Below are 72,089 nucleotides of genomic sequence, written 5' to 3' on the forward strand. Positions count from 1 at the left end.
AGAGTCTATGGCACAGACTAACATCTGCTGCAAATTCTGTTCTGTCTGTAGAACACTAGAAAGGCAATTTTCATATAAATGTAAATGACACTCATTTTAATCTCATTTTTCATAGAACTAGATGTACAATGGCTGTAGAAGCAAATGGGCTTTCTGCTTTGTTTTGTGTTTTTTGGTCTTTTTTCAGTGTCGGAGGAAAGAAACAAATATGCATTTGTAGGACATTGGCTGAAAATACCCAATTTTTCATCTGTCAAGTGTTATTTACCAGGATTCTGTATTTGTATTAATAAAATTATACTGTCAATGTGTACAAGTTATTATGGTAGAGTGGGCATAATTTTATTGGTCAGATAAGAGGAACTGAGTGCACAGAAATCACAGGGCCTCATTGCAGAACTCAATATGGGCCCAACTGGGAACTCTTTAAACTTGTATGCAATTAGGTTGAACTAGTAACCTCTGGAGTGACTGACGCTTGTAGTCCTCTCTCCGGTCACGTATTGGACCTTGCTAATCACAATAGCTCAAGGGCTGATAGGTGGTGCGATCGGGAAGTGGGGGGGGGGGGGGGGCTCTAAGAGTGGTGTACCATGATGTTGTCTCTCTGAACTGGATAAAGAGGTGAATGCTCTGAAACGCATTGTTGCTTGAGACCAATAAACCACATTCTTACCAAGTTTGTTGACTGAAGCTGTGAGCGCCATATATTGATTCCTGTGTCCTCCGGTAAGCTCTGTGGGCCTGACCAGGCTTTGAATGGGCTGAGCCCCCTTACCACCCAGGCCCTGTTGCAGCTGCGTGGCCGCCATCATGGTAGCCACCCCACTGCTGATGGAGCATGAGTTGACAGACCCACTGCAATAGGCCTAGGTGGAAGTCCACTTCAGTTGTAGTATATGGCTATGGGGCCCTTGTTCAACTTTTCCTCAGTGCCTGAAATTCTCCTTTGCTATCCAGTCTAGGTCAGTAGCTGATGTTCCACACAAGGGGCAGATTTATTAAAGGGTGTAAAATATACACTAGTGTAACCTGCTGATCACAGGTAACAAATCACAGCTCAGCTTCCAGCTCTGCTAAAATGATAGAGGAGCTGTGATTGGTTGCTGCGGGCAGTTTACACCAGTCTATTTTTTACACTCTTTGATAAATCTGGGCTCAATTTTTTTTTACCAAGAGCTCCTGGTGCCCCAATCAGTTCTGAACCAACTTTTACACACAACTTTGAGGATGGTACTAAACTCCTTTCCTTTACAGTAAACTAAACTTTCTCTTCCTCTCAGTAGAGAGGCCAGACCAGGGCAAGATCCTCTCCCTCTTTGTGTGTATCTGTTATCCCTTTGTGATCTCAGCCAGACACGTAAAGAAGATACCAAACCAGAGACTCTGCAGGCCTCCCCATGTGAGAGCACAACTCGTGTTGGTGTATAGAGATTAGCGGGCAAGCTTGGTCGATGTGCGATCGTGTACCTTGTGCTACTTGAGTTACAAAAAGCTTGTTGAAAATACAGTATGCTCAACAGCCTCTCAACAAGCTTTAATGCTGTGGAAATTCATAATGTATTTCCACAGCTTAAACCCATGGAGAAGGGGAAAAGGGTTGAAATTATACTTTCACACTCCGGTGCCCCACCTCTGCCACTGATTGGCAGAGGCTCCACCAGTATAATTTTTACCCCCAACAGAGCACAATCCCTTTAGGTCAGGGACAGGGAACCTTCTGCCCTCCAGCTGTTGCAAAACTGGAATTCCCATCATGCCTGGACAGCCGAAGCTTTGGCTTTCCTGGCATGATGGGAATTCTAGTTTTGCAACAGCTGGAGGGCCGAACGTTCCTCATCCCTGCTTTAGGTTAACCAGGTACCCTCTGCTCTGCCGAGCAGCTGACACCTGGTTAAATACTCAAGTCTCTCATTGTTTTCAATGGAATTCTTTACTTGATTCGAGCACTCAGGCATTAAAAAAATACTTGACCTGAGTAATGAGCACTCAAGTATTTAAGTGCTCTATTAACTCCAGTTTTGTATTCTTTACTGGGCTAGGTAACTTTGGTTGCAACACATGCTGCAGAGCCAAAGATCGTGTTGTCAAGCTGTCTGCATTACAGTTAATGAAGCTAAATGTGGTTGTGTTGCTCCTTTCCAACAACTTGCACATTGACTTTCATTACATGTGATGCAGGCAACTCTAAAATCTTTGGCTGTGCGACCTGTCTACAGACCAAAGTCTTACGCAGCTGCAACATTTCTACATGAACACAAGTCCAAGCTAAGTTTCTTTCTTTGGCCCATGCAGAAACATTATTTTACGTCTTTGAGGACGACAGTGTAGATATAGAAGGAGAAGGCAGAGGTAACCACCATCGCTTGTTTCTGCTGTAAAACATTTTATTTAATTGATGGTCAATGTCACTGAGGCATGGCTTTACGACAATTGAGCCCCTGTCCCAGTCTATGCTGTAATTGATGCCAAACTACCAATTACCCCCACCCTGTAACATTACAGTTGTGGGCCGCCCAGTGGCACAGAAGGGGGGTGAAAGAATCACTTCTAGCTCAGTCCATCCTTATTAACTGACACAAGATGAACTACTGGGAGTGGGGTAGGGTTGAGCTAGAGTTATAGTATGTGCAGGAGAGACTGTGCTGGGTGAATACAGGTTGAACATGTCTGCCTCCTCCAGAGGGTCCACACTCTGCTTGAAAGGTAAATGAGGGCTTCAATCATATCTTTGACTACCACTCTGGGTAGCTGTCCCTACTGTAACTCATCACTAGTAGCAGTAGCAGCAATACACTACTTAGATCAGGTCTGCTTATATGATGTTATGCCTTCCTTTCTGTAATCCCCTCTCCCTCCTCCCTTTAGCATGCCATTATCTGCAGCAATTCATTGCTTAGACCAGATCTGCTTATATGCTCAGCTTACATAGCACCCTGCAAGCCCAGTACATCTGGCCACTTTATAGTAAAATTGCTCAGTATTAGTAAGTGTACTCACTGTATATACTGACAGCAGCTCCCTGTGTACCTCATAGAGCTAAAATTATACTCCCTTGCTCCAGGCTGGGCTGCCCTGCTCTGTGGCGTTTCTTTCCATGAGATGGTTGACATGAAGGAGCATGTGACCATGGAGTAACCCGCTGGGGAATAGATGTTAGCGGTACCCGGGCTGCCACTGTTAGATGTTAGGGTCACGGTATAGGCACGAGGGTGCAGGGCAAAACCACGGGAACTTGAGCAGGCGGGACCCCAGGACAATTCTTTGTTGCCCTTAGTCAAGACACCAATAACTAGACCAATGCCAGGGTTCAGAAACAATGGTGGTTGTGCGTTTATTAACACGGTGGTTATCAATGGCAACAGTCTCTCTGGATGCAACCAGGAAAAGACAAACTTGGGTACAACTGAGCAGATGGGTGATGCTGCAATAGGCCGTAGTGTGATAACGTTACTTTGAGTGAGAGGAATCTTAACAGAGAATGAGGGTAGTAGTTCCCTGAAAATGATGCTGGGTGGAATGGGACTTAATAGAATACTTGCTGTTGATGATGAGAAGGAGAACGGCTTGAGAACGGCACCCAGATCTTGAGTATAATGGAGAATCTTGAAGATGAGACTGGTCAGGACTGGACTGGAATCTGTCTCCGGAGTAGTTGAGAGGATCACACTAAGTTGCGGCCTCCTCCCTCTTAAAGGTAGAGGGGGGAACAACACGACCTTCTCCCTTGAGGGTAGAGAGAAGACCACTGAGGTGAAAGGGAAGTGACTAACTGACCCCAGCCAAAAGCTCGACGGCTATTGGGGTTACTATGGCAGCCGGGGAAGTCACGTGACACTAGGCCGGTTGCATCATCACACCATAAGGTCACATACAAATGAATATACATAGGAAAATATGAGAAATACCAGACTTGAACACCAGGGGGCAATATAACACAACCCTTCGCAGTGGCCATTAACCCTTTCCAGTACAAGAACAAATGGAATACAGATATACATATATATATATGGAGAAGGACCTTCTGTACTGGGACACTGCAACCATGCCCCGCCCCCCAGTGTCCACCACTGAGCCTGTATATGCCTATGGTGGACACTGGGGGCGGGGCAGGGTCACATGCTCCTCTAGGTATGGACAGAAACAAAACAGAGCAGTGGGGAGTGGGATTGTAGCTCTATGAGGTACCTAGGGAGCTGCTGTCAGTATATACAGTAAGTACACTTACTAATACTGTACACTGAACTATTTTACTACAAAGTGGCCAACCCCTTTAAGGGTATGTTCATATCTCGTTTTTAGCCGCACTTCGGGCTACACGGCAGAAATCAGTGAAAAAAGGATGCTGCCATGCAGGCCGACGTGCGGCCGATGGCCACATTGACTTTAAAGAGCAGGACGGAGTCATTATTTGACTGTGTTCTGCTCATTTGCGGGACGCACAGCTTTTGTGCAGGACTCAAAAGCGCAGTCGACTACGCTTTTGAGTCCTGCACAAAAGCCGTGTACGTCCCGCAAATGAGCAGAACACAGTCACATAATGACTCCGTCCTGCTCATTAAAGTCAATGTGGCCGTCATGTGGTTGTGTACGTTAAAGAGACGGATGCATTTTGGTCCATTTTTTTTTATTATGAAAGGCAGTGGAAAAATGGGTTAAAAACAGATGCATACAAATGCATCCGTCTTTTCATCCATTTTTTCATCTTATGTGTTTTTTTTTTTTTTTTTTAAATGGATGGAAAAAAAAAAGTGTGAACCCAGCCTAAGGGTTAGTTTAAAAAAAAGACCATGAACGTACAATGACACCTTAAGGCCAAGTTCACACATTATTTTAGCTCAGTATTTTGCGACCAAAACCAGAAGTGGATTGCAAACACAGAGAGGCTCTGTTCACACACTGTTGAAATTGAGTGAATGGCTGCCACTTAATGGCAAATAACAGCTGTTATTTCAAACAACGGCCATTGTTTTAAAATAACGGCAATTCATTTCCATTAAATGGTGTCCATCCACTCAAATTCAACAGTGTGTGAACAGAGCCTTTCTGTGTTTGCAATCCACTCCTGGTTTTGGTTGCAAAATACTGGCCAAAATACGGTATATTAAGGTATATTTGATAGTCTGGTCGATTCGTTACAGAAATTCCTCTTACTGAAAATCAGTTTATTTTTTGTCTGACCATGTGCGGATTTTCTTCAATCTTCATTAAAACGAATGTAGAATTTCCAAAAATATTGGCAAAAAAACTGTCACGTTATGTCAGATTAGCATAACTCATCAGTTTGGGTGGATCACATCTGTGTACGGCTCCGTTCACACCAGCAATATAGTTTCCATTTATCAGGGAAGCCCCACTGCTTTGTCAGCTCAATGGAAACCTGCTCGTACGGATATGCTGCACCATGTGTGTAAAATCTGACATTTTCTGTAGAAACACCTTTTTTACATGAGTGCGATCTACATCTCCAGTTAGGTGGAATCTAATAGGACAAATTTATGCCATCTCTATTTTTATCACAGTCCCAAGGGACTAGAGAGGACTAGAAACACGTACACCCTGAAGCGGGAACTGTTGGGTGCTCCGCGCTGTCCTATGCTCGTGATAATGAATAGCTGAAAGAATTTACACATCATCAGGATTTGTGGATAAAATTCCCTGAAGAACCATCTGAAATTGCCTCCTTGAAAACAGTAGTTTTTTTGTTCTTTTGTTAAGGTTTAATTTAGTTATTTTTTTCTTCTATTTTCTTCTAATCAACTACATATCAAGGTAACAATTTATCTCCTGATTTATCACTTTTAATGCTTGTACCTGACTCCTTATGCCATGTGTTATTTGTACTTGTTTAGGTTACTATTCTTTAAATCAATAAAAAGATTGAAACGTTAAATTAAAATAAAATTGTATTTTTATTATTTACACATTGCAGACGTAGAGGTGCCCCCCCCCCATTATCCCTCCATTACCTTTGTTATTCCAGGCCCATACAATCGGGGCTCAATGAAACTATCATTTCCACACATTATCAGGGCAATCACACAGACTAAAGGCTCTATCACACAAAGCATTCGGCCGATACAAACTGTTACGGCCGATAATGGCTTTGTGTAATAAAAGACAACGATCAGCCGACATGCATGTTGGTTGATCGTTGTCTTTTAACATTCTAAAACGGTAACGATCAGCTTGTTAAAGATCTGTGGCCGTCACCCCGTGTAACAGCAGCGGCGGGAGCAGACCGCTGCTGTCTCCTATGGGCTGCCTGGACGATCTGACAATCTCAGCCCCCCCGCACACTGTTGGCGTGTGTAATAGCGCCGTCAGCAGGCGGGGGAATGAGGAGCAAGCGAGCACTCACCTGACAGTTCGGTGCTGACTTGCTCTCTACATCACCCCATGTAATAGGGGCTTAACACAGTAGCCAGATTTTTTTGCACAATATATCACATGGGGTACAAACAAGATCTACGCAATCAATGTTAGCAAGATTAGACAGATAGCGCCAAAACTAACATAGACCATGCGCCACTATAGCAAATACAGTACCACTGAATGGAAGACCTCCTTACAAGAAGACAGCAATAGTAAATTTGGACCAGTGTATATACTTAGTGACAGAGTGTCACCAAACTATGTTCTTGTAAAAAGCTGGTAATATCTTTTCTTCACTCCCTTTGTATTTTGGTTATTGATAAAAATAAACTATTAAAGGTATATTCCACTCAAACATAACTTTTTATATGTTGCTGCCCATGGTGAGACTGACAATTCCTTCCATGCGTGTTATTATCTAATCGGTCTCCTTCCCCTAGTTCTCAGCTGCTGCTTTCTGCTGAAGACACAAAAATCTGTGTGTGATCTTCTCTCTCTGTCTCCACCACCCTCCCTTCTGAGACGGCTGATGTAAACAAGTCCCTGGCAGGCTTTATCTGCAACATTGTAGCTTCTTTGTAATGCTGGGAGAGTTATTCTGAGGTCAAGTTACTAATGAACTGTGATTCACCCAGTCAAGGCGCTGTCAAGGCACTCCTTTTTTTAGCATTTGTTCTTTTTTTTTTTAACAGTTTGAAATTTGTTTGTTTTTGAATTGTGTTTATGTTGTTCGCCTATTTATAGACTATTTACTACACATTGTATACACGCCAATTACTACTTTGCTGTCTGCTTTGATCTGGTCTATTATTGGTATGTTCCACTTTACACCTAATACCCGTGTCATATCCAAGGTGGTGCCCGCCATATATATATATCCTTTGACCTAATAATCCAAACGTGGCGTCTGCAATCCTGAAACATTCCATTCCAAGGTTATTATCTAAATGTAATTTCCCAGCTGGTGGTACAAATGCTGCCAATGGAAATGATTTGCCTTCAGCGGCGGTGATAACATTTACTATAATAACAATTACTGCAAGTGACAAAAGTAACTGCATTGGAATCGGATTTAAAGGAGAGAATCTCTAGAAATGGCAGATGGTCAGTTTAAATTAGGAAAAATGGCTTGTTCTTATGAGGAGGACTTTCCTAGTTTTTTTTTTTTTGTTTTGTTTTTAAACCAAGAGTAAGAATCATCACACTTTGCCTGGCGTTTGCTCTCGCTTAAGTGCTGCACTTATAACTTTATTCAAATGGACTTAAATTTAATGTGATTTTGTATCTTTCTTTCCTGCTCTATTACTGTATGATGACAGCATCGCTTCCCCTCTGGCAATGAACATTTCACTTGTTTTATGCTTTTGTGTGTGTTGCATAACTCATATTTTTTGTGATTGACGAGACATTTATTGACTACTGTGTTAATCCAGAGATTTATTCTAAGTGCTATATTTGGATTTAGAAATATATATTTTTCCCTTGGAATGGGGCAGTTTTCTTCTGACGATGAGGCCTGTTTTCAACTGTCTAATAAATGAACATATATTGGTAAAAAATAAGGTTACTGTACTACTGTCAGGAATGTGCAGTAGCCTGGAGTGAACTGGGCCTGGTGTTTGTTTTTGTGTGCCACACCCGATTGCTTCTCAGCTTCCAGCAATGCAGGAGTTAAGCTGAAAAGCTGCTGAACTTGATAATACACCTATGTTGTCTGTGTGATTGACGGGTTCCTCTGCCTGTCTGCAACCTGGAAGATCAGAGCGCTGGTCCAATGGGGATCCAGACTGGGCTCTTGGTCAGCATAAAACAAAGCTGAGGCAGAGTTTCAGCGCTGGCTATTAGATTAACACCCTGTTTGCAGCTCCCCCTTGTCTATTCCTGCGCTCCCCATCCTAACTCCCTTTGCTTGCTCGTCTGTGTTACCTGACCACTGGCTTTGACTTTTGACTATCCAACTGCTACTTGTTTTGTACTGCGCTGCCTGTTTGGTTTTGACCCTGCCTGCTTTACTATTCTATATTGTGTTTGTCCGTCTGTCTTGTTCTGTGTTGCACGCACCTATTCCTCGGGCCGAGCAGGGCCCGATCAACGATGTATACGAGCGCCGATCTGCTAGACTGGCGATCGTTTACTGGGCCTATTGTACGCCCGATGATCTTTAAGCGAGAGGCTGCAGGGACATCAATACCGATGTCCTTGCAGCCCTTGTTTCATACATTACCTGTCCGGGCTGCAGGTCTTCTCCTTCTTCCTCCTGGTCCTGCGCCGCAGCAGCTTCGGAGCGGGGCTGTTTACACTGACCGCTCAGCTAATCACTGGCCGCGGTGGTTCCGGACAGTGATTGGCTAAACGGTCTGTCAGTTCAGACAGCCCCACTTCGAAGCTGCTGCGTGCGGGACCTCGGGGGAAGGAGAAGACCTTCAGCCCAGACAGGTAATGTATGGGTCTGCTGAAATCGTCGGTCGCCGCCGTGCACAGTTATTCTACTGTAGCGATGCGCTGGTGGCGAAAGATGATTTTAGGTCTGAACCTAAATGAACGATCAGCCGATGACACGATCATCGGCTGATCGTTCTCTCTATTCCACGGAGTGATATTCGGCCAATTATCGCTCCGTGGAATAGGCCCCTCAGTATAGGGAACATCTAGGGCCGATTGATGCAAGTAGGTAGGGAGAGTTGGTGGGTTCAGCATCAGGGCTCACTGTTGTGTCTTGTCCCTGCCTCCCCTGTCCTGACTACTACCTTTTATGGTTTCCTTCTGCTTTTGATTTAAACTGCTGACTCTATTGTCTTAAGTCCAACATCCTGTCTGCTGTATACCCTGTAACGGGCTTCCTGTGTATGTGACACTCTAGCCAGAAAATCAGCAAACTCTATATATCTCCCACTACACTTTCTTGAATATAACCCTTCCCACATAGTGGGAGGAAGATAGAATAGACTGAATTCCAGGCTAGGGTGTCATCATCACTTATGTGAAAAGAGAGTGTGGTTTAAGTTTTGAATTTTATATTTTCATTAACTTGGCCCACTCAATAGCACCTTGTGAACACAATGAATAATATTGAGGGGCGCCTTCCTCTAGGATGTTAATCAGCTTGGATCATAGCTTATCAGTGTCCAGGTCACTTGAGTTGTCAGCTGACACTCACTATGTATGGGGTAGGCCCTGCTCCTGCCTGCTTGATACAATGTCATCATGGCGTATTGAAGCCATTGATGTTATAAACCCAGAAAACCACTTTGAAGGGAATATTTCCCGCTGCGAAATCCCCTGCGGATCCCTTCCTGTTGGTTTCTAGGAGAAGACATACTCGCAGCGGGATTGTCGCTGCGAGTATGTAGGTGACAGCCCCGGTAGTCCCCTGATGGATGGAGCATACTGTACCTGCTCCACGCTCGGGCTTGCATTGAGGGCTTCCGGTGTCTGGACGTCCCACTCAGCCAATCAGTGCCCTGCAGCGGGGCAGAGCACTGATTGGCTGAGCGGAACGTCCAGCCGGGAACCCCCAAAGCAAGTCAGAGCATGGAGCAGGTAATGTATGCTCCGGCAGTCAGGGGATTAACGGTGCTGCCACTTACATACTCGCAGCGGGATGACAATCTTCTCATAGAAACTAACAGGCAAGGGTTCCCCTAGGTGTGGGTGTCCCCACAGGCGGAGTATAACCCTATGGAGGGTTCGTGAAGTCAGTATTAAAAGGTGTGTAGGTCATTAAGAGAGTATTCCAGTGTCTGTAAAATATATGTACGAATAGGTAAGGTCAAATATAGAGATCAGTTTTAGTCTACTCTACCGTTCCCTAGAACAGTTTATTGTTGTACATCATCCGACATGTTTCTCTCACTATGTTTGTGGGTTCATCGGGGGGGGGGGGGGGGGTTGTGTTGGTCGGTCAGGTACACCATAGTCCGGTATGTTCAAGCAGGTGAAGGCAGACAGTTTTGTAGCTGGTGTGCCTGAGGTATTGTGCAGATGTTTTATAGACTTACTTATGGGGGGAGTTACTTGATAGTGTGTCTGGATGATTTATTGCAGCTGCCCTGGGGTTGTTATATGGTGTTAATATCCATGTCCAGTTTGCCATCCATACTACATGCTCATATAGTAGCTGTTCTAGTGGTGAGTAAGGTACTGTATTCTGACACGATAGTCCGAATATCAAAATGGACATGCTCTCCCGTGTGAATGCATAACAATTGAGGTCCGAATATATGAGGGCGGATCCGGTGCTGCTGGGTAGACAGGTTAGAGGAGTAGTAATGGTGTCCAGTGAGTTGTAAAAAGATAACAAAAAAAAAACAACAGCTCTTACCATGTCAGGAGAACAAACTGGAGTAGCACAGAGCACCTCACTGGATTTCTCTGCTGCCTGCTCCGTCTACATGGCCCAATATTCCGGATAATCGAGCAACAATCTGCTAGATAAGCCCTCACTTACTGAGTCTATTACACGGCTCGATAATCATGTAGCAGGGACTACACTTATTTAAGTGGTACCTTAGTTTAAGAGTAACTTGGATTAAGAGCGTTTTGGAAGAAGAGCTCACAGTTTTTCAAAATTGTGACTTGGTTTAAGAGCATTGCTTTGGTTTAAGAGCTCCCTGTTCTGGGTGGGAGCGCGAGTGGGGGAGGGGCATAGTCTGCATAGCAGGATCTACAGTACTGTACTCTGACCTAGGAAGTCTCCCTCACCTTCCAAATCATAGCAGATCCACTTCAGGCTGGGGCTTGCATCAGGCGACAGGACTGTGGGGGTAATCTCTTTATAGCGTTAACCCCTCTTTCCCGGACAGAGAGTGCTGCATGTATGTGCCCACATATGTCCTGCTAATTCCTTCCTGCTCCCCGCAGTCTCTGTCAGCCCTTGTGTTTCCCATCCTCTCCATTCCTGCTAAATTGTGCCGGCACTCACACCCAGCTATACACACTGCTGCTATACTTTGCCTTCACTTACACTCAGCCATTCATACTGCTGTATAGAAAAGTTTCTGTCACTGTCCTCCTGCATAGCATGTGATTCTCACTTTCTGATTAGTCCATGCTAAACACACACCCCTCCCCACTGCTGTCATGTGACCACACAGAACTCTGAAAGCAGCCCTGTTTCTCTACTTTAGCCTATTGCACTACACTACTGCATTATGGGGATCTGCAGTTCCTGTATCTACAAACTGCGGCTGTTTTTCAGGTTTATGCAGTTACTATACATTATACACCACATGCTGATTGCTATACTGTACAGTAACTTATAATATCACATATTCAGCGGTTTATAAATGTTTGTTTCATCTGTTTTACATGTTATTCAGATTAATAAATCATTATTTTTGGGGTGTGGAACCAATTGTCTGCATTTCAGTTATTTCTTTTGGGAAAATTTGCTTTGGTTTAAGAGTGGGTTTGGATTACAAGCACAGTCCCGAAACTAATTATGCTTGTAATCCAAGGTACCAATGTGTATATATATATATATATATATATATATATATATACACACACAGTATATATATATATATATACACACATTTTTTTTTGCGATGTCCATGCAGCTGTTGCCTTAAACGTAAAATAATAAACTTTATATGTATGTGTTCACACTCCTTCTAGCTTCTAGAGTCGATCTCTGAAGCAACAGGCTGCTCAGCCAATTACTGGCCCAGGCGGGACGGCGCTGCGGCCATAGAGCGCCCTGTCACTGCAGAGACCGGATTACAAGTTCCAGTGGGCAGAAGCTAGAAGAACACCGTGAAGCGGCGTGGACAAGTGGCATAAAGTTGGTTTTTTTTACACACATCTGTCAGCCACGCATCGCTATTACACATATCTATGCACGGTCAAGGCCGATGATTTACCAAGATGTGTAAAGACAACGCTCAGCCATTTCTTCAGCTGATCATTGTCTTTATTACACAGAGAGATACTCGGACAAATTGGCCTGATTCTGCAGATTATTGCTGTGTAATAGGGCCTTAAAGCGTAAGTGTCATTTTTCAGAAATCAGTAGGTATGAAGCGATTTTAAGAAACTCTGTCATAGGTTTTATAAAGCAAAAGGGTTTCCTTCTATTCCCAAAAAGCTGTTTTCCTACCTCAAAATAAGCAGCTTTTCTGTGTCCATTATGCTATATGAAGAGGGAAGGGGGCCGAGGGGGATGAGTGAGCACAGAGAGGAGAAAAGGCAAAACTGCAAAACACTACATCCTGCAATGTTCTCTCACCAAGATCCCTGATAATCACTGACCTTTCTGGCCTGTGAATCCAATGTTTTATGTCTCCAAACTGCACAGCTGGTTCTCTCCTCTTTCTGCTCACTGATCCCCCTTGGCTCCTCCCTCCTCCATAGGTTATAATGCACACAGAATAACCTTCACTTTGCTCCTCTGTATTGAAGATGACTTTGCCTGATAATGAACAGATAAATGGTGTGTGTGGGGGGGGGGAGGCTTTTTTTGCCTAATAAAACCTTTAACAGAGTTTCTTCAAATAAATTGCACTATTGATTTCTGCACAAATATTTTAAATTACAGTTACACTTTAAGGCCAACATTTTGCTAACATCTTCATCTTATTATGCCACAAAAGAAGGGGGATTGTTCCTTCAGGGAGAAGCATGACCATTTCATCAGATTCTCAGATTAGCATCCTGGCCCTGATTGATGGATCTGAACCAGGATAATAATCTGAATAATAATTTATATTTGTTACAGTCCTTTTCTAAAGCTCCTATTCCACAGAGCGACTGAGAGCGCTCATTTGCTCCCCGTTCCCTGCCCGGGGCCGCCGCTATTGCACACGTTGGCAGCGAGTGGGTAAGTACAGGGGAAGCCACATGGAGCTGGGGCGGGGAAGCTGCCTGGGTGATCACTAGATCGTCCGGGCAGCCCATAGAGGATAGTGGCGGTCTGCTGCAGCCGCTCCTGTTCCACGGAGCGACAGCAGCAGATGGTTGCTAAATTTGTCGTTTGTCGTTCAACATGTTTAAAGACAAACCGCAACAACGATCAGCCGACATTGTTCATGTTGGCTGATCGTTTTCTTCTATTACACAAGACGATTATTGGCCGATATCGGCCGATAATCCTTTCGTTTAATAGGGCCTTTATACAACATTATTTATTTTATGTACGTTCCATCTTTTCCTTTTACTGGCAGGATAACGGAGCTCCTGGCAGAGATTAGCTCGCCTTGCTGCTCCTGTGTTGCCATTCTGCCCTGTTATCAGCATGCACCATCACAGAGATTACGGGAGCTCTCACCCTGCAGTCATGTGAAGGAGTAAGGTTCTTTAAATCGCAATGTGTTTGATCAATCACGGCTATATGTCACCCGAGATGCTTAGGTTAATCTCTATGGGGATTTCTAAGTATGTGGATCAATGTTATATAATTGAAATCTTACTCTTTTCCACATTCACCTGCATTTGTTCTTGGAGAGAGACAGGCCACAAAAATCACATTTCTCTGTATATTTTGTGTCATTAATTCTGATTGCCTTTTTTGTTAAACATATTTTAAGATTTTTTTGTTCTAATTTCTTATTTTACTATCTATATTTTAAAGTAATTTTGCACAGTTCATGCTAGTCAGGTCTACGTATTAAGCTAATAGTAAGACACTAACTGTTCTATATAGTAAACTTTTCAGCAGGCTCCTCACTGTCATCACAGGCAGGAATACAATGAAAAGTTATACCAATACATAGAAAAGATGGGCTCTGGCCATTCACAATAGGTGATGTCAGAGCTCACCCTCTCCCACTAGCAGCACAATGACCACTTCGCAGGTTACATAACATGCTGAGAAAACTCAAGAGTCAAGTCTAAATGTTGCAGAGAAAGCTCAAGCAATATAGTTGCTCAGTTTGTTCCTAGGTTTGCATTATATGAGCATGCTTAGAAACAAATTTGACACATCTGAAATTAGGGTGAAGCTGGAAGGGGTATTCCACTCAAAAGCTTTTTTACACCATTAAGTTGCAAACAGCATATGTTGTAATCATGGCTTCTGTGCAGTTCCTGAGTTTTTCTATGGCACTCACCTACTAAAGACAATAAAAATCTGATGAACTGAGTCCTCGCTGTCTCACTCATTGCATTCTCCCCCCTCCCATCTCTTCAGTGGGCTGGGCTAGCGCTTACAACCCTGACCACCAAGACGGAGGCCATGTGATCATGAGCAGTGGTGTGGGTTAGTGTTTACTGCGAACCACACTATGATAGCATAGTGTGAATGTGACTCTTCTAAGTGTCTGTTTACAGGGATGTTCTCACTTGCTGCTGCATCATATTATGGAAACTGAAAGATGCAGTTTCCCGGTAGGCGCCATCTTGTATTTAGACCGGCTTTTACAAAAAGTTGTAAATCAGGAACGGCGGCAGAGACAACTCAAAATACTCAGGGGAACTTTGTGAATAAGACCGGATTTGTTTAAGAGCATTTCGCTCTTGAGCTAAATACCCCTTTAGGCTATGTTCACACTACGTAAAACTACGGCCGTAGTTCTCGCCGCAGAACTACGGCCATAGTTGTGAGGAGTTGAACATAGCCTTATTTCCAATGCGATCCGGGCCAGAGCGTACACACACCCTATACGCTCCGGCAGGGATCCCATGCTGCGCCGGAAAAAAACTGACATGTCAGTTTTCTGCGGCCGGAATTCAGTGAATTCCGGCCGCAGAAAGACCTGTCAGTTCACACAGTGAAGCAAACGGCTATGGCCGCTTGCTTCACTGTGGGCTATGGGAAGCTCTGATGCGGGCGCACGCTGATGCGCCCGCATCAGAGCTCCGCAGCTGGAAAGATCACCCGGCCAGTACTTAAGTACTTGGCTTACTTGAACTGGTATGACTTAAATGTGCCACAATGGGCAAAAATTGTTTAAAGACAACCAAATGATGGTATAAAGATAAGTCAAATGCAGCATACAGCATGAGATGTTGTGATTAGCGATGAGCGAACCTGGAGCATGCTCGAGTCGGTCCAAACCCGAACTTCCGGTTTTTGATTAGCGGGGACTGCTAATATATCACAACTTGTGATATATTAGGTACATCTAGTCTAGTACTAAGGTCTTAAAGGTCCTGTGTAGAGATGAGCGAACCGGGTTCGGGTTTGAGTCGATCCAAACCCGAACGTTCGGTATTTGATTAGTGGTGGCTGCTGAAGTTGGATAAAGCTCTAATGTCTGGAAAACATGGATACAGCCAATGACTATATCCATGATTTCCACATAGCCTTAGGGCTTTATCCAAGTTCAGCAGCCACCGCTAATCAGATGCCGAAAGTTCGGGGTCGGAACGACTCGAGCATGCTCAAGGTTTGCTCATCTCTAGTCCTGTGTAATATCTCTGTCCAATGGCCCCAAATCCTGCTGTATATTGATAACGTAAAACTTATTTATGGTGCCCACATTATAGTAGAATGATCAGGACACTTTACTCTTCAGAAATTTTCTTATTTTACTTTTTTCTTTTTCTTATGCAATATAAAATAACTTCTCATACAAAAATATAACACAACACATCACCACAGTGCGCAGGATTCAGGAGTTTCAGATGTTCAAGCCAAGTTCCTGGCCGGCTCCATTCCTCCTCTGAGACTCTCACTCTCTTCAGACGATATGATGACGACTGGGCGTGCTGCTACGTTTCGGGGTCCGCCCCCTTTCTCAAGCATCACGCTCAGTCGTCATCATACCGTCTGAAGAAAGTGAGAGTCTCAGAGGAGGAATGGAGCCGGCCATTTGTATGAGAAGTTTATTTTATATTGCATAAGAAAAAAGTAAAATAAGAAAAATTCTGAAGAGTAAAGTGTCCTGATCATTCTATTTTTCATGTTGGATTGACCAAGGGGAAGCGACTTGGTGCAGGACTATACACACACAGTGCGATTAGGCACATGATTTTCTAAATTTTTAAGTGCCCACATAATAGTCCCATACAGTATCTGCTCAATGTTCTTTTACATTGGCCCTATGATGAGCCATATGTGTTAGAGTTCGTTCCCTGTATGTGAATTCGGCTGGAAGAACCAGCCGACGCCTAATCTCTCTGACCTGATTGACACGCTTCATACTCTGCTGCCATGGAGCTTACACCTAGCTTCATGCTTCTCCTCATTCCTCTTCTCTGGTGCTTGTGGGGTTAAGCTTTCAGTCAGAGTACAGTGGAGGGCCCCCTGGCTTCTATTGGTGTCCATCACAGCTGTCAGACTCCTTGCTTCTATCCGCGGCTGGGGCGGGAGTTCTGGCAGCATTTAGTCTGGTCATTTCCTACAAGAGTTGCCAGTGTATGTTTGGTCTCCAGCTACATCAGTGTATCTATAGTACTGCTTGTTATTTGACTCTTGGACGTTGCCTCTGCTTTCTGTACTGCGTTACCTCTTGTGTTTGACCTTGGACTGGACTAACTTTTTGCTTGCTGATTTGGATTTTGATGTTACCTCCTGTCTGACCTGTTAGTATTATACCTGTCTGTGTGTTCTGTGTACCGCCCCATATCCCTAGTTAGCCTAGGGACTGTCGCCCAGTTGCTGCCCTAAGGTTAGCCTAGGGGGGGAGATAGGCAGGGACAGGGGTTGCCATCTTCCCAGACTCCAGCACACCTATGGAAAATGATCCCAGTCTGGTGGAGTAGAGTTCCCTATATATTACATTAATAGTCTGTTTTCTGGAATTAATCCGAAACACTCAGTCTCAAAGCTATTGTATAAGGAACACCTAAATGGCTCCAAATGTGTATTCTGCAGCAGGACAACAACATCCTGGAAGTGATTATATGGCCCCATAGAGCCCTGGTCACATCATCATCATCCAGTCTGTCTAGGATTATATGAAGAGACAGTAGGATCTAAGCAGTAATATCTACAGAAGATCTGGACTTACTTCTCCCTGCCAAGTTCCTTTACACTGTGTACAAGTTACCTAGAGAAATTGATGCTGAAGGGTTAGGTCGCCAAAGTTTGTTTTCTTCTAGATCAACTGGTCCCAGCAAATGCCAGAAATTTGTAATTTACTTCTATTAAAAAATCTTGTCTTCCAGTACTTATCAGCTGCTGTATGTCTTGCAGGAAGTGGTGTATTATTTCTAGTCTGACACAGTGCTCTCTGCTGCCACCTCTGTCCATGTTCTCACCTACCTGCAACATTGACACAGTACTGTATGTAGTGTGTATGTATTCTATACATTGTATTTTTATTCTATTTATATACATAATATATTTCTTTAAATCATTTTGCATTGTACTCGGCTTCCTTGGAATAAGATGTTATATCACAGACCATAAAATGCTGCATTCAGCTTCATCTTTAAGCTTTATGACTGTGACATAGAACTAGGGCAAAGTGAGCCAACACAACTTACAGAAAAGAAATATGGGATAATTTACTGGAAACTGTGTAATAAACTGGAAAGCAAATAATATATCCACACAAAGATATTTTTGCCATTTTTATATGATTTTTTTTTTCCGCCATGCTTTTACAGTATTATTCCCATACAGCAAGAATGACAATAATGACTAGCTGAAATTCTGTAACCTAAATTATTGAAGCACAGAACATGACATGGTAAATGTTACTCATGTCATGTCTCCACCACCCTTACAGTCCTTAAAGGAGATGTATAGTGAAAATTTTTATTAAAGTATTGTATTGCCCCCTAAAAGTTATACAAATCACTAATTTACACTTAACGGAAATGCTTATAAAGTGCTTTTTTCCCTGCACTTACTACTGCATCAAGGCTTCACTTCCTGGATAACATGGTGATGTCACAACTAGAGATGAGCGAACCTGCCGAGGTTTGGGTTCGTATGAACCTGAACTCTCGTCTTCTGAGTGCCGCTGTCTGCCCGCTCCGTGGAGAGGGTGGATACAGCCGGAGGACCGCCTGGAAAACTGGGATACAGCCATAGCCATAGGCCTCGGCAGGTTCGCTCATCTCTAGTCACAACTCGACTCCCAGAGCTGTGCGGGCTGTGGCTGCTGGAGAGGATGATGGCGGGGGACACTGAGGGACACAGGGCACTGGAGGGACACTGAGCATCCCTCTGCCATCATCCTCTCCAGCAGCCACAGCCCGCACAGCTCTGGGAGTCAGGTCGTGACATCACCATTTTATCCAGGAAGTGACATCACCATTTTATCCAGGAAGTGACATCACCATTTTATCCAGGAAGTGACATCACCATGTTATCCAGGAAATGACATCACCATGTTATCCAGGAAGTAAAGCCTTGATGCAGTAGTAAGTGCAGGGAAATAATAAGTGTACCTTGGTGATTTTTTTCGCCAGACTTTTCCTTTAACGGGATATCTCACCAAAAACATTCATCCTTCATAGACAGAGATCCCCAGCACTTACAAGAATTGGATTCTCAAGTTCTGACAATCATGCACCATACTCAGCAGCCAAATATTGTACTCAGCTGCATATGGCTGTGAATGGAGCAGCTGCGTGACCACCGCTCATTCAGATAAGATTTGCCAGGCTTTGAGAAGAATAAGCTTGGGAATTTGCTTGTAGTCAGCTACTGAGGACTGTAATCCATCAGTCCCATAGATAGGGATGGACTGGCCGTGCTATTCCCATAATGGGCATCCATTCAGGTTGGAGATGGAGCCTCAACTGCCACAAAAACATGGCCACTTTCTTCCAGAGACAGCCCCACTCTTGTCTCCAACTTGGACAGGGTTTTTCTGCTCAGCTCCATTGAAGTGAATAGAGCTTAATTGCAAACTGCACTTGAACTGCAGACAAGAGTGGTGCTGTCTCTGAGAGAAAGTGGCCATGTTTTTGTAGCGCTGGATAACCCCTTTATAGATATATTCAAGAATTTCAGACCTATATTATTTGCATTAAGGAGTTGGACAGTGATTTTGAAAGGGTTGTGCAGAATTAGAAAAACAACGGTCTTATTATGCTATACAGTATGTGTTGTTCAGCTGCTCCCTCGTTCTGTATTTATAAATAATTACAGTATTTAGCTGTTTGGGGGGGGGGATAATATCTTTATTTTTTCATTTCTTAAGTCAGTATTTAGGTTTTATTTACACAATTGTATCCAGTTTCTACATTACAAGAGCTAATAAGCCTGGACTCCAGACTGATACATGCCAGCAAACTACCAGACAGGTCTGTGCAGCAGAAACTGCTGATACATCTACTTTGTCTGGATACAATTGTTGTATCTACTTCTCAGCAGATTGCTGAACTAGGTATATACCTGTGTACAGCCTGTGGATATGAGATCTTTTCACGTAGGCAATTTCCAATTGCACAGGGACGCAGTGGCGTAGCCACCGCGGTCGCAGGTGTCGCCGCTGCGACCTGGCCCAGCGTCGAGGTGCTCAGCTTCCTGGTGGTGTCCCTGGGATTCCCGGGCAGCATAGGCGCCAGGGAGCTGTGTGCACCAGAGTTGTTACTTCCGGGTCAGGGAGCGCGTCGCTCCCTGACCCGTAAGCAACAGCCATGGCGGTGCACACTGAGCTCCCTTGTGCATATGCTGCCCGGGAATCCTGGGGAAACCACCAGGAAGCTGAGCATCACCGGGGGCCCGTCCAACACCTCAGAAGAATAGATGAGAAGGGAGCGAGGTGTTAGGTGAGTTTTTTTCTTTGATTCTATCTGCATCTATAAGGGGACTACACGGGGGGCAGCTACTATAGGGGGACTACACAGAGAGGGGCTGTCAAGGAGATGCACATGGGGCCATCTATATGGAAGAATGAGCTAGGGACCATCTACACAGAGTGGGGCATATACTATCATGCAGGGGCGTAACTAGAAATGGCTGGGCCCCATAGCAAACTTTTGATTGGGGGCCCCCCCCCCCGCCCCACCCCCTCTCGATCGACCACTATGCCATCAACACACTCAGCTCTACACAGGTCCTGTACACCATATAAATTACAGTACAGTTACATCAGGTGACTTACAGGAGACATCTTCTCTGATCGGAGTTCTTCCCTTTTCATTTTCTTTTCCATCTGCCCTGGGCCGTTATGAGAACTTCTCCGGGCCACGAATCCACAGAATCTGCCAGACAGACATATTAGGCTCCACACTCTGTCACCATCCTCATCTCTACCAACTGCACATCTGTATTGGCCCCTTTACACCCACATTCAGCGGGTAGGCTGACTCTATGTGATCCCATTTTAGTATATGGCCCTCCTCTCTGTCACCCCTCCTTATAGATAGCTTCCTTATGTTGCCCCCCCCCCGCTGTCCCCCTTATAGATGCCCCCCCATGTTGTCCCCTTAAAGATGGTCCCCTATGTTGCCCCCCCTATAGATGGCCCCCTCTTCCCTTATATTGTCCCCTTATAGATGGCCCCCTTTCTCCCAATGTTGTACGTTTATATCCCCCTCTCCCCCTATGTTCTCCCCTTATAGATGGCCTGCTCTCCCCCTATGGTGTCCCCCCTTATAGATGGCCCTCTCTCCCCCCCCCTTATAGATGCCCCCCCTTCCTTATAGATGGTCCCTCTCTCCCCCCTCCCTTATAGATGCCCCCCTCTCCCCCCTTCCTTATAGATGTCCCCCTCCCCCCCTTCCTTATAGATGCCCCCTTCTCTTCTCCCCCCATTCCTTATAGATGCCCCCTTCTCTTCTCCCCCCCTTCCTTATAGATGCCCCCTTCTCCCCCCCCCTTCCTTATAGATGCCCCCTTCTCTTCCCCCCCTTCCTTATAGATGCCCCCTTCTCTCCCCCCCCTTCCTTATAGATGCCCCCCTCTCTTCCCCCCCCCTTCCTTATAGATGCCCCCTTCTCTTCTCCCCCCCTTCCTTATAGATGCCCCCTTCTCTTCTCCCCCCCTTCCTTATAGATGCCCCCTTCTCTTCTCCCCCCCTTCCTTATAGATGCCCCCTTCTCTTCCCCCCTTCCTTATAGATGCCCCTTCTCTTCCCCCCCTTCCTTATAGATGCCCCCTTCTCTTCCCCCCCTTCCTTATAGATGCCCCATTCTCTTCCCCCCTTCCTTATAGATGCCCCCTTCTCCCCCCTTCCTTATAGATGCCCGCTTCCCCCCCCTTCCTTATAGATGCCCCCTTCTCCCCCCCCCCTTCCTTATAGATGCCCCCTTCTCCCCCCCCTTCCTTATAGATGCCCCCTTCTCTTCCCCCCCCTTCCTTATAGATGCCCCCTTCTCTTCCCCACCTTTCCTTATAGATGCCCCCTTCTCCCCCCCCCTTCCTTATAGATGCCCCCTTCTCTCCCCCCCCCCTTATAGATGCCCCCCCTTCCTTATAGATGGTCCCTCTCTCCCCCCTCCCTTATAGATGCCCCCCTCTCCCCCCCCTTCCTTATAGATGTCCCCCTCCCCCCCTTCCTTATAGATGCCCCCTTCTCTTCTCCCCCCATTCCTTATAGATGCCCCCTTCTCTTCTCCCCCCCTTCCTTATAGATGCCCCCTTCTCCCCCCCCCTTCCTTATAGATGCCCCCTTCTCTTCCCCCCCTTCCTTATAGATGCCCCCTTCTCTCCCCCCCCCTTCCTTATAGATGCCCCCCTCTCTTCCCCCCCCCCTTCCTTATAGATGCCCCCTTCTCTTCTCCCCCCCTTCCTTATAGATGCCCCCTTCTCTTCTCCCCCCCTTCCTTATAGATGCCCCCTTCTCTTCTCCCCCCCTTCCTTATAGATGCCCCCTTCTCTTCCCCCCTTCCTTATAGATGCCCCTTCTCTTCCCCCCCTTCCTTATAGATGCCCCCTTCTCTTCCCCCCCCTTCCTTATAGATGCCCCATTCTCTTCCCCCCTTCCTTATAGATGCCCCCTTCTCCCCCCTTCCTTATAGATGCCCGCTTCCCCCCCCTTCCTTATAGATGCCCCCTTCTCCCCCCCCCCTTCCTTATAGATGCCCCCTTCTCCCCCCCCTTCCTTATAGATGCCCCCTTCTCTTCCCCCCCCCTTCCTTATAGATGCCCCCTTCTCTTCCCCACCTTTCCTTATAGATGCCCCCTTCTCCCCCCCCCTTCCTTATAGATGCCCCCTTCTCTTCCCCCCCTTCCTTATAGATGCCCCCTTCTCTTCCCCCCCTTCCTTATAGATGCCCCCTTCTCTTCCCCCCCCTTCCTTATAGATGCCCCCTTCTCTTCTCCCCCCCTTCCTTATAGATGCCCCCTTCTCTTCTCCCCCCCTTCCTTATAGATGCCCCCTTCTCCCCCCCCTTCCTTATAGATGCCCCCTTCTCCCCCCCCTTCCTTATAGATGCCCCCTTCTCCCCCCCTATAGATGCCCCCTTCTCCCCCCTATAGATGCCCCCTTCTCTTCCCCCCCTTCCTTATAGATGCCCCCCTATAGATGCCCCCTTCTCCCCCCCCTTCCTTATAGATGCCCCCCCTATAGATGCCCCCTTCTCCCCACCCCACCCCCCCCACCGAGGAAAGCAAGTTTAAAAAAAAGAAAGAAAACTCACCTAACAACACGCTCCCCCGTCGAGCCTTTTTCCTGTCACCCCGTCTGATGCGCGGCTGCCGTCTGATGCCGCGTCCTAGCCCCGGCAGCGCGCGTATCATAGAGTTCTGTGTGGGCCTGTGGCCGCGACTTCCGGCACACGTCTCTGTGCCGGAAGTCGCGGCCGCAGCACAAGCCCACACAGAACTCTATGATACGCGCGCTGCCGGGGCTAGGACGCGGCATCAGACGGCAGCCGCGCATCAGACGGTGGGTGACAGGAGCGCTGTGGACCGGTCCCGTGCTCCTCCTGGCCCAGTGACTCCTTTTCCCTATGGTTGGGGAAAGGAGTCTCCGGGTCGGGAGGAGCACGGGACCGGCCCCCGGCTACAGCACCCGGGAGGCATGCTCAGCCGCCGGGTGCTGCAGGATATGTCAGCTCCAGGGGCCCGCATCACGGGCCCCCTGATGCGGCGGGGGCCCCGTAGCAGCCGCTACGGCTGCTACGGCGGTAGTTCCACCAGTGCTATCATGGGGATCACATAGAGCCAGCCTACCCACTTAAAGTAACTGTACCACCAGGCCCAGGCTGAAGCACTGGAGATGGGCCGACCCACCCCCAGTGGGAAAAAAAACCAGCCCCTCCATGACGTGACTCCATTATAATCAATGGAACCCTATCATAGAGGGGCGGGGGTTTCCTCCCACTAAGGGTGGGTTGGCCCGCTTCCAGTGCTTCAGCCTGTGCCTGGTGGTACAGTCACTTTAATGAGGGTGTAAAGGGGCCGTTACAGATGTGCAGTTTGTAGAGAGATGAGGATGGTGTCAGTGTGAGGAGCCTGATATGTTTGGCAGATTCTGTGGATTTGTGGCTCGGAGAAGTTCACATAATGGCCCAGGAGAGATGGAGAAGAAGATGAAAAGGAAACAACTCCGATTAGAGAAGACGTCCCCTGTGAGTCACTTGATATAACTGCACTGTTAACTGCACTGCCTCTATATGACTGGATGAGGTGATAGTGATCTGTGCACAGTGGATGTTAGTCAGTAGCAGCGGTGGTGTTAGTCAGTATGTGGTGGTATTAGTCAGTATGTGGTGGTATTAGTCAGTATGTGGGGGTAATATTTGTTACTTGCTATCTGGTACTGTGTTTTATTGGTCTTAGTATACTAGATTTGGTCAGTAACAATATGGTGGTGATGGTAGTGGTGTGGTGGTAATATTTCCCCCTTGTGTACTGGTATTATTGGCAATATTGGTCTCAGTACACAGGATTTGGTTAGTAACAGTATGGCGGTAATATGTATGGTTATAATATTTCCTATATACATGTATTATTGGTAATATCGGTCTCTAGCTATTATCTATGTATCGCATCGCTTGGTCGAGGAACGGAGGGGGGGGGGCAAGTTGACCTCTTGCACCAGGGCCCAAGGGACATTAGCTACACCCCTGCAGGGACGGATTATGATGTGGGCAGTTTGGGTGGCTGCCCCAGGCTCAGGGGGGGCCCATGGCCATACAAACTGACCCCATTATCAAGGTGGCATTGTACAACCATCGGAGGTCCACGTGAGGACCGGAATGCTTTGCAGCACATCACCCAGGGGCCCATTAGAGAATCCTAACATGGACCTCCGAGGGGCCCCTGGGTGATGTGCTGCAGAGCATTCCTGTCTCGGATCCCCGGGTGAGAGCACTATTTAATGGCATGTGTGCCTTTAAGATGCACACGCAAATGATGCTCATCAAGGGGGCCGGGACTTATGGCGCAGGTTGCATCTGTAGCATGCACTGCCTGTGCCAAAAGTCAGGAGACAGGAGGACTACGTATGGAGGAGGAGGAGAAGCAATGGGGAGTAACTACGAAGGCCATGTACTAAAGAGAGGACTACACAGGTGACCATGTACTAAAGGGGGACTACACAGAAGGGGGACATTTTACTAAGGGGGGGATACATAGGAGGGGGCCTCTACTAAAGGGGAGACAACACTGGGGACCATATACTTTAAGGGGGAATTATACAGGAGGCCATGTACTAAAGGGGGGACTACACAGGAGGGGTTCATCTACAAAAAGAGGTACTACACTAGAGGCCATATACTAAAGGGGGAACTAAATAGGAGGTTGTGTAAAAAAGAAGGAACTACACAGGAGGGAGCCATGTACGGAAGGGAGAACTACACAGGAGGGGGTGATCTACTAAAGGGGGAACTACACAGGAAGGGGTGATCTACTGAAGGGGAAACTACACAGGAGGGGGTGATCTAGTAAAGAGGGAACTACACAGGAGGGGGTGATGTACTGAAGTAGGAACTACACAGGAGGGGGTGATCTACTGAAGGGGGAACTACACAGGAGGGGGTGATCTACTGAAGGGGGATCTACACAGGAGAGGGTGATCTACTGAAGGGGGATCTACACAGGAGAGGGTGATCTACTGAAGGGGGATCTACACAGGAGAGGGTGATCTACTGAAGGGGGATCTACACAGGAGGGGGTGATCTATTAAAGAGGGAACTACACAGGAGGGGGTGATCTAGTAAAGAGGGAACTACACAGGAGGGGGTGATCTACTGAAGTAGGAACTACACAGGAGGGGGTGATCTACTGAAGGGGGATCTACACAGGAGGGGGTGATCTATTAAAGAGGGAACTACACAGGAGGGGGTGATCTAGTAAAGAGGGAACTACACAGGAGGGGGTGATGTACTGAAGTAGGAACTACACAGGAGGGGGTGATCTAGTAAAGAGGGAACTACACAGGAGGGGGTGATCTAGTAAAGAGGGAACTACACAGGAGGGGGTGATTACGTGTCTGTTTGGGGGGGGGGGGGGTCGCCATGTTTGTGTGCACAGACCAGGGTACTCCTTTTTTGTGGTAACATCGCCTTAGTGTGGATTTCACCTTTGCTACTTTGCTACATTAAAAAGAGTTTTGAAACAGAAGTTCACTTGCTGTGGATTATAAAATCTGCACCACAGGTCACATGGAGCGTTTTTTCAGCATGTAGATGACATTTGGACCTGCCATTTTCCTCAGGATTTACCTTTGCAAATCCACAGGTAATATCTGTTCAAATTATTTACATAAAAAACAGTCTGATGTGAAATGTGGGCAATGGTAACAGGTCTGGAGATGTCTGGATGTCAGAGACAAGTGTGGTAATTCTTTCCACTGGAACAAATCATGATTTTCTATGGTACGATTTGTGCCAGTAACAAAAGGTGACTGAATGTAGCAAAAGCAGAAAAATGTCACCATGTCCTACACACGTCTCCTGAACAGCTCTTGTGTAAGAGAGTGAACATGTCTAAATGTCAGTTCACTTCATCAATAAACGCTCAGCAACATTTGCCGGCTGTATATAGAAGGAGGTTGTGTTTCACCATTGTTAATATTCTGTAGCTGCAGCCCAGACATCAAAAGACATCTGTCTAACACAAGGGATCATTGTACTTGTCTTCCGACCTCTGTATAGTATCAAAGGGTTGGGGAGAGGGTATTGAACACCTTTTTCCTCTTAACAAGGTATTCCTATTGGACTTATGGCTATGTCGGGAACCTTAGGGCTGCTCAAGCTGAGCCTCCCCTGATGTATTCTCTAATGCATGTTAGCATTAGAATACACATATACAGTTGGAGAAGCTATTTGTGTCAGTAAAGTTGCAGCCGTAGCAGGAAAGTGACGATTTACAGTTTCTCTGCTTGCCCTAATACTCTGTGCCATGGCTGCAGCACTACTGACACAAACAGCTTACCCAAGTGTCACCTCTATTCTAATGCTAACATGCATTAAAGGGGTTATCCAGTGAAAATCTTTTTCTTTCAGATCAATTTATATCAGAAACTTTTATAGATTTGTAATTTACTTCTATTAAAAAAAATTGTCTTCCCATACTTATTAGCTGCTGAATGTCCTGCAAGAAATGTTGTTTAATTTTCAGTCTGACACAGTGCTCTCTGCTGCCATAGAAAACCTCTCCTGCTCTGGATAGTTCCTGTCTCGGCCAGAGATGTCAGCAAAGAGCACTATGTCAGACTGAAAATAAACAACATTTCTTGCAGGACATACAGCAGCTGATAAATATGGGAACACTTGAGATTTTTAAATAGAATTAAATTACAAATATATATATAAATTTCTGACACAAGTTGATTTGAAAGAAAAAGATTTTTAATGGACAACCCCTTTAAACAGAAATTATGGAACACTGTATGCAGCCAATATCAGGGCTTGTGCAGGCCTGCAGTTTCTGACCCAGCCATGCTCAATGTCTCTATGGAGCCTTTTTCCTTTGTCTTTTCCAAATCTAATAAGGATTGACAGCTGAATGTAAATCCAGTCACTCTAACCAATAACCATTACTGGACACAGTATGATAATAGTACAATACTGCAGATTACTGTTTATTATTCCATTGTGCAGCTACTCACACTGTATAATCCTATAGGCTCTTGTGTGGTTCCTTTGTGCGTAAACTGGTATTATCAAACCCTTCAGGGATCACTCTCAGTGAGATTCACTACGCAAGACTTCTGCAAAATAGTCCTCCGGGAGCCCAAATGATCACGGTGATGGGTTAAGTGTCCTCCAGCTCTGATCAATTGTTTCCTTCTGTTAATTACATTGTAGCAATCTTCACTCTATTATCAATGGTCATTCTCCTATAGTAGGTAAACTCTTCGAATCTACACGTCTGGGTTCTACACACTGTATTTTCTCCTAAATATGGTGAATTACACTGAATACTATAGGAATAGAGAGAGAGATATGACATGTCACTTCTTTGATGAGCATTCCATGCATATTGTATTGGAGTGCATTCTAAAAAAAGAAACCTGCTAACAAACACATGGAAATACACTTCAGATACATATCAAAAGAACACCTGCAAAAAAGCCTGGAAAAAAAGCTGATTTCAAGAGAAACACAGATCCAAATATATGTGTATTTATCAGCCTTTGTTTCATCCTTAGGTTATGTTCTCACAGTATTGTTGCTCAGTATTTTGCTCAGTATGTTGCAACCAAAACTAGGAGTGGATTAAAAACACAGTGTTGAAATTTAGTGGATGGCCGCCATTTAATGGGAAATAATTGCAGTTGTTTTAAAAGAACGGCCATCCACTCAATTTTAACAGTGTGGGAACATAGCCTTTCTGTGTTTTGAATCCACTACTGTTTTTTTTTGTTGCAAAATACTGACCAAAATACTGAGCAAAAATACTGCGTGGGAACATAAGAGTAAATTCACACAAAGCAGATTTGTGCAAAGAATTCTGGGACTGCGACTATTCAAAAATCTATGCAAAAACATGCCTATTCGGATTAATGGAGCTGATTTTCCATGTGTGAATTCAACTTTTAGGCCTCACTCACACACTGTGTATTTTGATTAAACAACAGCTGTTCTTGAAGTTATGCCTCTGGCCATACTTTCCATAGTCTGCTATGGTTAACTGGAACGCGGGCACATCTCAATGTGCCCATATTCCACTTAAAAAGAAGTGATGTTCATCCGGCCGGTACTGCGGTACCGTCCGGAGTGACCTTCACAGACAGCGGCCGTTTGTGACATGGCCGTGTCACAGAACGGCCACTGTCTACAGTGTCTGAACATGGCCTTAAAGCGTTAGGGCCAATTTACACTAAGTAAAAGTGACGGAATTTCAAGCCAAGCCTGCGCCGCAGATGTCACTTGAAATTCAGCCTGTCCTATTAATCCAATGGGATGTCTCGTGTGCCTCCACTCTCCACCCAAAGAATTGACATGTCAGGAGAGGAGGCGCACACAGAGAGATTTATCTGACAGATTTCGGAAGCCAAAGCCAGGAATGGATTTGGAAAGAGGAGAGATTTCAGTCTTTCCTTTATGAGCTGTTCCCTGTTTATAGTGTGTTCCTGGTTTTGGCTTAAAAAATCTGTCAGATATATCTCTCTGTGTAAACACATCATTAGATGTTCAGCTATCCTGGGAGTAACGTGCACTACTGGCTGTATCTCAGGATTGTAGCAGGTCTCAGGAGTGAGTCCCTGTGCGATCAGTAATTTTTCACACATCTGAACATGTCAAAACAAATTACTACAAATCCCAATAATGCATTAAGCTAAATGGAACATGATCACCTTTCCTGATAGAAACATCGAGACGTTGAATTAAATTATATACTTGTTGGCCTTACTAAATGGTTTCGTCTGCTATACTTTTATGAATGCAACTGGCTGGGTCTAATTTGCCCCATTAAAAGGAATTATCCACTTCTCTACAAGTCACGCCATTGATAAGATGATGTCCATGACCCACCATGACCATCTACATGATGATCATGACCCACCATGACCACCACCATGATGTCCATGACCCACCATGACCATCACCATAATGTCCATGACCCACCATGACCACCACCATGATGTCCATAACCCACCATGACCATCACCAGGATGTCCATGACCCATCGAGAACACTCAGCAATCACTACAAAAGAAATGTCTGACAATCCATGGAAGGTGGCTCTGTAAATGTAAAGCTATATTTGTATGGGTTCTGCGTATGGGACATGTAAATAAAACAAGGAGCTAAAGAAAAGCTTTACACGTAAGAGCGTAACGTGTTGTATAACAAAACTGACAATGTTGGAAATCCTTACCAGGATTAGATGAAGTGCACAAATGTGCTCAGTACTCAGAGAGATAGATAGGAGCAGTGGCGTAGCTACCGCGGTCGCAGCAGTCGCTGCTGTGACCGGGCCTCTGCCAAGGGGGGGCCCGCGACGCCCCCCCTTGCCACTGCACTGCCCCCTCCTTTTTCCTCTTGTGACCGCAAGCGGGGTTTTGCTTGCGGGCACAAGAGGGAGACTGGGACGGCCCCCGGCTGCCACGGCTCCCAGCTCCCTGTCTGCCCCGTCCCCGGACGCACACGAACCATAGAGCTCTTTGTACGCCGGGGATGGTACTTCCGACGCAGTGACCTCTGTGCCGGAAGTAACATCCCCGGTGCGCACAGAGCTCTATAGTTCGTGTTTGATCAATCTCCCCTCTGTATGTGTATACTATAGACACCTATACACCTTCAAAAACTGTCGACCGAATGTCGATTCAGCTGACTGCCATCTCCCACCCTCTACGGCACAGTGGACCACTATGTGAACGTTCTACAGGGTGGGAGGAGTAAACCACAGCTGGACTGCTCTGGCACCAGCTTATCCCTTTGAGAACAAAAAGGATTGGGTATTGAAAATATCATACAGTAGAGTGTGGATTGACAATATGTACACAATAATCCAATGTATTCAACATTACTATGAATAAAACCTGGTTTCTAGTACGTCAGCCAGGCAATATCTGGGCATTGGCTGTAACTACATGAAAGTGGGTGAATCATGCAGTACGTGCGTAGGTGACGCTTCCACTTTAACCAGACTAAGCACCTTCAGGTAAGGGAAGATATATTGATCTTTTTATACTATATATAGACCTGCAATAAAAAAAATCCATGTTGTCTGCAAAAATTTGCTGAAGAAATGAAATTAACTGAATGTATTAGTGATATTGATCCTGGGCAGTCTTCAGGCTGCACTTTGATGAATGATATACATTATCCTGAAATTTTAATATAAATCGTGTATCCTGAATTCAGGCACTGATGCTGTATTATAGGTAATATTTTCTGATTTATGTTGTCACATTGATTTTGGCTAGGTAATGGCTGCACAAAGAACACACTATGAGGGATATATATCCCTAATATCCTTAGTGGTGTTTCAAATTGGATATTTGCTTACTAGGCACCTGGTACTTTTCACCCATAGTGCGTTGCCTATACATCACCTGGTGAGAAACTAGTACAAAGGAAACACAGTAATTATCCATAGTAAACCAAACATCAGCTCGCATTTTTGGGGTCTTTTTGTATTGTACTTGTTATATTTCTAGTGTCTTGGCATTGTCTGTGCCGTCTCATTTCATTATTAAGTTCCATGGCTATTTATGGATACTCTCATCTACCCAGACTGCCAGTGAATATTTTCACCCAAAATGTAATTCTTTATTGTTTCTTCTAGATGCTTATAAATAGATGCAGCGCTATTGGAGATTGGCAGAGAATATAACTCTTTTGAAATGTACAAAGCGAAAAAGACCAAAAAGAAACAGGTTCATAGAGCAAAGAGGAGTTGTTTCCAATGTCTGAACTCTACATCAGTCACACAATGAAGGTATGCTTATTATTACTATTATTATTATTTTTATTATTATTATTATTATTATTATTACTACTGTTGTTGGTGTTTTGAAACATAGAAGACATATTAAAGTGAATGTTCCATGAGGGATATGTAAATTTTTTTATGTTCAGCACCTGTCCTTTTTTCAAAAGGCTGCCCAATTTCCGTGCTTGGCACCATTTTCTTTCTTGTGCACCAGCCCAGCTCTATGCACCGGAGGTGGGCCCAGCACTCCCGTAGTGATGATATCCCCTCCCCTTTGTGATGCGGAGAGGATATTGTAAAACTGGGCCCACCTGCAATGCATAAAGCTGGCCTGGTGCACAAGAAAAAAAATGGTGCAGAGTGTGGCACCCAGGCAGCATTTTGCCTGGTTGGACCACACCACCAGGATCCCCGCACTGGCACCAATAAGGCACATTTGCTTCAAAACAGATACAAAACACTGTATTAAAGGGGATATCCAGCGCTACAAAAACATGGCCACTTTTGCCCCGCTCTTGTCTCCAGAATAGGTGGGGTTTGAAACTCAGTTCCATTAAAGTAAATGGAGTTTAACTGCGAACCACACCCCTTTAAGAGCCTGACATCACTAAAAACATAAACATAAACATATCACATAAAGTATACAAAAGTCTGTAAACAACACTGTGGAACCGAGAACAAAACAGCAGTGATACACAGTCTTTATTATGTTATCTATCTATCTATCTATCTATCTATCTATCTATCTATCTATCATCTATCTATCATCTATCTATTTATCTATGTCCTATTTATTTATTTATCTAGTATCTCCTATCTATCTATCTATCTATTTATCTATCTCCTATCTATCTATCTATCTATCTCCTATCTATCTATCTATCTATCTATCTATCTATCTCCTATCTATCTATCTATCTATCTATCTATCTATCTATCTATCTATCTATCTATCATCTATCTATCATCTATCTATTTATCTATGTCCTATTTATTTATTTATCTAGTATCTCCTATCTATCTATCTATCTATCTATCTATCTATCTATCTATCTATCTATCTCCTATCTATCTATCTATCTATCTATTTTCCTATGTATAGAAATACAAATACTTATGAAGTTTTTAGAGCAATTACTTTTACCAATTATTTTTTATTTTAATTTTTTTATTGTTTGCTTTATTTGAAAGACATCATAATTTCTATGTGCTGGAGCCTGCGGTGTCCGAGTCTACGTCCCTATAATTACCGTCATTTGCAGATAAGGTACTTACATTTTCTTTCACCTAAATTTGAAAGCAGTGACATCAAACCAGCGTGCATGCATAATGGGAAATTTCACACATAAACAAGACGATTAAGTGAGGAGATCCTGCTCAGATGAGTTCATTATCTGGCGGAGCTGTCAGACGCATGCAGGGCATTGCCTTTATTCTCAATTGTTATTTGATGTAAGAGTATAAGATGTTTGGTGGAAATATTAAAGGGGTATGCCACTTAATAAAATTTAACCCTGTTTAATCCCCACCCATAATCTAAGCTTGTGTTTAATAGGTTTCTATTACATGAATTGGGCCGTTTGTCTGACGCACATCCTGACACCCTGAAGCTGCAGAAAATCCTCATTTCCTGGTCCACATGGTCTCAGTTCCTCTTTCACCCCCTCCCTTCAGAGACCAAAGTCACGTGAACTTGGTCTCTTCTGTAGCCAGGCATTAAGGAGGCCGGCATTTACATACTCGCAGCTGGATGACAATCCCGCTGCAATGCGAGTTTGTAATCTTACTGCAAATGACAGTTTGGGATCTGCAGCATTGAACTGTTGTGAACTCGCAGCGTGAAATCTGCTGCGGATCCGTCCTGTGTGAGTCTGCCCTAACAGAAACAACTATTTAGTGTAATGTTATACTGGTTACAAAAGAAAAGTAAAAGACAGCCCATTTATCTACCTTTCTAAATCTATAGCCATTGCTTACTAGTAATGTTCACTTTATACACTTAAAATCACAGCTGTTTTTTATGTAAAAAAATCAATTTTAAGGGCACAGTATATCAACAAATTCTATGAACATTAGACAAGTATTTTCTTTGTCTAGGTACATTACACACACATACAGTATAGTACAAGTGTATACCAAAGTATTCCAGCTATGTGACCAAAGCCGATAGTTGTAGTGGGCAGTGCAGATACCAGGGCTTAGTGATGGCTGACCTTGACACTCCAGCTGTTGTAAAACTACAATTCCCGTCATGCCTGAAAAACCAAAGACATAGCTTTGGCTGCCCAGGTATCATGGGAATTGTAGTTTTACAACAGCTGGAGTGTCAAGGTTAGCCATCATTGGCTAGTAACCTTCTTGCAATGTGCAAAACTGAACGTACAAATGTTACGGCTCAATATGTCCATCAATCACATGAATAAAGACAAGACACAAGTTTTAATTTTTTTTTATTCAAATAAAAACACCCCCACACCCCTCATTGACCATTTTATTTAAAAAATTCAAAGAACAACCGCTGGTCATCGACGTAGTCCATGGAATCCGACGTAATCCCCAGGATACCGATATCTGAAAAACAAAAAGGGAGAAACACACAAAAAACACACAAACAGGAGCACAACACCCATCATTGTGAGCGGTGTTGTGCTCCTTACAGTATGCAGCATCTTTACAGATCGCTGCTTACAGTCTGACCCCCAAGGGGTTAAGGGAGGATGTATTGCATCCCCCTTAACCCCTTGGGGGCCAGACTGATGTCAGACTGCACCCATCCCAGCAAGGAAGGGGTTAAGTGACCCCCCTTCCTTACTGGGATGGGTGCAGTGCTGGGGAGGGGGTGGGGAGAGCTTTATACTCACCCCGATGTGTCCTCTTCGCTGGTCCGCAGCACAATGAAGTCACTGTGCTGCGGACCGGCTCATTATATGTGTGCGCAGCCGATCAGCCAATCAGCTGAGCGCACATATAATTCTAAATGTTTCTTCTAATAATGCTATTGTGATAACATAATTAGAAGAAACATTTGATGTTTTAATTAAAGTTAAGTGTTGATTAGTACAGAATGTTCTATTGCCGGCATATGAATTAACGGCTTATGGAGCTTCCTGTACTAATTAATATTTAATTAATAAAACACATTTTCGTTGTAATAAAATCAGTTTCGTTGTTCAATAATTTAATTCTAACGAATCCATCATTGTGCAATTAAATATACTGTCAAAAAATAAATCTATATATAAATATACATTTATTTATATATCTATTTATTTTAACAGTATATTTAATTGCACAATGATGGATTCGTTAGAATTAAATTATTGAACAACGAAAGGGACTTTATTACAAAGAAAATGTGTTTTATTAATTTAATATATTAACTATTAGAGGCACCGGCATTCGGCATCATTGCCGGCTATTTTTGAAGTACTCCGTACGGACCGCCTGTCAATCCACGGCCGTGAATTTGAACAGTTCCAGCCGCAAACAATGGTCTTGTTCATTTTTTACATGTCCGTTTACTATCGGGCCGTAGGCTCATACATAGTGTGCACTGTGGAGCCGTTTATCGTATACTTTCCAGCGTACGCATGAACCGGAAAAATACGGCCGATGATTTACAGCCGCAAATACAGCCGCACAGATACATAGTGTGAACATAGCCTTAAGTATCACCTTTAGGCCAGGTTCAGACGCTGTAACTGTGCGGCTGTATTTGCGGCTGTAATTGTGCGGCGGTATTTTTGGTGGTTCGTGTGTATGCTTGGAAGTATAGGATATGCGGCTGCACAGTGCACACTATGTCTGAATCTACGGCCCGATCGTAAACTGACCCGTAAAAAATGAACAAGACCATTGTTTGCGGCTGGACATGCGGCCGAGGATTGACAGGTGTTCCGTACGGAGTACTTCAAAAATAGCCGGCAATGATGCCGAATGCCGATGCCTCTAATAGTTAATATATTAAATTAATAAAACACATTCTCTTTGTAATAAAGTGCCTTTCGTTGTTCAATAATTTATTTCTAACGAATCCATCATTTTGCAATTAAATATACTGTTAAAATAAATAGATATATAAATAAATGTATATTTATCTATATATTTATTTTTTGACAGTATATTTAATTGCACAATGATGGATTCGTTAGAATTAAATTATTGAACACCGAAACTGAATTTATTTCAACGAAAATGTGTTTTATTAATTAAATATTAATTAGTACAGGAAGCTCCATAAGCCGTTAATTCATATTCCCGGCAATAGAGCTTTCTGTACTAATCATCACTTAACTTTAATTAAAACATCAAACGTTTCTTCTAATTATGTTATGACAATAGCATTATTAGAAGAAACATTTAGAATTATATGTGCGCTCAGCTGATTGGCTGATCGGCTGAGCGCACATATAATGAGCCGGTCCGCAGCACAGTTCATTGTGCTGCGGACCAGCGAAGAGGACACATCGGGGTGAGTATAGAGCTCTCCCCACCCCCTCCCCAGCACTGCACCCCTCCCAGCAAGGAAGGGGGGTCACTTAACCCCTTCCTTGCTGGGATGGGTGCAGTCTGACATCAGTCTGGCCCCCAAGGGGTTAAGGGGGATACAATACATCCTCCCTTAACCCCTTGGGGGCCAGACTGTAAGCAGCGATCTGTAAAGATGCTGCATACTGTAAGGAGCCCAACACCGCTCACAATGATGGGTGTTGTGCTCCTGTTTGTGTTTTTTTTGTGTGTTTCTCCCTTTTTGTTTTTCAGATATCGGTATCCTGGGGATTACGTCGGATTCCATGGACTACGTCGATGACCAGCGATTGTTGTTTTAATTTTTTTAATAAAATGGTCAATGAGGGGTGTGGGGGTGTTTTTATTTGAATAAAAAAAAATTTAAACTTGTGTCTTGTCTTTATTTCTTTACTTTATAGACTTAGTAGTGGAAGCCGTCTAATAGACGGAATCCATTACTAAGTTGGGGCCTAGTGTTAGCCGGTATAAAATGGCTAACACTAACCCCCTATTATTACCCCAGTACCCAATGCCACCAGGGGTACTGGGAAGAGCCGGGTGCCAGTGGTCCCGGAGCGTCAAAATTGGCGCTCCTGGACCGGGCGGCAGCAGGCTGGTAAGATTTAGGCTGGGGAGGGCCTAAACCAATGGCTCTTCCCACCCTGGTGTTACCAGGCTGCTGTCGTTTGGTTTTTAACCCGGCTGGTTATAAAAATAGGGGGGACCCTATGCGTTTTTTTTTTAAATAAATAAATAATAAAAAAAAAACGCATAGGGTCCCCCCTATTTTTATAACCAGCCGGGTTAAAAACCAAACGACAGCAGCCTGGTAACACCAGGGTGGGAAGAGCCATTGGTTTAAGCCCTCCCCAGCCTAAATCTTACCAGCCTGCTGCCGCCCGGTCCAGGAGCGCCAATTTTGACGCTCCGGGACCACTGGCACCCGGCTCTTCCCAGTACCCCTGGTGGCATTGGGTACTGGGGTAATAATAGGGGGTTAGTGTTAGCCATTTTATACCGGCTAACACTAGGCCCCAACTTAGTAATGGATTCCGTCTATTAGACGGCTTCCACTACTAAGTCTATAAAGTAAAGAAATAAAGACAAGACACAAGTTTAAAAATTTTTTTATTCAAATAAAAAGACCCCCACACCCCTCATTGACCATTTTATTAAAAAAATTAAAACAACAATCGCTGGTCATCGACGTAGTCCATGGAATCCGACGTAATCCCCAGGATACCGATATCTGAAAAACAAAAAGGGAGAAACACACAAAAAAAACACAAACAGGAGCACAACACCCATCATTGTGAGCGGTGTTGTGCTCCTTACAGTATGCAGCATGCTTACAGTCTGGCCCCCAAGGGGTTAAGGGAGGATGTATTGCATCCCCCATAACCCCTTGGGGGCCAGACTGATGTCAGACTGCACCCATCCCAGCAAGGAAGGGGTTAACTGACCCCCCTTCCTTACTGGGATGGGTGCAGTGCTGGGGAGGGGGTGGGGAGAGCTCTATACTCACCCCGATGTGTCCTCTTCGCTGGTCCGCAGCACAATGAAGTGACTGTACTGCGGACCGGCTCATTATATGTGCGCTCAGCCGAACAGCCAATCAGCTGAGCGCACATATAATTCTAAATGTTTCTTCTAATAATGCTATTGTCATAACATAATTAGAAGAAACATTTGATGTTTTAATTAAAGTTAAGTGATGATTAGTACAGAAAGCTCTATTGCCGGGAATATGAATTAACGGCTTATGGAGCTTCCTGTACTAATTAATATTTAATTAATAAAACACATTTTCGTTGAAATAAATACAGTTTCTTTGTTCAATAATTTAATTCTAACGAATCCATCATTGTGCAATTAAATATACTGTCAAAAAATAAATATATATATAAATATACATTTATTTATATATATATTTATTTTAACAGTATATTTAATTGCAAAATGATGGAATCGTTTACATTTAATTATTGAACAATGAAAGGGACTTTATTACAAAGAAAATGTGTTTTATTATTTTAATAGATTAACCATGAGAGACATCTGCATTAGTGCAGAGGATCGCAAACCCCAATAATAGCGATTCATGTAAACTGTGTTCCCTGCTTTCCCAGATGCATCCAGAGGTGTTTGCATCACTTTCTTAACATTTTATTTGTTATTTTTAGTTGAACCAGATTTCCAAGTAAATGACCGTATGTTTTGAGCCGCATGTCTATTTTTCCCACGGCCGGAGTTTCACCCGCACATTTACAGCCGCATAAAAAATACAGCCGCACAGTTACAGCGTCTGAACCTAGCCCCCACTATGACAGATCACTGATTAAACAGAGGATGAACTAAGGGACACCATCCATAGCATCCATTAGAATTTAATTATAGTGTCAATAGTGTCAAGGCTGTGTTTTGTGAGACGCACCGAAGCAGTGTTCTGGCCATGTGTGCACATGGGCCTAAGGATACCACTCAGTCCGCGAGTGGATGAGAGCTACAGAATCCGCAACAGGTTTTCCGTTGTGATTCCGTAGTGTGCACATACTCTAAAGAGGAAAAGAACTGAATATATGAACTCACCTCTAATGCTCCTTTAAAACCAATAAAAAATAGTCAGGAAAGTTATTTATAAATGGATTGTGTCCTTAAGAAAGCTAGCTCTAAGATGATGCATTATGTGAAATTTCCCTGTTACTGCCCTGCAATCCTCTGGAAGTACTGGCAGTTGGTCTGTACAGAGCCTTCAAGGCAAGAAGGATTGTGGGAGACTGTCTGCACTGTTGCAAGGCAACAGCAGGGTCACAGTTCAGAGAGGAAACCAGGAAGTGCTTAGATCAATGAGGGAGAGGAACAGAGTAACAGAGCTGTAAGATACTTTCCTCATTTACATATATGTTTTTGTTTTTACCAACTTTGTTTCCTGTGTTTTTTCTTGTAATAAAAGGTTTAGTAAACAGGATATTTAGGGTGGATTCACACAAAGCAAAATACAGAAGCATTTTTGCACCAATTTTATGTTGAGTTCCAGCCCAACCAGAGATCCAGTGCCCTAATTTGACAGCCTCCTAATGATCTATAGGGATGTATCTCAGTACAAGGCATTCGACCCACTGTCAAGATGGCCAGATCTTGAGGCCAAAATACAGGTATAAACTTCCACCTGTATTATGTTACTCTGAATATAGTGAAAGACAGAATATAGAAAGAGGCCGTCTAATTGAATCAATAAACAAGAAGAGGGAAAAGTTCCTTAGATCATTGGGTTCCACCTAATTCCAATGGTCCCTGAAGAGAGAGACCACAGAATGTATATACAATATGGATGGATACAGCATTCCAGCATGCATCTTCAAATAGATAGATAGATAGATAGATAGATAGATAGATAGATAGATTTTTTTTTCATCATTGTATGAAAAAAAAACTAATTGGGCCCTGATTGGAAATTCTTTGTACTTTTAAAAATGATACAATGATGAAAAAATAAATAACTATATTTCATTTCCATCAGGGGAATTGAACCAAAGAAAACAAACTGGTGCTGGTCTCTAGACAGGTGATTTACCCCTAGACCACAGCTCTAGATACTAGCTGATAGCTGAGCGAGCCGGAGGTTGAGGATTATTCATGAAAAAGAGGGAGAAAGAAGGAGTGGTAAGTAGAGATGAGCGAACCTGCCGGATTTCTGGTTCGTATGAACCAGAAATCTCGGCGTCTGATTCCCGCTGTCTGCTCACTTCGTACAGCCGGTGGATACAGTGTAAGGAACGCCTAGAAAACTGGGATACAGCCAATGCCAATGGCTGTATCCCAGTTTTCCAGGCGTTCCTTACACAGTATCCACCCGCTGCATGGAGCCGGCAGACAGCAGGAATCAGACGCCGAGATTTCTGGTTGAATCATTGACTCTTGATAACAATAGGAGACCAGAGATTGTGCATAATACACTCCTCGGACAAATTACCAAGAAGTACCATGCTCACTAGGGGCTTGCCAGCTACATCACACTGTCAGCACCACTGGTAGCGCCTGGAAGCTGACAGTTTCCCTTTAAGAAATCAGGCTCAGGTCCTTCTCTTCAGGAAACTCCCCAGGAGCCTTTTCATCCACAGGAGATCACTGTTAGGGTGCAGTCACTCATAGACAATGAACAATATTCGTTGATCTTATAACATTTTTCGGCAGCTGATGAGCCGGCACTGTCACTAAGGACAAGTATATTTATTAAAGAAACGTAAGACGTCAGTCTCCCCTAACACCGTCCGCTGTTCAGCAGGGTCACTTTTCCGTTTCTAATCATTGCTTCATTAGATATCGCAGCGTAATTATAAGCTTGAAGAAACCAAGTGAGCTGTAATGAAGACTGATTAATAGCTTGTGAAAGCTTCCTCTATGGACCTTAGGGTTATATCATGATATCATATAAATCCAATAGGCATAAACAAGATGTGCAATATGCCGTGTGAGAGAAGTCATTATAGAGGAAGGTGTACAGATTTATTCCTTATTACGATCATTTAACCGTTCCTGCACATAGTTCCTATGTAAATATCCTTATACTTGACACAATGTAAGTATTGTCTTCACTAAATCCCATATAATTTAGGGGTTGGGTTGTTTAACCAATAGCATTCTCTATTGATCTCCTCACTGATCTACCTCCACCCATCAGATATTGATGGTCTATTAAAGCGATGGGTCAGCAATACATGAAATAATGCGGTATATATAAAAGATATAGAGTTTCCAAGGGAATATATCTTTGTATATTCAGCAAGCAATGCAGCCTGTGTGTTAGCTACACTGGGGAAGTGTATGGCCTCTGTGCACTACAACAGGCCCTGGGTATATGGTGCTGCAAGGTGCATGAGCCCTAAGGATATGCTCACATCACGCCTATGAGGTTCAGTGTTCTGTCTTCTGCTCCCAGTCTTGTGAAATTCTATATTATATTGCAGGTTTATGATCAGGTGCTATTAAACTTATTGTGACACCCACAAGCAGGATGGGTGTAGTAGTACCTCAGGCAGAATCCCTAGTAGGGTCACAGACCAGTGGCTCCATACAGAATAAATGAAGCTGCGGGTCACGCGCCAACCCGTGGCTCGATTCATAACAAAGGAGCAGAGTCGCAGACAGAGAGATCCCTGGGAGGGGGCATGGAGGTCCACCCCCCCTGCAATCTCATACTTGTGCCCTAGGGAACAAGTATTTTTGAAACAGAAAATCCCTTTAAGTGATTGAAGAAGAGTCCTTGCTCAGCACATTACCTCTTTTGACAAGACAATTCTCTCAGAGCAGGAACAGGATAGTAGATACATTTCCTCTCAACGTAGACTAGAAATAGTTTGAGTAAAACATCTTGAATGTCATGAAATGCTATGATCACTGCTACAGACCTAGAGGTGACTCAGGTTCGACTATAGTAACTGTAACTGGATGTGGATTCACTGGTAAAGCCAGAACTTGGTTATCTAGCTGTAACTGGGAAGAGCCAGTGATTGGTTCTAACCTGGTGAAAAGGGTTGAACCTAACAGACTCCTCCTTCAGAGCATTTTTCTAGCAGAAGCCGGTCTGCAGGAAGGTCATGTGACCAAGGTTCCATTCTCTACAAGTGTACCTCATCAGTGGAGGCAGGAAAGCACAATATATTAACCCTTGCACATGCCTAATACCACAGTGTATGCTACAATGGCAACGTAACAGGCAAAATAAGTTCAGCATGCTAGGCTTATGATACCCAGTTACACACTAAGAAATTTGCCTCCGATTCCTCATCCATCCAACACATATTTTTTTAAGCTGGGACACAGGTACCATGACACTGCATTATTATCAAAGAGATATCACTATATATACCTGTGGCATCATTTAGCGGTTCTGAGACTAGCATGATTTATATGTGTGATGAAAACCATTATGAAGCATCTGTTATTTTTAGTACTGTACATCCAGAATCAGCCGTCATCCAGTCTGGCATATAGGTAGAGTGTGAGACGTGAACATATGATATGTAAGGTGATGATGTGTTATGATGGTGAGGGATGATTTCTGCTTTCTCCCTATTTTATTATACATTGCCATTGTCAAGCTGTCAAAGGAGCCGTGCTATAAAACCTGGACTCCTATTTGTGTGGACTGATGTACGATAAGACGAGAAACAGAAATGTAAAACCATGGCATGAGCAGAAAATAAATGAATGCATAAAACGTGCCTGCAAAGATAATCGAGAAGCCGAGACATTCGTGTGACACAAAGGTTAAGCTGGGGAATAAGGCAGAAGTGATTTATTTACAGAGATTAGCGGAGTCTAGATGGTGTGTGTTACAGATGAGGGAATCGCTCATCTAAACGAAGCGGAGCACTTTGTTTGATCTGCGCTCCCCTCATCAAGACGCCGGCCTTTCAGCGCTGCTTCGCTCACTGACGCTCCACCCAGGATGTCGGGGAAAAGCTGGATCCAATCCTGGGAAAATTCTCTCAGTTTCCCAGCATTGGATCCAGCTTTTTCTGGGCACCCGGGGTGGAGTGGCAGGGAGCGGAGCAGCACTGAAAGGCCGGCAGCTTAATGAGCGGAATGTAGATCAAACAAAGTGCTTCGCCTCGTTTAGATGAGCGATTTGCTCATCTCTAGTGTGTGAAACTTTATAGAATGTATAAGGAAGTATCCATGCAATATGGAAATATGTGACCAAACTGTGACCCTGCCCGCCCCCAGTGGGAGAAAATCCCCTCCCCTCTATGACGCTAATGGAGCCGCATCATAGAGGGGCGGGGGATTCCTTCCACTGGGGGCGGGCCGGCCTGCCTCCAGTGCTTCAGCCTGGCCCGGAACCCGTGGATAAAACGTCGCCGTACACGGGAACCAGTCTGTGGTTCAAAAAATGGACCGTGGCACTGGCTTCCCCGCGCCGGCGCCAATCTATCCATGGGTCCTGTTAAAGCGAATGTACTTGATGGTACATTAACTTTAACTGTCCCCGTGCCTGACAGGTGAATATAACCTCTATTTTATGTATCCCCCAGCCAAAAATAATTTTTTTGCCTTCCCCTGGACTTCTCCTTTAAAGGCTCAGTGGAGACCACCTGTCAGTACTGTCTGGATATTGCAGTTGGAGCACACCTACAGTTTTAGAAATGATTCTACATGTGAAACGTAATGTCATTTCACACAATGCACCAGACTTTTGGTATAGATGCAACCCCTTTAACAACTTGCTTGGTACAATTGTTTGTGTTCTTTTCTTCCCGCTAGATTTTCTGAAGCCACCCCTGAAAGCAGCATGTCAGAGCCGATAGTCAGCCGGTCGGCAAAGAGTGCAACAGAGAAGAGCGTGCCAAAGCTGACCCCGGTACAGAGTGAGAGAGAGCTCTACAAGAGTGAGTAAGGGGGGCTCCATTATTGTGTACTTATAACCCTTCTTTTCAGCGTTCACATCTTATTAGATAGGAGGTGAAGAAAATGGGTGGACCATGGCTACCGTCACTTCTTTCCAAATTGAAAAACTACCTTTCCATCTCCAGAAAACATGCCATTAATAGGTGCCAGTCCCACCTCAGTAGAGGTTGGGGGTCCTGTGACTGCCACTTCGCATAGAATCCAGGTAGTCATTACCATCTGCTGTATTTAGATGTAGATTCATTCTGGGAAGGTGAATAGTAAAGGATCTAATTCTCGCAGTGCCTGGATTACCTCCCAGGCATATAAAGTTTGCCCTTTTCTAGTCTCTCGTGTGGTCATGTCTCCTGACAGCTTTCTATCTATATCAGGTACTTCTATTTAAAATTGTCTTTTTACAGAAAGTAAGCAGATGTTGAATAAATCCTATTGGCAAAATATCTGCTAGAAAACAGATGCTATCCCTAGAAAAAAAAATACACACATATGTATATGGGAACCATCGAGGAGATGTATGGATTATGGCCAGTTATCTGTACATAAATATTTTTAGACAGTGGTTTTCCAGATGACAGATGTTCCCAGTTCTAAAGATATATATAGCGAGTCATATAAGGGTTCATAAGGGATCTGTACAACCCGGGAAATTGTATAGACCTGTAGAACGGTGCATGAAAGCTTACAGGGCAATATACAGAGCCTGAGTGTGCAGTAAAATATGCAGTAAAATGCAAATATTGCTCCTACCATAGCATCCAGTTTATTGTAATTCACACAAAAGAAGGAACATTTTATAGGAGTAATAATGGAAAAGGATTGTCTGGAATGATGGATGTCAGAACGGCACATTGTCTAAAGTATGCAAACTGCAAGAAAATGGCAAATCTGTGCAGATCAAATACCAAGTGTTACTGATGTCAGCACAATGGTTTCTGACTAAAACCTGGACCTGGATTCTATCTTATCCTATCTATCTATCTATCTATCTATCTATCTATCTATCTATCTATCTATCTATCTATCTATCTATCTATCTTAGTAGCAGCACTCAGAATAAGGTAGGTGCAGTGGTGCCAGTGGCAACACCTGATTCCAAGGTGTATCCTATATAAGTCCAAATATACCGCAGCACGCCACAAATACGGTGAAAAAAAGTGGTTTATTCGCCCATGAAATCGTGACATGGTCAGTTTTCCCTTTATGTTTTTTCTAGTTTTTCAGTAGACATGCTTGTTCACAGCAGAGGCTTTGGATCGCTGTATCAGCCGCCGCCGTCCACTCGCATATGGTTGTTAATAACCTGATTGATCATTTAAGTATTTTTTTAAAACCACAGCTGTAACATATGTACTTTGGATGCTTGTGCACATCATTTACCACTATTGATCGTTGCACAAAGTGTTTACACTTATAATATCTGTATTAATTTGCACTTTATTTTCACTAATTGTATACTGGCTTGCTGTGTATAAAATCCCCCACAGAGGGGGTGTTCACTGCTTAAAAAAGGCTCATATTGCTTGAGCTGAAACGTCGCATTGCTTTTCATGGGTGAATAAACCACTTTTTTTCACCGTATTTGTGGCTTTCTGCGGTATATTTGCACTTATATCTATCTATTTATCTCCCATCTAGCTAGCTAGCTATCATCTCACCATATATCATCTTTATCATTTGTTTTATCAACATATCTGTAAAATAAATGAAAGCACAAAGAGGTTGGTTACATGGACTATGTAATATAATAAAGTTATACAAACATTCTCCTAATTTCTTTTTAAATTACTATAAAAAGTAGTTCAAAAAGTATAAAATAGATTTTTTTTTTAAATAAACCATATATGATGAAACACAACTACATACCTACTCCAACCACAACTAATCATCAAATATGCAACTATAGTAGTGCCCCTCTGTTTTTCTATATAGTAGTTAGGCCTCTATGTTCCCTCATTTAGTATTAGGCCCCTTCTGTGCCCTCCATGTAGTGGTTAGGCCCCTTTTATGGACCCATACAGTACTAAGATTCTTATGTGCCCCAATATAGTAGTTAAATCCTCTCTGTGCCCTTATTTAGTTGTCACTTCTGTGCCCTCAAATAGTAGTTAAGCCCCTCTGTGTCCCCATACAGTATTAGGCCTCTCTCTGCCTTTCAATAGTATTCACCCTCTCTCTGGCCTCCCCTATGTAATAGTTAGGCCCCTCAGTATGTGGTATCCCCCCCTGTAGGTAGTCACACAGTTAGTTAGCTCCTATATGGAAACTACAAATAACAAGCAGTGGGGTACTACATATATCTCTCTCTCTAACTATCTATTTATCTAGCTTATTGAAGCAGCTGAAACATTGCCATGTTGGAAAACACTTTTTTGGTGGAATAAAGCTTTCTTACTTCACTTAAAGAGATGTTCTGCGATAATCTTCCAGTATCTGTCTATCTAGATAAATAAGTCCAAGTGATGGACTGAAACATCGCACATGGGTGAATAAATCTGTGCTTTTTAATCATCTTATTAGGGTGCTGTGGTAGTTTATTGCCTTTTTATTACCTATCATTTCTCAGATCCATCATCTCACATTTATCCAATGTTTGTCTATAAAATCAGTGCAAACCCCAAAGCGATACATTATACCATCATGTAATAGACTAAGAAATGTAATAATATAATATACATATTCTGCCTATCACTTCTTCCCTACATAGTATAAAAAAGGCATCTATTATAACTGTCTATAACAGCACACAACAAAATCCATTACACCGCCAGAACAAAAGCATTAACAATGCAACTACAATAACGAATGTACCATTGAATAATAATAATAATAATAATAATAATAATAATAATAATAATAATAATAATAATAGCAGCAGCATCCCTATAACCATCCTGCTTATGATTGCAGAGTTTGGTTATCCTCCCAGTGAATGAAGCGCTCCTCATCATAGTGACAGAATAGCGGGCGTGATACGGTATAATTGTATCATTAAACATGTCTTTTTTCCTTTTCTAGCCATCAACTCCCCACTGTGAACTTTGTTTTTAAAAGGAATATGGATATTCTAAACACCACGGAATATAATTGCACAGAACAACTAACAAAAGGGATTACAAGCAAAATCCTCATTTCGCTCACTCTGTCGATCTTGACATTGATGACAACTGTAATAAACTCTCTGGTAATTGCTGCAATAATTGTGACTCGGAAGCTTCATCATCCTGCCAACTACTTGATATGTTCTCTGGCAGTGACGGATTTTCTGGTCGCTGTGTTGGTGATGCCTTTCAGCATCATGTACATTATAAAGGAAACGTGGGTAATGGGACCGGCGGTGTGTGACATCTGGTTAAGCGTGGACATTACCTGTTGCACTTGTTCGATCCTGCATCTCTCGGCTATCGCACTGGATCGCTATAGAGCTATCACCGATGCTGTGGAGTATGCCCGAAAACGAACCCCCCAGCATGCTGCCTTCATGATTGCCATTGTGTGGATCATTTCTATATTCATATCTATGCCGCCATTGTTCTGGCGGCACCAGGGACATAACCGTGACGATGAATGCATCATCAAACACGACCACATCGTTTTTACTATCTATACTACATTCGGAGCCTTTTATATCCCGTTGGCGTTGATACTTATCCTTTATTATAAAATTTACAAAGCTGCACAATCTTTGTATCACAAACGGAACGTGAGCCGGTGCGAGAAAGAACAAAACGGACAAGTTCTCTTGGACGTTTGTGGGAAAAGTTCTACTTTGTGTATAGCGGAGAAGTCTTTCTCGGACCACTCGACCGATTTCGACAGGATCCACATCACGATACGGAACCCGAGGACAGAAACGAGGAATGAGAAAGCAATGAGGAAGCAAAAAATATCCAGTAATAGAGAACGCAAAGCTGCCACCACCTTGGGCCTAATCTTGGGTGCTTTCGTCATTTGTTGGCTTCCGTTCTTTGTTAAGGAAGTCATTGTAAATATCTGTGATGCATGTTATATCTCGGACGACATGTCCAATTTCCTCACGTGGCTTGGATACCTCAACTCCTTAATCAATCCTCTTATTTATACCATCTTTAATGAAGACTTTAAAAAAGCATTCCAGAAGCTAATACGCTGCAGACACTATCTATAAAAAAAATATGTTACTTAAAAGGTTATTCTCCGTGCTCTTTTTCTGTAAAACCATGTTATTCTATAGAGCGATTAAACGAAGCAGACCGATGGTTGACCTTATTTTCCAGTATTAGCTACTGTACAGTATATGCTATATTCAACAAATACTCTACCTTTATATGACCTGGTACTATGCTGCTGTTTGTTTTTATTTTTTGGGGGTGTGGGGTGGGGGCTGGAACATATTTAAGTACAAATGTCAAGATATAAAAAAAAAAAACTAAAGAATTAATAAAATAAGAAAAATATTTTTCTACTTAATATGTGTATCACAAACATCTTGCAAAATTACCAATCCATGTATGTGCTTGAGGCTATGTTCCCAAAACGTCTTTTTATAGCCGCATTTTTGGACCAACATAATTTTGTGTCTAAGTTCTCACAATGTAAATTTTCTATAAATAACGGCCGTTGCAACACCAGCTGCTATTTATTGAAAATTAAAATAACACTGTGTCCTAGAATTCCGGATGGAGTGCATGAAGTTGACAGTGCAGACAATGTAAAGTGTGGCTCCGGCCGCACTTGACATTATCTGTTATGGTGTTTTGGGATGCTGGCACACCCCACTTCCCCTGCATTCCAAATTAAAAGAACTGAAGTTCCTCTAGTTGGTACTGCCGTACCAGCCGGTGTGAACATCACTGACAGCAGCCGTGTCACAGAACGGCCGCTGTCATACACAGTGTGAACCCAGCCTAAAACAAAAGGCCGTAATTTGCATAATATGGGGCTATCGTGTCTTAAAATTTAAACGGCCAAAAGATGACTATGACTATGTTCCCACAATGCGAAAATGAGAGCCATCTGTTGATACAGAAAATAGTACGTCCCTGTACTCTGTCTTTTCATGCTGGTTGAATAATATTAATTTAATGAAACAACACTCAACTCTACCAGCTTAACACTTATTTTTCCATGTTTTATTTGTTAAAGGGTTCTTTGAGGCACATTCAATTACAATGTAGCAATGCCTGTATACCCAATCCTGGGGACGTTGCGGTCTCTTGGACCTTTATCAGCCAGGTATACTGTGGGTATAGAGGAAGAATCGGGTGATAGTGCCTATCGAACGAACCTATGCTGTTGTAGAGAAGTCTGTCTGATGGCGGCCGACCACCACAACAGAGTAGGTTCCTTTTATAAGCACTGTCACCCTATTCTTCCACTCTGCCCACAGTATACCTGGCTGATGAGGGTCCAAGTAACCAGAACGTCCCCAGGATTGGGTATACAGGTATTGTATACATTGTACTTGAATGTGGCTGTAAGAACCGTACTGTGTCTATAACAAAAGATGGCATAATAAACATTAAGCTGGTGGAGTCAAGTGCGGTTGCAATATCTTTCATTGAAGCCATCTGTTGATAATGATGGGCATAAATTATTTTCGTTAACTTTTTTTGCGTCCATCTTTTGGCGCTAAAATGAAAGCCATCAAGAAAGACAGCCACATTTTCCCATTGTGGGAACTAGGTTGACCTGTCGGCTGTTTTTTGATGACTTAAGTAAAGGCAGTGTGCAATAGAGCTTCTTACTCTGAATCAGGAACTCTTAGGCTCGGTTCACACCATATATTTTAGTCAGTATTTGGTCAGTATTTTTGCAACCTCAACCAGGAGTTGATTGAAAACACAGAAAGGCCGCCATATAACTGTTAAGAACTGCCATTATTTCAATGCAAATATTTGCCGTTAAATGGCGGCCATCCACTCAATTTCAACATTGTGTGAACATAGCCTTTCTGTCTTGCCACTCCTGGTTTGAGTTGCAAAATGAGGACCAAATTACTGACTGAAATATACTGTGTGTGAACCCAGCCTTAGGCTATGTTCACACAATGTAAAGAGACAGGACATTCCGTGACCCGGCCCGCATCAGAACTCTCCATAGGACACAATTAAGCAAGCGGCCGGAGCCGCTCGCTTCATTGTGTGAACTGACACGTCTTTCACTAAATTGCGGCCACAGAAAACTGACATCTCAGTTATTTGCGGGTCCATATGGGATCCCGGATACGATGTGTATACGCTCCGGCCGGGATCCCATAGCAGATAAGGCAATGTTCCACTCCACATAAAGTACGGCCGTTGTTGTCTCGGATCTGTGCGCATGGACAATTTTACAGCCCATTGCTTTCTATTGGGCTATTCAGACGCTCCGTGATTGCACAGATCCGTTATCCGTGCCATTAAAAAATAGAACATATCATTGCTCTGAACAGATAAACGGAAAGGATTCCCTATAGAAATCAATGAGATCCGTGTATTTCACGGATTTACACGGATGTGACATCCGTGTTCATCCGTGAAAAACACGGATGTGATGTAATCAATGTAATTTAAAATGCTTTAAACATATCCGTAAATAAAACGAACACAGATGCAAAACGAATGACAAAACGGACTGTTTTGCATGGATCACAGAGGTAGCTAGCAGACCACAATCACGGACCAGGAAAAACACTGAACGTGTGAATGCAGCCTTATTACAATAAGACAGGAGGCCTTGCTTCTGTACACTTTTGGTGAGAGTTCCATGGAAACTACTGCGAGAGCAGGAACTTCTATCAAACAACAGGAGTCCCTGCTCCTGTACATACTATACAAAGTATATCACAAGCGACAACTATTGTGGATGGAGTTTGTTACTTTTTCAAATGGCCCGTATAACAATCCTAATATGTAGTCATTGTTTGATTGGAATCCCCTTTAATGTAGACATGCCTATGCTTTGCTTCTGCTCTTTATTGGTAACCTGTCTCTGAATTTACATGCTTTGCATCATTTGTGGCTTCCTTTTTATGTTTGGTGCCATTACTTCCGGAAATTGTTGTAATATGTAATCTGCCTGACTTTGTCTATGTGCCAAACTCTAACAACTCTTGTGAATTGTGTCAAAACTGCCAAGTGCTAGTCCAGGCCCCAATGGTACTCCAATAATGCGATAGTAAAACACAGACGTAACTTTATAGCAAGTTTGTATTCTTCAATAAAACTGAAAAAACATAATGGTCACAAAGACTTTATAGAAAATATTTACCCAGATGCAAGGATGAGATTCGGTCTTCGCACTAAGGAACAGCGCTCTTCAATTCTAGGCATCCATGGAGACTCTCACCCTCCACAAGGACAGGACGAATGTGACGTAGGCGCAACATTTCGGGGTCCTCCCCTTTTTTAAGCGCTTGAGTGGCTTGTATATGTTCACAGAGAACAATGCATTATACCGCCATTTACATGCACCTACTAGCAGGCCCGCTTCTGCCATGAGGCGGAATGAGCCTTCCGCCTCAGGCGGCAGATTTTGCGGTCCGGCAGGGGGGCGGCATTATGTCCCCCCAGCGGTCATTTTTGTTAAGTATCACTTAACAAAAATGACAGCGGCCGCTCACCTGTCCCGTCGCCCGCGCTCTCCACATCCCGTCAGGTCCTGTGATGTCACCCTGCAGCTGTCACAGACCTCCAGGCTGTGGTGAGTGCCCGGGGTTGGTGGGGGACACGCTGGGGTGATCGGGTCGTGCGGGGCCGCCCCGCACGACCCGATCACCCCACTCACTCACCACAGCCTGGAGGTCCGTGACAGCTGCAGGGTGACATCGCGGGACCCGACGGGATGTGGAGACAGCGGAGAGCGCGGGCCAGCTGCGGCGTGGGACAGGTGAGCGGCTGGCTGCGGGGGGGGGGGGGGGATGCCGGCCACCACTCGGGGCGGCCGCCTGAGGTTTGCCTCAGGCGGCAGAAACCCCAGAATCGGCCCTGCTACTAGACAGTTAAATTTATATGGCAGCCCTATGTAATTAACCCTTTCTGCAACCCCCACTGATAATGCGTATAAAATTAAAAATGCCACTTAAAGGGAATATCAGTTTCATGTTGTCTGACCCACAAGACAAACAAGACAGCTTCTCCCCCCATCCTACCAGCCTTTGATAGCTTTTTTCTATTTGGGTATAGGCAAAGGTCAACCCATAATAGCTGGCGAGTTAGAGGAGTGTCTTAATGACTCTTGTTTTAGGCAGCATGAAAGTGATAACAGGTTCCCTTTAAATTCTGACAATTATTTTACCACTATCGATTCTTGCATTTGCTAGATTTGTTTGGCGCCCCCTCTGTTTATTCAGAAAGGTTTTATGCACGTCCATCCATTGGTGACTTTACTGGAGGATAGGCATGTGCATTGCCGCTCCTGATACCCAGAGTAAACATCTTTGTAAAGGGATATGATGGCCAGCCAAGTATTATGGTATCATACCTAGCAGCTGTTTATGTGTGTACAGTAAATGAACCAACCAGCCGTAGAGAATAAGCCGGAATCCCTTGGGTGTTTGTAAACCGTTCTCTCTAATTAGATCTTTCACAGACGTCTATAAATATGATGTTTCCAAAAAGGTTTCCATATAAAGCAGTCATGAGTAAAACGGCGTTACCTCAAATAACATTTCATGTATATTTCATATGAACCCTTTTCTGTTTGATAGGTTACTCCAATAGTAAGTTTAGTAAGTTGCTTATAGGACCATTGCTGATCCAATGTTATTGCTGGGAAGGAGACTGATTATTGGGGATCAGCAATTATTGGGATAATCAATGCATTTACAAGATGTATTGAAATCTTTTGCATGAGCATATTATGTGCTCTAATGAAATTAGTGGGAACCCCATGGCCACAAGTACCCGGTGGCAGTGGCGTAGCTACCATAGAGGCAGGGCAGACAGCTGCTATGGGGCCCGTGCAACAGGGGGGTCCGGGCGAGAAGGTACGAGCCATCCTATGTCCTTCTGCTTAACCCCTTATATACTGCAGTGTGTAAGTGACCCAATGCTGGAACACAAAAAAGAGTTAAAAATCAGAAGACAAGGAGATCTCTGCTTCACTGCCCTGACCTCTGTTCTCCAGCTGCAATCAAGTAGGAAAATGTTCCGAGCTCTCCATGTAGAGGTCAGAGGTTATCAGTGCAGGAGCAGTGAAGCATAGATCTCCTTGTCTTCTGCTTTTTAACCTTTTTTTTAACCTGTTTAACCTGCTTTTTGTGTTGAAGCATGTAAGTGAACTTAAGCAGAAGGTAGTCTGCACCTGCACCTATGTATTTAACCATAAGGGCTCCTAATAGGCCCTTATAGTTAAATAGCCACAATCTTGTGGCTGCAGGCAAGAGATTTTATTTTTGGCCACATCACACACACACACACACACACACACACACACACATACACACATATATACAGTATATATATACAGTGAGTCCAAGAAGTATTTGATCCCTTGCTGATTTTCTTTGTTTGCCCACTAATAAAGACATGATCATTCTATACTTTTAATGGTAGATGTATTCTTACATGGAGAGACAGAATATTAAAAAGAAAATCCAGAAAATAAATCTAAGGAATATATATTAATTGATTTGTATTTCATGGAGTGAAATAAGTATTTGATCCCTTAGTATTCATTAGCAGTTCTGGCTTTTACAGACCAGTTAGACACTCCCAATCAACTTGTTACCTGACCTGAAGCCACCTGTTCTCACTAATCACTTGTGTGAAAAACAACTGTCCACAGAATCAGACAGAACACACAGATTTCAAGTCTCCAACATGGGTAAAACCAAAGAGCTGTCACAGGACCTCAGAGTCAGAATTGTTGACCTTCACAAAGCTGGAATGGGCTACAAAAAGATTAGTAAGGTGTTGGATGTGAAAGTAACAACTATTGGTGCAATTATCAGAAAGTTTAAAGAGTATAACATGAAAATCAACAGACCTCGGCCCGGTGCTCCAAAGAAGATTTCGCCTCGTGGGGTGGCAATGATGCTGAGAACAGTCAGAAATCGTCCTGCAACCACTCGGCAGCAGTGAGCAAATGACCTGAAGATAGCTGGGACCACAGTTTGCAAGGAAACAATTGGCAACACTTTGCGCAACAATGGTTTCACATCCTGCAGTGCCCGAAAGGTACCCCTGCTGAAGAGAGCACATGTGGAGGCGCGCCTCAAGTATGCCAATGATCATTTGAAAGATGAACCAAGTTATTGGGAGAAGATTTTGTGGTCAGATGAGACCAAAATTGAACTTTTTGGCCTCAACTCCACCCGCCATGTGTGGAGGAAGAAAAATGCTGCCTATGACCCCAAGAACACTGTGCCCACCGTCAAGCATGGAGATGGAAGCATAATGTTTTGGGGGTGTTTCTCTGCCAAGGGTACAGGGCTACTTCACCGCATCACTGGGAAGATGGATGGAGCCATGTACCGCTCAATCCTCCTCCCCTCTGCCAGGGTTCTGAAAATGGTCCGTGGTTGGGTCTTCCAACATGATAACGACCCTAAACATACAGCAAAGGCAACAAAGGATTGGCTCAAGAAAAATCACATTAAGGTCATGGAGTGGCCCAGCCAGTCGCCAGACCTCAATCCGATCGAAAATCTATGGAGGGAGCTGAAAGTCAGAGTTGCCAAGCGACAGCCCACCAACCTTCATGATTTAGAGAGAATCTGCAAAGAAGAGTGGGCCAAAATTCCCCCTGGTGTGTGTGCTAAACTTGTGGTTAACTACAACAAACGTCTCACCGCTGTGCTTGCAAAAAAAGGCTTTGCCGCTTTTACAAGTATTGAGTGTGTTTGGCAAGAGGGATCAAATACTTATTTTCCTCATTGAAATACAAATTAATTAAAATATATTCTTTAAAATTATATTCTGGATTTTTTTCTTGATATTCTGTCTTTCCATGTTAGAATATATCTACCATTAAAAGTGCTGAAGGATAGTGTCTTTATTAGTGGGCAAACAAAGAAAATCAGCAAGGGATCAAATACTTCTTGCACTCACTGTATATATATATATATATATATATATATAGTGCTTTGTTTTGTGTGTAAAGGAGGGGGCCCTACAGTTTTTTCACTGTGGGTCCCCATAAATTCTAGCTACACACCTGCCCAGTGTCCCTAGGTACTGATCTGATCAGTTCTTTATGGCAAGGATATAAGTTGCTGGAAACATTCCCATTCCCATAACAAGATCACATTATGCAACTAACACAGACTTGTTTACTGCAAAATTATGCAGTACATTTATATATATCAGAGTTATTGTAATGGATTAAGAAGTGATGACTGTAATGATCATGGAACCAGACTGAGATGAACTCAAAAATTAAATATCAAGAAAAAATTCTTTATTAGAATTTCTGTAGAAATGATTTTGTTTTTAAATAAAGATTTGCTTAAGATTTTTTTTAACTGTTAATTTTAGTAAATCCAAATTTTCAAAAATCAGTTTGTAGATTATGAAATCCGAGGAGTGAACACAGATGTGGCGCTGCAGTCAAATAGCAGCTTGGGAAAGACCACAATGACAACTGGAGATGACCAAACTTACACTAACTTCGAGTACACGTGAACCCAAACGCTTAGCACTTGAAGGGGTACTCCGGCGAAAATCTTCTTCTTACAAATCAACTGGTTTCAGAACATTATAAAGATTTGTTATGCGGTGTTTACACGGAGCGATAATTGGCTCGATCGAACGATTATTGATTTCGAAGTAACGATTTTTTTTTTATAACGATCAGCTTTTAGATGCAATTATATATTGTACGGTAAAATCTTTTGCGATTGTTTTGCTATCGCTTAAGCCTATCTCGCACATAGGTCAAATCGGTGAACGACTGTTTACACGGAATGATCTGCGAATTTTTTACGAACGATGATTTAAGAACATTTTGTAAGATCAAAATGAACGATTTCTCGCTCGTCGTTTGATCGTTCGCTGCGTACGATTATCGTTCGAATTCGTCGTTTAGGTTCACGTGAACCCGAATTCATTGTAAGGTCACTCATGACAACCTTGAACTCTCTTCCAAGTTCCTAAATTCTCCATCTTCAATCTCATCTTTAAAGCAAAGCGTAAATTTCACATAGGGAAATGCTCTCCTATGGAATCTTTTATAAAGGTTTTTTTTTTTTTTTTTTATACAAATGTGAGAACAAAGTTTTAGTGGTAAATAACAAGACTGCTCCCCATGACTGACATTTAAATGATATATCAAGACAAGGAGGGCACAGCTAAAGGGGAGGTTGTAACAATGAAATCTGATGAATAGATGAGAATATTTCATGTATAATTCAACACAATTAAGAGAAGTTCACAGAAGGAATAAAATTATCGGCACTAAAGGTTTTCATCTAATCAGAAAATTATTACGATGAGGGAATGTGAAATGTCAGCTCTGCTGTCAAATCTCAATTCTCTCATCCTTATAGAGAATACATGTTCATCTATATAACAGCTATTCCCTAGGTCTAATCAAATTCCGGGATTCATTTTGGCTTAGGCTGGGTTCACACTGCGTTTTTACAATCTGTTTTTTTCATCCGTTTTTTTTTTTTTTTAATGGATGCATTTGTGTGCATTGGTGTAGATCAGTTTTTCCATTAACTTCCATTTACAAAACAGATCAGTTTTTTTTCAACCTACACAAAAACGTAGTTGTGTCCGTGTCCGTTAAAAAAACAGATCCGCATTGATCAATTTTTTTTTTTTTATAATGGAAGTCCATGGGAAAATGGATCAAAACGAATGCACACAAATGCATTCTTTTTTTTCATCCGTTTAAAAAAAAACACAAATTTTTTAGTGTAAAAATGGATATTTTAGTGTAAAAACGGATATTTTAATGTAAAAAAGGAAAAACTGAAAAAGAGGAATTATAAAATAGGAAATTTTACCGCATTCTTGGAGTGAATGTACCATCAGTTACATAACTTTAGTTTTTTTACATGAATGGATCAGCGCCGGCGTGGGGAAAGCAGTGGCGCAGTCCTTTTTGAACCGTCGGCCAGTTCCCGTGCACAGTGCAAGTCTATTCCTGAGCACCGGCCCCCAGTTTGACAAAAACCCCTGCGCCACTAGACTGTGCCACTGGCATCCCCGAGCCGGCGCCAATCCATTCATGTAAAATGCGTTAAATATTACATGACTCTTCTGAGGGTAATAAAGCTTTAATAATAACAAAAATAATAATAATCAAAATAATAATGTGTATTGTGTGTGCCTATGGCTTATAGGACATTGCTTTCGGGCAGAAATCAATAAGCTTGTAGCAATATGTTGTTGCAATCTAAGGTGGGGGTAATCCTTCAAAACTGTGAGTATTTAAAATACTTTAAAGTGTCAATGTCATTTGAAAAAACATGTCTCTATCCAGACCCGTACCGATCGTGAGAACGAGCTGAGAGAAGACTCCTAATGTAAGTCAAGTCTTCCCTCACTAATCAGCTGCTGTATGTCCTGCAGGAAGTGGTGTATTCTCTCGAGTGTGACACAGTGCTCTCTCTGTCTATGTCAGGAACTGTCCAGAACAGCAGCGAATCCCCATAGAAAAACTCCTGCTCTCCAGACTGGAAAGAATACACCACTTCTCGCGGGAAAGAATTGATCTAAAAGTTTTTTTTTTCTGAACTACCCCTTTAAGCCACCCCTATTTCAATTGAACTTAATTCCAACAAAGCCACATCCCCCGGTCAGATAAGATACAAAGGCACATGAAGCACAACTTTTCAAAGTTCTTTTTGTGCCACAAATTGATGCATTTGTAGTAGTAAATTTGCCCATTCATCCCTAAATAGAACTTACAATACACGAGGGAAATGGAAATATGCCACATTGGCATTTTTGATACCATTCTTTATAGTAATGATACATGCTGAGGTTCTTAATCTTCCACAGAATAGTCACTCCTCATACAACATCTATGAAGAACATCACCAGCTGGGTTTTCCATTATCGTTAAGAAAAATCTTTACTTCTCTCCAGTCTCATTTATTTTAACAAGGCAGAGACATGTTCGCTCTTGCACTCATTGGACAAATACCTTGAGTGAAAATAAATTCTTCAAAAGTTATTGATTTCCTGTAATGCATCCGGCCATTCAGCACAAGCCGCTTAATTCCACAATGATGAGCATCTAATGTTTTTGACACTTTTAGATCTGAAACTGCACTAGATCCGATTAATCATTCTTCCTTCTATTGCTGTTTATGTCACAATATGTATCCTGCCATTGTTACTGGAAGATTTAAAGGGGTTGGCCACTTTTTAGTAAAATCTCACTGTGTATCAGACTCCCCTCCTCCAGGCTGTGCTGTCCTGCTCTGTAGAGATTCTGTCCATAAGATGGCTGACATGGAGGGACATGTGACCATGCCCTGCCCCCAAGTGTCCAACATTGAGCCTGTTTATGCCTATGGTGGACACTGGGGGGCGGAGCATGGTCACATGCTTCTCCATGTTATGGACAGACTCATCACAGAGCAGGACAGCACAGCCTGGAGGAGGGGAGTCTGTTTTTAGCTCTATGAGGTACACAGGGAGATGCTGTTAGTACTGTATATACAGTAAGGACACTTACTAATAGTGTACACTGAACTATTTTACTATAAAGTGACAAACCCCTTTATAGGGGGTTATCCAGGCTTACAAACACATGGTTGCTTTCTTCCAGAATCGGCTCCTTTCCTGTCTTCAGTTTGGGTGTGGCTTTTGCAGCTCCGAATACCACACCCAACCTGAGGACAAAGTAGGCGCTGTTTTTGCAAGAAAGTAGCTGTGCTTTTTCCAATTCTGGATAACCCCTTTAAGGCAATTCTGAAGAGTTTACTGATATTCATCAAGACAGAAAAAAGTCCCCCCCCCCATGGGCTGGCTGGAAAGGGTAACAGACAGTTCAGAACATCAAATTTAGTGGGGTGAGTGTACTGTATTTTGTTTTCCTATACCCAGAATGTGCTGTGGTTTTTTTGTATATCAGGAAACCATGTTACAATACTTAAAAAAAAAAAAAGTTAAAAACACAAAAAGAAAATTTTACAATTACAAATGCTTTACTATATCACAAAGCGTAAAGAACTAAAAATGCCCACTTAGTATCCCCATATTTATAACAACCACAACAAAATTATGACAAGAGGGCTTTTACTGGGGAAGAAAAAAAGCTATTTATAGCTATCTATAATTGATTGGCCCCTGCACAGGTAAAACGGCCTGGAAGAAGTTGGCTCGTACTAAGTGTAATGGTGGCACCTGCAGCTTCTGCTTTACTTTAATAGAAGCTGAGCCTGCTGTAACAACTGAAAGGTCAGAGTTTGATACCTGGGCTGTAGAAATATAACCCAAAACAAAAACTTAAACATTGCAGAATTGATGTTTTTTTTTTTTTTTGCTAAGCCCCTCCCCCCAAAAAAAACTACTTTAATAATGCCTTTTTTATACATTATATGAACTCCATAATTGCTCCATTAAAAATAAAATTTATACCACAAAAACAAATACTTTTACAGCTTAATGCAAAAATAAAAAAGAGTAAGGCTGGGTTCACGCTATGGGGGACATTTATTAAGTCTGGTGTTTTTTACGCCGGCCTTACAAATGTCCCCGCAGCTCCAGAACTCTGAGGATTTCTGAAGAGGCGCATTGCCTCTACATAAATCCCATGTGCACGGAGCCCATCCATGCGAACAAAGTGAAACCTACGCCAGCCCAGAGCCACTTGCGTATAAAGAGAGGCCACTTGCAAATAAATTGTTCGCAAAAAAAGCAATTGCGATTAAATTTATGCGGAAGTGGGCTCAGTGCGCCAAAAAATGTCCTGTGCTCCACTTGATACATGTCCCCCTATGTTTTTTTTTCATCTGTTTTTGCTAAAAATAATATAAATGGATTAATAAATAAATAAATAAATAAATAAATGGATGGGAGAACAGGTGCATTCGTGTGCATCCATTTTGATCCATTTTTCCACTGACTTCTATTATTTCAAAAATGGATCAATACGCATTTTTTTGTGTATGTTTAAAAAAGGGATGCATTTTGCTCCTCTTTTTTATGTAATAAAAGACGATGGAAAAACGAATCAAAACTGATGCACACAAATGCATTCGTTCTTCGATACGTTTTTTTGCAAACAACAGATTTAAAAAATTGTTGTGTGAATTCAGCCTAACAAACAAAAAAATCTTGCATCTTCTTAAATGCTAAAATAGTCCATGTCAATATGGGGTTAAATTCCAGCCTCAGTTAATATAACCAAAGGTGTTGCTGTTTTTTTTTACCTAGTTGACAAGCTGCAATGTTCCATAATACATGAACTTGATAACAAGCCATTTAGTACAATGGAGTTTCTCAGTTTTCAATCACTCCCACAGAGACAACCTGGATTTAAATATCTCAGGATCGTGTAGCTGTCGCTATAACTTAGCTCACATCCACTTAGATGACTTTTTTCTAAGCTTTTTCTGCAAACTAGAGAAGCACAGGACATTTTTTTTGTGGTCCTACTTCTAGTTGCCATAGTAACTATGTCCGGCATACACGACGAACTCCCGTTTCAGGCGCAGAAGACATTATATAACAGGAAAGGAATACGCAGATAGCAGGTGAACTCCGGGAAACTACAGGGGAATCCCTGAACGCCTTCAATACGTGTTTGTTTTATATTAAAAGGAACCTGTCTCTATAAGAATGCCATTTTATCTATTAACGTCAAGTTATAGTGTAGTAATAGAGTATATGGTAATATATCTTTCTATGTTTTCTATGCCAGTATAATCAGTATATCAGAATATTGCATACAGATATGACTGTTCTTACTGAGTAGGACCACCCACTGGACTTCTAGACATAGAGAGTAGCCAAAGTTCTACTTGAAACAGCTTTTTGCTGACTAAGGTAATGGCAATGTATAATAGGGCTTCTTACACTGAATCAGGAGATATAACTCTTACTTCAATCCGTTGCTCCAGCACTTAAAGAGCTAAAAGCTTTATGCAAATTAGGGGGAAAAAAGCACCTGGGCTGTACTACTATATTGTAAAAGCCCAGCAATGTACAACCCCTTTTCCTAACCAACATCGTCTAAATTTGCATAAAACTGCTGCAGCTTATATCACAGTGATGGAGCCATGGATTTAAGTAAGACTTATATTTCAGATTAAAATTTCAATGAAACCTATGCCAGCTCTAAGCCAGCCAGCCTACGCCAATCTACGCCAGTGTTGTATGCGCCTCTTCATAAATCCTGGGAGCCTCTGCGCTATGGGGACATTTTTAAAGCCCAGCACAAAAAAAGCCAGACTTTATGAATGTCCCCCCAAAAGTTCTCATGCAGGTTCATATTGTATGTATCCAGTGCTTTTAGCTCTGTGTTCAGCACCATGGACAGCATATCAAGTAGCTGTTGCAACTATCTATGTTGATTACTTTTAATTATATTGCAAATATTGCAGATTTGCTTGCGGCAATCGATTTCTGATCTTTTTTGATGATGCATGACCACCATTGGAAAGACATGCTCTTGGTTCAATAGGGCGGCTTTCAAAATGACAGCCATGTTCTGGACATAGCCAAAAAGAAAGGCCCCCTCACCCAATACTTGTTGGAGTATTCAGATATGTCATTTTCTCTTTCCATTCTGAAATAATAGGATGTCCCGAGATTTTTTGACACACCCTGTACTATGGGGGGATTTATGAAGAATGTTGTATCTGTATGATGGCCTTAACTAAATCCCCACCCCAATATCCAACACCGAAAATATTGAGAGTTACACACCTTAGAGGATGTCTCAGAAATCTACACCAGCTCTGGGTAAGTTGGCCCCATGGTTTCATCAGGAGAAGTGGGGGAACATCCATTTTGCAACTTGTCGCTCCCTATCTCTAAACCCTGTCCCTCGCCTGCCCATTAGGCAAACAGGGAGAAAATCAGCAAAAAGTCACAACATTTGCAATATCTTTCTGATGTACGGCAGGCGCAGAGATGATAAATGTGGCATGTGTTAACACAGCCTAAGATTATGCTCACAGACCGTATTTTGGGCTAAATAGTTTTGGGCAGAAAATAGTTTTGATCCATTTTTAATCTTTTTTTATTGTTCAATCTCAAAAGTTATTTAAAAAAAACTGTATAGTTACAGTATACTGTACATTTCAAAACCTAGATTGAGCGTTTCTTCAAGCACCTTTCATGAATTAAACATACAATGTTAAACTCTCCAGGATTGTGACGGTAGTCGGCTCCTGAACTCTCATGATGAATATGATGACAAAGCTGTCATAATAAAAGTTATGTTCTAAATGTTTTTTAGAGATATTTATCCAGCAGTGCCACCAGCTTGGTAGGCAGCCACATTGTGACAGACTCACTTTAAGGAATTACAAAAGACTAAACCACATTGAAAACTTTTTTTTAAAACCAAATATTGTTAATGTAATATATGAAGAAATTCGTTATGAGATTTGCAAAAAAATTTGATTCTGAAACTAACCAAATTTTTTGAAGGAGTTCCTACACAGGTTCGTCTACAATGGCAACCATACATAGTTCATTAGATTACAGCAAAAGCATAGGGGAAAGGGATTATCCATAAACCCCCCCTGTGACCTCACACTTCCTGTACATATACAGGAGTGTGCAGTCATTCAGCTTTCAGTTTCTGAACCTTGAACTGAGCACACCCACATTGTAGAGAAAGAGATCAGTAGAGGCAGAGATTAGGTAGAGGTAATAGAAAGTTTGAGGAAAGTAGTTCTTCCTCAAATGTGTAGTGCAATCTGTGTAATTGTGATATTGCTTCTGTCTTTGTACTTTGTGTGTTACTACACAGTGTCCACAGCTCTCCTGGGTGATTTTAACCCTTTGAGTCAACTGTCAGGTGACATCTTCTGTGCTTTCTTAAAACAATGTCTGATAGTATACAAACATGATTATGCTTCAGTCATCCACCGCTGCAGGTTCAATTTAACCCTTTGAATCACCTGTCAAGTGACATCTTCAGTACTTTATAAAAACCGTGTCTGGCAGGATAAAAACATGATTATATATTAGTAATCCACCACTGCAGGTTGAAATTAATCCTGTGAATCATCTGTCAGGTGACATCTTCAGTGCTCTATTAAAACCGGATAAAAAACATGATCACATAGCAGTCATCTAACTCTCCTGATTCAATTTAACTATGTGAAGCAACTGTTAAGGTTATTTTTCTATTGAAGAATTCAATATTTCCAGACATAAAACGTCTGGTCCTTCTTGCGGTATGACCAGTGGCAGTGGAAGAACTAGTTGAGAAGGTGGGAGAGGCAGAGGTGAAGTGGTTGTGGTAGCGGTGTTAGCAGCAGGCATGGCAACAGGGTGCAGCTACCTGTAAGTTCCATTGGTTATGTTTTCACCAGCGAGCTTGTAGTCCTGGAATGGTTAACAGAGATTTTGAGCTCCACACTAGTCAGTGGCCAAACTCATACCCAGCAATTGGTGGGATCCATCAATTGGGTGTTCTAGGCCTTACTAGGACAAAGAGAGTAATGTTTCTGTTAATGCTTCCACCATCAACTGGCTGTTCTAGGCCCTACTGGGTCCAAGTGAGTGCTTACTGGGGCTACTGTTTCTACAATCAACTGGCTTTTCTAGGCCCCACTGGGTCCAAGAGAGTGCTGCTGGTGTTGCCACCTTCAACTTTCTGTCCTAGGCCCTGTGGGGTCACCCACACTGTGGCTAATATGGCCAAATCTGTTACGGGGCAAGTAAGGTCTGAACCACTGTTACCAGTACTTACTCCCCCAGTAAAAGGATATGTTCACACTGAGCAAGTTGGGCGGAATTCTGCGGCAAAAGTCTCCTCTGTTCAATCCTTCCTGCATCTCTTTGAATGGAGAGCAGAGGCTCCTGAGCCCTCCCATAGAGATGGGGTCTGACACTGAAGCAGGCGGGAACTCTACTCTATTTGCTCAGTGTGAACATACCCTAAGGGTTTGTTCACACTTTTATTTCAAAAACATGCCTTGCAGCAAAAGCGCTTTGTAATGCCTGGAACAAGCACATACGCTCGTAAGAAGTGACACGTCACTTTATTTAAATTGTGGCTTTTAAACTTACATTTTGGACGCTTCTCCCAATAGAATCAATGGGACTTCAAAACATGTTTTTTGCAGTGAAAAAACACCCAATTTTGAAGTGGATTTAGCCCAAATTTTATACCAAAAATTAGCAAACTTGCCCACCCAAACTTTTAAAAAGTTCACTTGTCTCTAAGTAAATGCCTATAAATGTGTAGGTTATGTTCACACAACGGTTTTTCCTGTCTGTTTAAAATTACATCTGTCAGTTTGAGGTTGAAATGATGAACGTCACTTCGCTGTTTGGCTGGCCGTCAGTACAATGACAGCTGCTGGTACATTATACTAGATTAGGTGGACTGATCGGCCTTTGGGTGTGTCTTTAATTGAAAAGTCCATTGAATTTAAGAATAAAAACGGTGAAAGGAGGGTAAAAAAAAGGAAAAAATGTGCGTGAACAACTTAAAAATAACGTCCGCTGTTTCCAAAAGATGTTCGAAAATAATTGTTATGATCATTATTTTGATGTCCACGCAGATAACGTCCACCATTGACTTTAATTCATTGCAATGAAGCCAATTAAATCACTGCAAAAACGGACGTCCTTTAAATAGTGAAAGCGGACGCCTTTTCTCTTTTTTTAACAGAGTGGGGGAGATTTATTAAGCATGGTGTAAAGTGCAACTGGCTCAGTTGCCCCTAGCAACCAATCAGATTCCACCTTTCATTCCTCACAGGCTGTTAGGAAAATAACAGGTGAAATCTGATTGGTTGCTAGGTGCAACTGAGCCAGTTTCACTTTACACCATGTTTGATACATCTCCCCCTGTGTGAACATAGCCAGAGAATGATTCAGTCCCAGTACATAGGAAATGGTGGAGTTAATTTGTCAAAAAAATGTAAATTCTGAATGTTTTGTTGAACAAAACTGGGCGATTTTTTTTAACTTTCTTTATTAAAGATTAGTTTTACATGAACTTTAATGGTGGAACGTTCATCTATTATTTCTAATGTATAACAATATAGTCTGCACACACAAAACTCGCAGAGCTCCTTTGAAACAGTTGACTTGTTACATTTGCCGTGAATGCTTATTCAGTAATGGTATAATGCGCTCTGACAGGTGCTCTCCGACTCCCTCGTCTCAACATCATTAGAAACCTTATTTAAAATGCTGCTGGAGGAAGACACGTATAGGTCAGTCGGGGGGCCTATACCTTTTAGTCATGGTCGACGATCAGAGGTTATAGGACTCTTGAACTTCTTCATTAAATTCTTTCATACTCTTTATATTTTTGTAACAACAGAGTCAAAAGATCATGCTAGAAGGAAAGATTAGATTAAAATGAACCTGCAAGGATTCTTTTGTTCTGAAACGATAGACTAGTGATAGTATCCAGATCAATGTTTACCATCATACATAGAGGAAATGCCCCTTCCCTTATGAGACTTGCCCCTGCCAACCAGGGCAGAAGAGTCTGGAGCTTGTTTGCCCTCCTGATTCTATGACCACTGTGCTGATCCTTTCCTTATTTGACAATAATATAGGGCCTTGGACAGATTTAAACCTACGGCCACTAGTTACAACAATTCAGAACAGTTTTTTTCCATTGGGCAGGGTAGGCGGCTGCCCGGGGATCCATGGCTTAAAGGGGGCCCAAGTCCTTGACTGCCAATTTTGGTGGGCTAACTAGATTAACTGGCAGGGCTGCGGTCGCTCTGCTAATCGTAGACTGAGGGGACTGGCCACTGCCAGACACTAGGTCCATACTCTAAGGGGGAGATTTATCAAAGGGTGTAAAATTTAGACTGGTGCAAACTGCCCACAGCAGCCAATCACAGCTCAGCTTTCCTTTCATCACTGCCTAAAGCTGAGCTGTGATTGGTTGCTGTGGGCAGTTTGCACCAGTCTAAATTTTACACCCTTTGATAAATCTCCCCCTAAGTGTCTGGCGGTTCCTTCAATCCCGTGACGACCCTCAGCCTCTGATTAGAGGGGGAGACAGAGAGAAAGGCTTACACACATATTTTTGTGTCTTCAGCAGAAAGAAGCAGCTCAGAACTTGGGTAAGGAGACTAAATAGATAATAACAAGTATGAAAAGAATTGTTAGTCTCACCATGGGCACCAACATATGTAAAGTTATGTTTGAGTGGAATACCCCTTTAATCTCACCTGCCAAGACCACCAGACCACAAACTTTGCTTAGTGAGAATTTTGTATGAATCTACTGATATTAATCCTATTCAGACCTTTAATACCCTGTGATTTGCTACCTTACGTGTAAGAAATCTAGGATACCTGGTACTATATTGCATGTAGGACATTCTGCCTTATGCACTGAATAATGGAGAGGGTGTAAGGTCCTGGCTGCCTGTATTTCTATGTACCCGAAGGATTTCTATTTTGGGCAGCACTTATTTTTATGCATTATTCGCTCGGTCACCCCATATTTGTGTGTAAAAAGTGCTTAGTTTGCTCATCTAGACAATCCATTCTAATCAATGGACGTGACACCATGTCGTATCATCTTACATCACGTCATACGGGTCCTGACTCTTGACTGATGCCAAGACTAATTTCTAATTTTTTTGTCCACAATAGAATTTAGCTATTGTTACTCCTCTTTTTCTTCTTTTAGTCCCTGTCTTTTCAGCAGAATTTTAATCTTTCACAAAGGACAAGGTGGACCTGCTGCTAACACCAGAACCTTCCTGTTCTCTCTGCAGACGTCTTCTTAACCAAAGAAAGTGATAGGGAAGAGGATTGTCAGCCATGGCCCGCTGCTTTCTAACAAATGACAACCGACTGTGTGCAAGAGGGTCCTGCGCACATTGCTGGCCGCCCACGCCCTAACCTACATTCATCGCTCATCCCAAGATCTTCTCAAATACTAAAACATTTCATTTAAACCCATTGCCTCCAGTTACATTGTCTAATATAGGAGAAATAGTGATTTAATATGGCTCCCGCTGATTTATGCTAATGTGATAGGATGAGAACCCTCTTAGTGATGACCAGATGGTGACCGCAGCGCCATAATATTAGGTTACTCTACCATTTACAAACATAATGAATTAAGAACCGTGGCAGCAAACCTGGAGCGGTAAAGGGTGTACCCTGATGATAGAGAATATGGAAGGATGCCATATGTCTGAAAAACACCTTGACCTTTATTACTGACAGTGACAGAAGAGCAGCAGAATCAGCACAGACTCAGACCGGAAACTTTTTTTTTTTTAATTCTTTTCCATTTTTCAGTTGAGCGTTCGCCAGATGTATCTTAGCCCCTGCTGGGAATAGACGGATATAAAGTATCTGAACACTTAAGCTAATTAAGAGCATATATATTAAGCTGATAATTAGGTAGTTTGTAATATTAGCAATATCAGAGCTAAACTATAGGATTGGACCATGCTGGGTCCCCTAGAGCCCAGACCGCTCCCTCTGTGCTATAAGACTATAACCAACATGAGTTATCTACCTAAAGGCTTGATGTGGTTGTGTGGTTTTAGCATATCACATGAAATTGCATCATTTGTTAGGTACACAGGAGGTTGGTGTGGTTTGCCAGCGCCTGGGGCAAGGCAAGAATTGCATCCCCCCTCAGCCCGTGGACCTGTCCAAGTTTCAGATACGAGAATGATTTTAGGGTGATGTGGTAAGGAGCAAAGACTAGAGATGAGAGAAATTTTCAAAAGTTTAGTTCAGCAGGTTTGCAAATTTTTGTTGTAAAATTTGGGTTCACCTGCCCCTTTCACACTACAGAATCAGCACCGAGATTCCATGCAGAACCCCCCCCCCCACACACACACACACGCTGACTCGGCGTCCTTCTGCCCCTAGTGTCCTCGGTTTCTGGCTCCTGTGTCCCTCCCAGCTAAAATCCTGCTCAGCCAATCACTGACTGTCGGACAACACTGCAGTCAGTCGAGTGACAGCCCGCTTAGCCAATCACTTGCAAATTTTTGCAAACTTTGTTGTGTCTCCAGCTTCGCTCATCCCTAGCAAAAAACAATTAAGTAGAGCAGTCGCAGAAGAACAAAAAAGACACCAAACAGATGGAACTGCTGCACAATGGACATCAATGGACCCCTTTGACTTTAATGGGGTCAGTTAGATTTTCAGCAAGAAGTCTGGGTTTGACTGAGAAAAAAAATCCTGCACGCTGAATTTTTCTTGTTTGCTCTTTTCAACTGTTTGTGAGACTGATGATGGAACAGACCTTCCGATGCAGATGTGAATCCAGCCTTAGACCCTCAGCTTGCTCTCCAAGGCTATGTTCTATACAGTGCCTACAAGTAGTATTCAACCCCCTGCAGATTTAGCAGGTTTACACATTCGGAATAAACTTGGCATTGTGACATTTGGACTGTAGTTCAGCCTGGAAGTGTGAAATGCACTGCAGCAAAAAAGAATGTTATTTCTTTGTTTATTGTTTTTTAAAATTGTGAAAAGTTTATTCAGAGGGTCAATTATTATTCAACCCCTCAAACCACCAGAATTCTGTTTGGTTCCCCTAAAGTATTAAGAAGTAGTTCAGGCACAAAGAACAATGAGCTTCACATGTTTGGATTAATTATTTGTTTTTCCTTTTCTGACTATTTAAGACCCTCCCCAAACTTGAACAGCACTCATACATGGTCAACATGGGAAAGACAAAGGAGCATTCCAAGGCCATCAGAGACAAGATCGTGGAGGGTCATAAGGCTGGCAAGGGGTACAAAACCCTTTCCAAGGAGTTGAGCCTACCTGTCTCCACTGTTGGGAGCATCATCCGGAAGTGGAAGGCTTATGGAACTACTGTTAGCCTTCCACGGCCTGGACAGCCTTTGAAAGTTTCCTCTCGTGCCGAGGCCAGGCTTGTCCGAAGAGTCAAGGCTGACCCAAGGACAACAAGGAAGGAGCTCCGGGAAGATCTCATGGCATTGGTTTCAGTCAATACCATAAGTAACGTACTCCACCGCAATGGTCTCCGTTCCAGACGAGCCTGTAAGGTACCTTTACTTTCAAAGCGTCATGTCAAGGCTCATCTACAGTTTGCTTATGATCACTTGGAGGACTCAGACAGAATGGTTCAAGGTTCTCTGGTCTGATGAGACCAAGATCTAGATATTTGGTGCCAACCACACACGTGACGTTTGGTGACTGGATGGCACTGCATACGACCCCAAGAATACCATCCCTACAGTCAAGCATGGTGGTGGCAGAATCATGCTGTGGGGCTGCTTCTCAGCCAAGGGGCCTGGCCATCTGGTCCGCATCCATGGGAAGATGGATAGCACGGCCTACCTGGAGATTTTGGCCAAGAACCTCCGCTCCTCCATCAAGGATCTTAAGATGGGTCGTCATTTCATCTTCCAACAAGACAATGACCCAAAGCACACAGCCAAGAAAACCAAGGCCTGGTTCAAGAGGGAAAAAATCAAGGTGTTGCAGTGGCCTAGTCAGTCTCCTTACCTTAACCCAATTGAAAACTTGTGGAAGGAGCTCAAGATTAAAGTCCACATGAGACACCCAGAGCGCAGACAGTGCAAATTGCTTAAAGATAGCGCAAGTGCCTTTATAAATCTTGCACAATTTTTACGCCTTGTGCAAAAATTCAATAATAGTGCAAACTCAATGATATGTGCCCCTAAAGGATCAGTCAGAAGATGACATGGTAATTATAACCAAATCCCATAACTAACAACCCAAAAACTACAATAGATTCAGCAAAAAAAAAGAAAAAAGCCCTCATATAGTTGCAGCACTAAAATTACATTTTTCATAAATATTTTTTCCACTGTGCAAGAATATAAAATGTAAATAAAAAAACATTATACATAGTGTTCTCTAATCAGTTGAGTAACTATGACTCCAATGATGCTCTGATAGCTGCAGGAAGTGGTGTATTCTCTCCAGTGTGACATAGTGCTCTTTGCTGCCACCTCTGCCCACGTCAGGGACTGCCCAGAGCAGCAGCAAATCCCCATAGAAAATCTCCACTGCTCTCCAGACTGTAAAGAATACACCACTTCCTGCAGGACATACAACAGCTGATAAGTACCGGAAGACTTGAGATTTTTTAAATAAAAGCAAATTACAAATCTCTGGCAGCAGTTGATTTGAAAGTTTTTTTTTTGTTTTTTTTTGCCGGAGTAACCCTTTAAGAATAGGCATCTTTCCTTTGTTTTGTGTATTTCCTCTCCAGACCTTTGTGAGAGACATGTTTACAGACAATAAAGAAACCTTGAATGTAGTCAGATCCTCCAGTTCAATTGTGTTCTGGAAGTGGGTGGAAAGTGGGGAAGGCTAGACTCAGCATGGTTATAAGTATCTAAAGCATGCATATTCATACTATTCCAATTCATGAAAATACTCCTTAGACCCGTGATGGCGAACCTATGACATGCGTGTCAGCAGTGACATGCGCAGTTATGTTCGCTGACACACGGCCGCATACAGAGCAAGTTGGTGAGTATGTGAGGGCAAGGAGGTTGCTGGTTAAGGGATGGGAGCAGGGGGACTGAGGGTGTATGCTGGTGAAGGGATGGGGGGGCAGGGAAACTGAGGGTGTATGCTGGTGAAGGGATGGGGGGCAGGGAAACTGAGGGTGTATGTTGGTGAAGGGCAGGGCCTGGACAAAGGGTATGCCAGGGTAGGCGATGGCCTAGGGCGTCATCTCCTGCTGAATTACAGGGGGCGCAATGTAGCTTCAAGTAAAAATCCCCTCACCCTTGGCAGCATCCCTTCCCCGCACTGCCCCACAGCTGCTGAAGGCTCCAGCCCCGCAGCAGCAGGACCTGCTCTCCTCCTCTCTTCTGCTTGCCTCCGGTGCTGAAGAAAAGCTTCTCATTATCACACATGACCTCTGGAGCCAATCAGGAGGGGGAGAAGTGCAGGGATAAGTGTAGTGGCAGACTAAAAATTTACAGTGTAGACAATGTAAACTACAGCTCCGGCTGCACTTTACATTGTGTGCACCCGAATGTGCCCGTATTTTAATTCAAAAGTAGTGATGTTCATCCAGCCGGTACTGCAGTATCGCTGTCTTTCAGTGTCTGAACGTGTCCTTAAACTATAAATATCCCAATTTATTTTATTTTTTTTGTCAAAGTGAGACACCACCGAGATATGCAAATTTTTTGCAGAATTTTGACACACCAAGCTGAAAAGGTTGCCCATTACTGCCTTAGCCACATGTCATCACTTTAGCACCTAAAGTCCCCCAAGCAGTCCCCCATTAGCACCTTAGCAGTAGTGACATCAATGGAGCTGACTACGGCAGTTCACATATGCATATATTCTTAGAGTGCAAAATAATGTGTCGACACTAGTGAAGAAAGTATTGCTCTTCTTTACAATTAGAAAACAAGGTTCCTCTAAATATGTACTGTTAAAGATCAATGGAATTAACTTTAGAAACGTACCCCGAGGTCAGTAACAAACTAAAAAGTAAGCTGGTGCGACTGAAGTCAGAGAGCGAACGCCATTTTTTTTTTTTAACGATATTTTATTAGTGGCTTATGTAATATTTGAACATACATATTGAAAATTCATTACATATTCAAAAAGAAATTCTCTCACAGGCAACAAAGGATTGTATGTTTACAATATCATACAGATACTATGAGCCTTTGTAATAACCTTAAAAGACATATTATCATATACAATACAATGTAGTCTTATCAAAAACATAGGTAGAAAAACATTAACCTATAATATCACCTTAAAACATGGTATAGATGTCAGATATTCAAATATGCTACCAATAGAATAGAGAGAATTGTCTTTAACAGAGAAAGGGAAAAGCTTAAGATATTTGGAGTGCTCCCAGAGTTCCCTTTTGGGCGGCCATGCAATACCAATCAGTGTCCTTAAATTGATTAATGACAGAGTCTCTCTCTTCTATAGTAAAATCATGAATTAGAAATTGTGTCCATTTGGACATAAATGTTTTTGTTGATTTTTCTTTGGTGCGCAATACATCCAAAAGTTCCCAATGAAAGATCTCCTTCAGAGCGGAGATTACCTCAGAAATGTCTGGTAGAGTATCCAGTATCCAGTGTCTTAATAAACATTTCAGGGAAACTAATAGAGTTAAATGAATTCCTTTAGAAGTAAGTAATTTAGGAGAGGGAGTAGTAGAGTCTATATCAATAAAATGAAAAAGATAACTAAGAGGGAGAAGTGGTATGGCATGGCCCCAAGTGGACAAAAGACAGAGCCGCACAGAGTCCCAAAATTCCTGCACTCGCGTGCAGGCCCAGGCACAATGATACAAGTCTGCTTTAGGAAGTGAACATTTCGGGCAACTGTTTATGTGAGCAGTGTGGGAGTTGGAAAAAGAAATATTAAAGGCATATACTGTATAGCCTTGTGTATAAAGTGGAAATGTATTTCACGTAGAGGACCATTTTAAAAAAAAAAAATTGTCTAGATAAATTCTTTTGAGAGCGTGATCTAAGTTCTCCATATGCATGTGATAAAGAATTATGTACCGGTGGTGTTGGGAATAGATTATCAAATTCTATATCACTTTCTGCTTCTGCTATGCCCCGCACTCTGGAAGTAAGAAATTCAATTATAGAATTGTATTGAGGTAAATTAAATGAAGACAATTTAAATTGTGTTCTGACGATATCCCATGATAAGAAAGTGCTGGAATTAGTATCCAGCAGATCCCCAACAGAAGAAACATGTGCACTCTGCCACTCCGAGTAGTCCAATTTGTCTGAGTCAGGTGGGTAAAGTGGTGAATGCCACAGAGGAAATCTTTCGATAGGCAAAAGGGTAAACCATATAATTTTCGTATCGCCTTCCATGTGGCAATGGTGTCTTTAAAGATAACACTTCTCTTAATTTCTGGGGGTAGTTCTGGTAATTTAGCATGTAGCAGGGTGGGTAAAGGCCAAGGTGCTGCTAAAGCTTTCTCAATTAAAATATTGGAGAAATATGACGTGTCCATAATCCAATCTTTAGCATGGCGAAAGAGAGCGGCTAAATTATATAATCTAATATCTGGGCATTGAGCACCACCTTTAGAAGTAGGGAGACAGAGAGTGGAATAGGCAATACGAGGTCTCTTTGATTGCCAAATAAATTTAGTGAAATATGATTGGAGTA

At 42.8% G+C, this 72,089-nt stretch overlaps 1 protein-coding gene across 3 annotated transcripts; it reads left to right on the forward strand.

Annotated features, from left to right (window-relative positions):
• Nucleotides 1-30,850: 30,850 nt before the first annotated feature.
• Nucleotides 30,851-47,134, forward strand: HTR1F (5-hydroxytryptamine receptor 1F). Of its 3 annotated transcripts, none has more exons than XM_069945193.1 (4): nucleotides 30,851-30,997; nucleotides 32,183-32,258; nucleotides 42,767-42,891; nucleotides 45,926-47,134. In XM_069945193.1, the coding sequence occupies exon 4, from the start codon at nucleotides 45,966-45,968 to the stop codon at nucleotides 47,052-47,054; it is 1,089 nt and encodes a 362-aa protein (XP_069801294.1). In that variant the 5' UTR covers nucleotides 30,851-30,997; nucleotides 32,183-32,258; nucleotides 42,767-42,891; nucleotides 45,926-45,965; the 3' UTR covers nucleotides 47,055-47,134. The 3 variants fall into 3 exon arrangements, with proteins under 3 accessions (XP_069801294.1, XP_069801292.1, XP_069801295.1); XM_069945191.1 differs by lacking the exons at nucleotides 30,851-30,997; nucleotides 32,183-32,258 and adding exons at nucleotides 38,322-38,375; nucleotides 39,066-39,163; XM_069945194.1 differs by lacking the exons at nucleotides 30,851-30,997; nucleotides 32,183-32,258 and adding an exon at nucleotides 38,325-38,375.
• Nucleotides 47,135-72,089: the final 24,955 nt, after the last annotated feature.

This window comes from Dendropsophus ebraccatus, chromosome 11 (assembly GCF_027789765.1).
Source record: "Dendropsophus ebraccatus isolate aDenEbr1 chromosome 11, aDenEbr1.pat, whole genome shotgun sequence".
NCBI classification, from domain to species: Eukaryota; Metazoa; Chordata; class Amphibia; order Anura; family Hylidae; genus Dendropsophus; species Dendropsophus ebraccatus.

Excerpts from the sequence above, each read along its gene's own strand:
- HTR1F (XM_069945193.1), top strand. The coding sequence starts at position 45,966 with ATGGATATTCTAAACACCACGGAATATAATTGCACAGAACAACTAACA.